At 39.0% G+C, this 72,089-nt stretch overlaps 4 protein-coding genes, 3 long non-coding RNA genes and 1 pseudogene across 7 annotated transcripts; 4 read left to right on the top strand and 4 right to left on the bottom strand.

Annotated features, from left to right (window-relative positions):
- The first annotated feature begins 13,718 nt into the window (after positions 1–13,718).
- On the top strand, positions 13,719–15,953 carry LOC125498716 (ALBINO3-like protein 3, mitochondrial). The gene is made up of 6 exons (XM_048646977.1): positions 13,719–13,761; positions 14,197–14,372; positions 14,493–14,548; positions 14,821–14,881; positions 15,568–15,677; positions 15,797–15,953. Exons 1-6 carry the CDS (start codon positions 13,719–13,721, stop codon positions 15,951–15,953), a joined length of 603 nt encoding a protein of 200 aa, XP_048502934.1.
- Positions 15,954–22,733: 6,780 nt separating this feature from the next.
- On the top strand, positions 22,734–25,105 carry LOC104896443 (protein LYK5). Its single transcript, XM_010683193.4, has one exon. The coding sequence runs from the start codon at positions 22,824–22,826 to the stop codon at positions 24,903–24,905; it is 2,082 nt and encodes a 693-aa protein (XP_010681495.2). The 5' UTR covers positions 22,734–22,823; the 3' UTR covers positions 24,906–25,105.
- Positions 25,106–34,496: 9,391 nt separating this feature from the next.
- Positions 34,497–36,161, bottom strand: LOC104896471 (uncharacterized). Its single transcript, XM_048646978.1, has 2 exons — positions 35,227–36,161; positions 34,497–35,133 (listed from the first exon to the last, which is right to left on the bottom strand). Exons 1-2 carry the CDS (start codon positions 36,159–36,161, stop codon positions 34,497–34,499), a joined length of 1,572 nt encoding a protein of 523 aa, XP_048502935.1.
- Positions 36,162–44,943: 8,782 nt separating this feature from the next.
- LOC130591924 (uncharacterized) lies at positions 44,944–46,977 on the bottom strand. The gene is made up of 3 exons (XR_008969876.1): positions 46,792–46,977; positions 45,694–45,758; positions 44,944–45,073 (listed from the first exon to the last, which is right to left on the bottom strand). It is a non-coding gene; the product is annotated as an uncharacterized LOC130591924 (long non-coding RNA).
- Positions 46,978–61,710: 14,733 nt separating this feature from the next.
- On the top strand, positions 61,711–62,409 carry LOC130591742 (uncharacterized). Its single transcript, XR_008969795.1, has 2 exons — positions 61,711–62,045; positions 62,135–62,409. It is a non-coding gene; the product is annotated as an uncharacterized LOC130591742 (long non-coding RNA).
- Positions 62,410–66,705: 4,296 nt separating this feature from the next.
- LOC130591810 (pentatricopeptide repeat-containing protein At1g12775, mitochondrial-like) lies at positions 66,706–67,341 on the top strand. The gene is made up of 2 exons (XM_057395739.1): positions 66,706–66,823; positions 67,004–67,341. The coding sequence occupies exons 1-2, from the start codon at positions 66,706–66,708 to the stop codon at positions 67,339–67,341; spliced, it is 456 nt and encodes a 151-aa protein (XP_057251722.1).
- Positions 67,342–68,988: 1,647 nt separating this feature from the next.
- On the bottom strand, positions 68,989–70,973 carry LOC130591741 (uncharacterized). Its single transcript, XR_008969794.1, has 2 exons — positions 70,740–70,973; positions 68,989–69,883 (listed from the first exon to the last, which is right to left on the bottom strand). It is a non-coding gene; the product is annotated as an uncharacterized LOC130591741 (long non-coding RNA).
- Positions 70,974–71,551: 578 nt separating this feature from the next.
- LOC130591809 (wall-associated receptor kinase-like 9) overlaps positions 71,552–72,089 on the bottom strand; it is a 1,572-nt pseudogene continuing 1,034 nt past the window's right edge.

Genomic DNA, 72,089 nt, shown 5'->3' with positions numbered 1-72,089 from the left:
AGACAACATCATATAAGGAGGTTTCATGCACATCCAAGGAGGTAAATTATAAGGAATAAGAACAACTGACCAAATACTATGAGTGGAATCCCCAAAATTGTTTAAAGGTTGGAAGCCATCTGTAGCTAAACCAAGCTTGACATTTCTGGGATCTGCTGCAAATGATTCAAATTCCTTATCAAACGATTTCCACGCCACAGAATCCGAAGGATGTCTCATTATGTCATCCTTTTTCTCCTTTTTGTGCCAGCACATTTCTTTCGCGGTCTTTGTTGACATAAACAACCTTTGCAATCTGGGTTTTATTGGAAAATAGCGTAAAACCTTCTGAGGTACACTTTTCCCTTTTACTTTCCATTTCCACCTGGAAGTTTCACATTTTGGACACTCTTGTGCATCACTATATTCGTGGCAATAGATTATACAATCATTTTGACAAGCATCAATTTTAACATAATCTAGTCCCTACTCACTAACAATTTTTCGACAAGCATCATAAGAATTCGGCAAGTTGGAACCTAGTGTCTCATTTTGAAATTTCAACAATTGAGTAAAGGAGGTGTCGGTCCAATGATTCAAACACTCAAAATGTAATAATTTCATGATGTATTCTAGTTTTGAGACTTTTGTGCCATCTACGACCAAAGGCTCTTTGTAGTCTTCTAATAGGCGATAGAAACGAGCTGCTTCTTCTGAAGGTTCCTGAGCTTCTTCACTATTACCATCCTTTATCAATCTCATTCCTGCCACCCGACATCCTACTTGTAACATATCAAGCATATCTTCATCACCATCAACAATAGCCTCACTTTCACGAGACAGATCATTATGTTTCTCCCCATGCTTATCCCATAATATGTAGCTTTGCAAAAAGCCAAACTTCAGTAAATCAAATCGAACTTCACTTCTGATCTTAAAATGTACATTAGCACATCGGCAACATGGACATCTAATTGTCCCACCATTGTTAGAACCATCATTTGTGTTGCAATTAGCATAAGCAAAATTTAGAAAACCATTGATCCCTTCCAAAAATGCCTTAGCACCTCGGTCTTTTATTTTCATCCATTCCTTATCCATAGACATATCCTAATAGATTACAAGTGTACCTAATGTATACTTAAGTGTAAAAGAAATAGCATATAAATAATCAATCATAAAGCTAAACACAAGTTATATTAATTAGCAAAAAAAAAAAATCTTATCTTATGAAAGACTAATAGTGTCCGCTTAAGCCTACAAACACCGCCACATACAGATATAACCAAAGATATCACTATATTCATAAATCAAAGGTTGTTAAAATCTCACGTCTTTCATGAACCCATTTTTGTGTAATTTTCTTGTTTTAGTTTCTTATTTAACTTGCATTATACTAGTTGTCTGCCTATGTACCACTACTCCATTATGGAATAAGCGAAACACTTCTCTTGGAAAGCTCAAGCGTTCTATTTGTTTGAAACGGAGGAAGTATGCTTAGTTTCTAAGATCATTCTATTCCTGCTAACTTTTTAAATGTAAATAAATCTTGCTTTGAATATTCATGTAAAGATTTAGTACTTCATTGAGAAGTTTCTTCTATATCCTCGTTACATGGTCGATGGAGATTCTTACATATACTTGAATTTACTTAGAAATAGGTAGATGGTATATAGAAGTTGCATTATATCTCTTACTTCCCATTATGTAACTCTTATACATTACGTTTTGTTAAAGTTAACTACAATTTTTTTTTTTTCATTTGGATTGCACTTCCACCAATTGATTGTTAAATGTGACAGCCTATACATAAAAACACCAACTCGAAATTAAAAGATAAAATTTTATGAAATAACAAAAGTAAATCCCAATCCCAATTTAGCGAAAATACCGAGCAAGAAGTAAAACAAAAATAAAATTCGTCAATATAAAATAAAATTCGTCTCAGCTTATAGAAAAAATTCTACCTTCAACTTCAATGGAATCAGCGACTAAGAGAGGAAAAGAATCTGCAACATCTGCCGAAAAGTGGGACGAATTTTGTGCGGAAATCGCCTGCTGCCTAGATTGCCGGAAAGTGGGACGAATTTTCTGAGGGAATCGTCTGCTGCCCAGATTGCCGGAAATCAGTCAAAAACACCAACTCCAAATTGAAAGATTAAATTTTATGAAATAGCAAAAGTAAATCCCAATCCCAATTCAGCGAAAATACCGAGCAAGAAGTAAAACAAAAATAAAATTCGTCAATATAAAAATAACATTCTACTCAACTTATAGAAAAAAATCTACCTTAAACTTCAATGGAATCAGCGACTAAGAGAGGAAGAGAATCTGCAACATCTGCCGGAAAGTGGGACGAATTTTGTGCGGAAATCGCTTGCTGCCTAACGTCTGCTGCCCAGATTGCCGGAAAGTGGGACGAATTTTCTGAGGGAATCGTCTGCTGCCCAACGTCTGCTGCCCAATTCGCCGGAAATTGGAACAGATTCGCTGCCGGAATGAGGTCCGACAGTCGGCGAGTGAAATTCTTCAGTGGAGGTTTTGTTCTTGGTAGTCTGCAAGAGTGAAATTGTAACGTGTGATAGGTTTTATTCTTTTAAAATGTTAAAAGGAAATTTTTTATGTTAACTTTGGCAACAAAAAAACTTGTAGCTTAATAAAATATTTTTTATTGCTACAAAAACAATTTGTTGCCATAGGTTCATTTCTTTTTAGCAACGAAATGCTTGTAGTGAAAAATTATGTACTTCCTTCCAAATTCCCGCTCCCCGAAAATTTTGGAGGGTAAGTAATTTTTTATTACAGCAACCCTCTTTAGTTACAACATAAACGAGTTTGTTGCTAATAATTATTTTTGGCAACAATATCTTAATTTTGTAGCTAAAACTTGTTGCAAAAGCTTTATTTTCTTGTAGTGTTTCTTATTTAGGCACTCCTACTTTGAGAGCACAATTTCCTACACGTTACTCACAAAGAGGAGTGCCTAAATAACAATTTGGAGTGTCTAAATCACTGCCCAAATTAGTTGTACTATACTCTGAAAGTTTCTCCACCTCTACATAAATGTGTCTTGTAAATTTGATTTGGGTGTCTGGATTACAAACAGTGTTGTATGGGTATAACCCAAGTACGCTAGTGGACCAACATTGTGACTCCGCGAACATCAATGAGGATGCGAGCGCGGCGAACGTCGCCCACAGCTCTAACAAGTCAGTTCACCTACGCAGTCCGACAACGTTGGCAGTCGCCTAATAAAACAAAAGCAGGGGAATCTTCCCACCTGTCAAGTGCGGCATAGCCATACACGTGTTGAAGGATTACACGCCCTGTCAGAGGAATAGTAATTCTATAAATACCCCATTAGTACTATTCTACAGGGACATTCTCTCTCATACTAAAAATAACTTATCTCTGTCTCCCTAATTTCTCTCTAAAATCCTAGTTGGACAAACACTGACTTGAGCGTCCAAGGGGGTTTCCTCACAACCACCCCGAGGGTAGCTCACGTTTGCTCGTTGTGCAGCTATTCACCAAAGGTAATCATTCCCCAGATCTTTGGCTGACTTCTCTTGAGGCAGTCAACCATTTCACAACCGAAACAACTTAGCGCTAGAAGGAGGGGGCTTCCCATCTTTGTGAAAGCTAACATGGAAAGAGCAAACAATGACGGATGTGGTCCACAAGGATTCGAAACCGGACAAGGGTCTACTCAACCACCTATTATTGGTCCCATTGGTGCACCTCAGTTCTCAGCTAGAGGAACCAAGAACAACAATGAGCAACAAACTCCTAAGAACAATGTATCTCAGGTCAAAACTGGTGGCGGATCATTCAACCTGAAACAACTCAGTCAATTCTCCCCTGAGCAGCTACAAACTTTTGCGTCTTTTATATATCCAAATGTTGAAAGTCAGTACTCACCCTAACAACACCCCTACTCCTAATGCGAGGGATGGCCAAGTTCGTAGGCGGATGACAGCTATGACTGGTCGCAATGCTGAAAGTTCCACGCTAAAGAGAATGCGAACCTTTTCTCAGGAGGGATGCTAGATGCAAAGGCAAATTAAAGACACAGAATATGAGGAACATATCCTCGAAACTGAAGAACTTGACATTTTAGAGGATGGTAGCCAAAGTCGTCGCCACCATGAGTACAATACCAATGGTGTTAGTAACTATTCGGTGCGCGGACACTTGCTAATCAAACCCAGACTCTCCTCATTCGTGCCAGAAATACAGAATCACTTAATGTCAAGAATCGAAATGCTATCATGTAAGTATGACGGCAGCGCAGACCCCGACGATCATATTACGGCGTATATATGAAGGGCACATGTTTTTGTACACCCAAGTGGATGCCATCTGGTGCAAAGTTTTCCCATATACTCAGATCGGAATTGCTCAGACATGGCTCAAGAGCTTGAAGCCGGGTATTATCTCTACTTTCTCCCAATTATCCTCTATATTCAGCACTCATTTTGTAAGCAACAGACGCCACGAGCGCACTAAAGCTGAACTGCTCTCTGTTAAGCAAGGAGAAACAGAAAGTCTTCGCGACTTCATTGGTCGCTTTAATTTGGAAGAGGTCTCTTATCCCGCAGCTCCAGCAGGATATGGCGGTCTTAGCCTTGATGACAGGGCTAAGAGAAGGATCAACCTTCAGAAGTTACCTGGGCCGTAAAAGCTTCACGTCTCTGGGGCCTGTGCTGGGAAAGGCGAATGACTTAATCAGGGGCAAGCAAGTTGATAAGGCCGCGAGCAGTAAGCACCGCGAGTCTGAAAAGAGCAAAGAAGAAAAACAGAGAAAAGAGAAGGGTCGCGAGAGTGATCGCAGCCGAAACGAAAGAAGGCAAGAATCCAATGTGGTCAAAAGACGTAACGACCGTGAAAGAGGTGACCGGGAAAAGGGGGACCGTGAAAGATATGATCGTGATAGAAGACACCGTGAGAAGAGTGGTCGGGATAGGACTGAACGCAAGGAGAAATTTGATGCATACACTCAGCTAACCACCTCCATGAGTAAGATATACTTTATGAATAAAGATAGTGACAAGTGGCATCGACCAAAGTAAATGTTCCATAAAAATCGCGACAAGACTAAGTGGTGTGATTTCCATAGGGATCACGGACATTTGACAGAAAATTGCCGGCATTTGAAGGATAACTTGGAAGATTTGGTGAGAAGAGGATACTTCAGCCAGTATAAAGCTCAAACTCAGAACGAAGACTTCGTCAAGCCAGCCAACCAGAATGTTCAGTCCTGGATCAGCAAGATCCGCGTGATCAGTGGTGGTCTGATTCACGAAGTTAGTGTGAATGGAGCAAAGACAAGCCTGAACCATGTTAACTTTAACAAAAGAATGCAGTGGACGAGACCGCCAATAATGCCAATTATGTCCATGACTATAGAGGACGTGGAGCATGTTGTTTACCCCCACGATAACCCTCTGGTGGTCACGTTAAAAGTATGAAACTGCCTAATTCACACGATTTTGATCGACGGAGGAAGTTCTTCAAACATACTATATTTATCAACATTTGAGAAGTTGATGATAGGAGCACTCAAAGCATGTCTGATACCCAGTGATAGGGTTCACGGGAGCATCTATGACCCCTGAGGGCCTCATAACCCTACCGGTCTGAGTTGGAGACAATCACGAGGCTCGGGATGTATTGACGGAGTACTTAGTGGTTGATGTGACTGGAGCTTATATTGCAATTATTAGACACGCCTTTATTCATGACGTCCAAGGAGTTGTATCTACATATCATCTAACTATGTTGTATGTCTCGAACTTGGGGACGACAACAAAGTTGAAGGGGAATCAAGAAGTGGCAAAATCATGTTACTTAACAGCACTCAAGCAGCCGGCAAAAAGAATGCCAGTGGAAGAAGCAAATTCGCTAACAAGAAAGCAAAGACGGGCACAGAGGAAAGTTTTAGCAAATGAGGCAGAGTCCGATAAGGAGGAAGACATGATGGAAGTTTCAATGGAAGAATTGGAGTCTAGGCCTGATGATGCGCCAAGACCCAAACCGAACGGAGAAACAAAGAAGGAGATGCTAGCAGAGGATCCGGCAAGAACAGTTGATGTCGGAACAAATATGGACCCAAACGTCAGGGTTAACCTGGTGACTCTCCTAAGAGAAAACACAGACGTCTTCGCGTTCTCGACAAATGAGATGCCGGTAATAGATCCGGTTGTGATGGTACATCGCCTGAATGTAGACAGCACTGTTCGCCCTATTAAACAAAAGAAGAGGAACTTTTTCGCTGAAAAGAACAAGGTCGTTAAAGAGGAAGTTGATAAGTTGCTGGCAGCAAACTTCATTGACCCATGCGATTACCCAGTGGTAGGCCAACGTGGTCTTGGTAAAAAAAGCTAGCGGCCAAGGGAGAATGTGCGTGGATTTCATTGACCTTAACAGAGCTTGTCCGAAAGATTGTTATCCACTACCGAGAATAGACCATCTGGTAGATTGTACTAGTGGTCATGCACTATTAAGCTTTATGGATGCATTTTCAGGCTATCATCAGATAAGCTTGCTAGAGGCCGATAGAAAGAAGACGGCATTTATCACGGATTGTGGAGTTTACAATTAGAAGGCGATGCCATTTGTGCTCCACAATGCTGGGGAAACGTATCAGAAATTGGTAGATAAGGTATTCGCAGATCAGAGGGGGAGAAACATCTAAGCTTATGTTGACGAATCCATTGTCAAGAGTAAAACTGACCGCGAACACCTGGATGATTTGGCAGAGAACTTCATAACATTAATAAAGTACCAGATGAAACTTAACCTAAAAAAGTACGTCTTTAGGGTAAAAGCAGGAAAGTTCCTAGGATTTCTTGTAAGCAAGAGAGGGATTGATGCAAATCCGGAAAAGATTCAAGCCATTATCAACCTACCTGAGCCAAGCAGCGTTAAGGATATTCAAAGGTTGATAGGGAGGATGGCGGCCCTCACTCGATTCATTTCAAAATCAGCCGACAAAGCTTTGCCTTTCTTCACACTGTTAAGATGAAATAAGAAGTTCGAGTGGGGGAGGAGTAGAGTAAGGCATTCCTGGCAGTGAAAGAACGCTTGAAGAGCCTGCCCACCATCACAAGGCCAAAAACTAGAGACCTATTGCAATTGTATATCTCGGCCTCGCCAAAAACGGTCGCGGTCGTGTTGTTGGTGGAAAAAGAGAACAGACAGCAGTCAATATACTTCATCAGCCACATCCTTAACGGTCCTGAGAGCCGTTATTAGCTGGTGGAAAAAATAGCTTTGGCTTTCATAATCACTGCTAGGAAGCTCAAACCATACTTCGACCGCTATCCCATCCAAGTTTTTCCACCAATTAGCTGCTTGAGAAGGCCTTGTAGAAGATGGATAGTTCGGGCCGCCTGCTGAAATGGGTCGTCAAACTATGTGAGTATGGTATACATTACAACCCCAGGATCACCATCAAATCGCAGGCTCTGGCAGATTTTATTGTGGAAGCCTCATACGATGAGGAAGAGGTAGAGCAAATGGAGAACTGGCTGCTGGAGGTTGACGGATCCTCCACTGTTAGCGGATCTGGGGCAGGCATAGTGATGACTAGCCCTGAAGGGAATTCATACCAGTACGCCATCAAGTTTGCCTTCCCAGCGTCAAACAATGAAGCAAAATATGAAGCAACAATTGCTGGCTTAAGAATGTGTTTGGCGGCGGGTGCTAAAAATATACTCTTAAATACGGATTCATAGTTGGTCAGCGGTCACTTGAGGGGAGAGTTTGAAGTCAGAGAGGCCAACATGGTGAAGTATGTGGAGAAGGCCAAAGAACTGATTGCGCAGTTGAGCCATTTCGAGAACCAGGCGATGGCCCGGGCCGAGAACACAAAGGCGGACGCCATGTCCAAGTTAGCCAGTTCTGACTCATTCAGCATAAAAAAAAACCGTCATGATAGATGTACTGAAAGAGAAGAGCATCGCGGAACACATCGTGATCGTCAACAGCATAAACCAACAGGGGGAGTGGTTTAGTGAGCTGGTGGCGTACAAGTTGACAGGAGCACTTCCCAATGATCCCTTGTCCACCAAGAAGTTGAGAAGACAAGCAAGTTGGTACGTTATATACAAACATGACCTATATAAGCAGTCATTCACCCTACCTCTACTTAAGTGTGCAACGACTTGGGAATCCGCGAAAATTCTTGAGGAGATACATGAAGGCATTTGCGGCAATCACATTGGCGGTAAGGCCGTAGCATTGAAAGCATCAAGGGCTGGGTTTTATTGGCCAAATATGTTGGCGGACGCCGAGAATTATGTTAAGAAAAGCGACAAAGGCCAGAGGTACGCTCCCGTCATCAACAGGCCAGCCAATGATTTGCAGCTTATGCTATGCGCAATCACGTTCGCTTAGTGGGGAATGGACATCTTGGGACCGTTTACTAGAGCAACTAGAGGGAGGAGATTCTTAATAGTCGGAATTGATTACTTTAAGAAATGGATAGAGGCTGAACTGACAACTAAAATCAAGGCAAGTCAAGTCAAGAAATTCATCTGGCAGAATATTATGACAATATTTGGGATTCCCACGGCCATCATTTTCGATCATGGCGTCCAATTTGACTATCGTCCCATACATGCTTTTTTAACTGAATTCCACATAAAATTCGCATACTCAGCCATTTGTCATCCTCAGATCAACAGACAGGCAGAGGCTCGCGAATAAGCAAATCTTGAATGCCTGAACGAAGAAGCTAGATGAATTCAAAGGAAGATGGGTCGAAATGGTACCTGCTATTCTCTGGTCGAATAGAACAACAGAGAAAGAGGCAACAGGAGAAAACCCTTTAAAGTTAGCCTTCGGTACATAAACCGTGTTGCCGGTCGAGGTGGGCTTGCCCTCGTATCGGTTCAAACATCAGAACCCCGAGAAGAATGAGCAAGCACTTAGGGAAAATTTATTCTTGCCAGAAATAAAGTTGATGGCTGAGCTGAGAGCAGCGGCCTATAAGGACAGAATCAATAAGGCTTACAACAAGAAGGTCTAGGAAAGGGGCATGTTGAAGGAAAGCTGGCTGCCAATTGGGAGGGCCCTTACATTATTGCCGAGAAGCTTGCTCCCGGTTCCCTCATTCTCAGAGGGATGCACGACAAGGAGCTTAAGAACTGTTGGAATGCTAGTGTATTGAAGAAGTATTATGTTTAAGTTGTGAAATGTAATAGGCCGAGAGCCATTTTTTAATACATGAATAATATAAACTTCTACTAGCGTTCCGTGAAAATGTTGTTATTTGTGTATTAACGAATTGAATAACAGATCAGTATGATAAAAAGCCATATGATAGGCAAAGTGCGTTAACGGTCATATAACAGACTAAGCTCGCAATAAAGAGCCATATATGACAGGCAAAGTGTGTTAACGGTCATATAACAGACTAAGCACGCAATAAAGAGCCATATGACAGCCAAAGTGCATAAACGGTCACATGACAGACCTAACACATAATAAATAGCCATATGACAGGCAAAGTGCATTAACGTTCACATGACCGACCTAGCAAATAATAAAAAGCCATATGACAGGCAAAGTGCATTGACGGTCATATAACAGACCAAGCACATAATACCGCCACATGACAGGCAAAGTATGCTAACGGATATTAAATAGACCGAACTCATATTAACCATCATGTAAAGACAGAAGGAACATTAGCAACGTAAGGAAGCAAAAATACGAAAGTACTTTTCCATAAGAAAAAAAAAAGCTATTAGCTTGGCGACCAACTACAGATAAGAGATTGTGGCGGCCAATAAAAAAGGCTTTCAGTTGGAATAGTACTTATGAAATAAAAACCAAGTCATCGTTTACAAACGCCAACATGGGCCGAATACAATGTTTAGCTAAAGTATTACAAAAAGAGTTGTATAAAACTAAAAGCTATTGGTAGAGCAAGAAGAGCTAAGAGAAGGTCGCCAAAAACATCAAGAGGGAGGAGGTCCTTGGGTCGAATGGTCACGAGGATCCACATCAGCAATGGCGTCCTCATCAGCAAAGTTGGGATCCCCCTCAAAAGGCGTAAGATGTTGGCCGGCAGCATGAGCATCCCCGATCACATTCCAGTCAAACCCTGGAATGGCCTTGCATACACATCTCATGGCATCTGCCCATCCACTATCATACCTCTTGTGGAGGGCCGCCACATAATCACCAGACTGTTTAAACTCAGCAACAGCTTTGGTGAGCCCCCTAGCTTCAACTTCATCAGAGGCATCCAGCAGAGCAACCTCCTTCTCAGAGTTGGCGACCTCCAGAACTTTGGTCAACGCCTTGACGTTTTCCTCAGTCTCTTCCAACAAAGCAGCCCTGGACCGCAATGTCTCCAACTCGTCTTCTAGAGGTTGCAACGTTGCAACCTTGGTCACCAACTCGCTCTCGGCGTCCTTGAGCAGGCCCTAGCAAGTCTCTAGGGAAGCTTTATAGTTGTCCGCTAATTTCTAGTACTCAACGTACTGCTCAATCTGCTCAATAGCAGCATAGTTGGCCAGCAAAAAGGAACAGAACACCAATGAGCTTACAGAAACAAATGAATACAAAAAAAATAATATAATATATCCACCGAGTAAGAAAACGTACCACAAGCTGGTCATGAGCCAGCCGGGCATCAGGAGTTACCAAGAACCCTGCCGGCCTGTCCAAAGGCAGCAGCATGCCCTTCAGGATAAGGTAGGCAAGAATGCCACCATTCTCAGGATTGTCGGCATACAATGACTCATCTTCCCTGACGTCCCAGTCAGGCTGGTAAATTTTGTCGGGAGTGACAGGCCGGCGAGAGAAGGTGGCCGTCATGGAATCACTAAGCTGCACCTCCTTCTTCTCAATCCAATCCTGGTACCGAGAAAAGATACCGGGAGATAAGCTGGGGGAAAGCTTGGCATGATAATAAATTCCCTTATCTTCTCCCGGATGAAGGAGTAAGAACCTCACAACTAGGAAGTGCCGCTAGCATGCCCAGGACAAGTGGCTGCGACATTATGCTCCTAGATCTCCGAAGGAGCATCCACGTTCAGATCCTCCACCTGGACCACCACATTATTGGCAGAAGTTCCAGGATCCTCTAAAGCCAGCCTCTTGTTGGCGGCAGTATCGACCGGGACCTGCGCACGAAGTCGCCTCCTGTTTGCGCCACCCCTAGTAACATTTGGGGTGGTAGATGACTTGAGTGGGATGGTAGGAGATGGCGAAACGCTGGTGCTCGCAGCAGCAGTATCGCCAGTAGTGGGGACGTGAGATGCAGTCGCCGCGTCGCGACCTCGACGGATGTTCTGGGGGCCATGACGGTTCCCCCCCCCCCCTGACGGCCGTTAGTGACACCATGCATTGTCTCGTAGTCGTTAGAGGGAGCAGGCAGGAAATGTGTTAGCAGCCGAAAGTCTTCGTCGATGCAAAGCACGTCGAGGTCAAGATTATCAAAGCCTGCAAACAAGCAAGAAAGGGTTATCAAACAAAAAATATAATAATAAGCAGCCGCTAACTCCTACTACTATCATCAGGCAGACCAATCTGACAACAACACTTACCATTCTCAAAAGTGGGCGATAGCAGAATGGCCGACAAGGGCTTTTTCCCCATAATATACTTGGAATGGGGAATCCAATGCTTGGGCTCCTTAACCCTAGCCGCCGTCCCACCCTCATAAGCAACCTCATAATCCTTCGAGTCAAAATAATCAAAGGCGGATAACTCTTCCTCAATTAACGGCGCTTAAGGTAGATGCTCCATATGAGGACGAGGTTTAGTGAAATGGTGGCGCACAGAATAATCCTCGGGCGCTCGCAACCTTAAGAATTTATCCTGCTAACCCTTCAAACCTGACATCTTAGGCTGAACGGTCGTCTTCTTGTCAACCGTCATTAACGACCACCAACCCGACTGCCTGGAAGATCCGTTCTTTTTCAGCCAACGGATGTGACGGAAGTCTAAAAAGCGTACAACCCAAATGTATGCGATCAGATTCTGGACCGCTAAAGGTGTCAGCTGCGCCAAGAACACATTGAACGCATTCAGAATTTCGACCAAGAAAGAATCCAAAAGAAAACATAGTCCAAACTCAAAGTGGTGGGTGTATACGGCCACATGACCGGGTGGACATTCCGTCACAATGGCTCCTTCTGGCGGCACTATCAAAAGGTATCCCGTGGGCATATGATATAAATCTCGGACAACTCTCAGGTAGGCAAGATCAAGACCCTCCTGACGCAATGGTCCGTCAATCTCCACGCTCAGAGGACCGGCAGTGGCATCCTCATGCAGCCATAGAGCATCAAAACCATGTCCGTCTGCGACCTTTGCGAACTGGCTTGGGCGAGAACATTCCCCAATTACAGTTGATGTCGGAGGCGCAGAAACACCAGTGTTCACGCCGGCACGATGATGGTAAACGATTTCTTCACGAACCAGGACGGTAGCAATGAAATCACTGTCGTCACCTAAATCAATAACAGGAGGGTTAGGGGTTGCAGATCCATGTAAGCGGTCGTTAAAATCGGCCGACGCCTTAACTCTAGCATCTGCCTAGCTATCCAACCAGGCATGCTCTCTAAGAGGGGATACATCAAGGCCGGGAACAGCATCGGCTGGTGGATGCCTAAGAGAGCGTCTAGCAAGAATTTGGTGCCTAAGGTCCCTAAGCATTTGTTTGTCACTGCTTTGACTAGCGGACATATGTCTTATAGTCAAGTTATGCTTCTCAGGGGTGGAAGGGCCGTTAAGAAATTTTGACCTCAGTTCTTTATCTCTCTCGATCGTAAAGGGTATGTCCGCCAACAACCTAGTCCTCCCCACAACACCTGAACTGGAAGCAACCTCAATGACAGCCAAAGGGGAAGCAGGATCGCTATCGGCCAAAGGGGAAGAAGGATCACTCTCGGCCATAAACACCTCGCTATGGGCATTCTGGCTATCAGATTGGTCCGACATGATGAAAACGCGAAAGAAACTTAAGGAAACGAGGAAACGAATTGAACTGGAAACGAAGGACCGTCGGAAAAAAAAAAGAGTAATGACTGAAAACCGCCGGAAAAGATGAGCGAAGTCCTCATAAGGTAGAATCGCACCAAAAGTTCTTTGCTTTGAGCCAAAGAACCACCAGAAATTCCGAAAAACCGCCGGAAAAACACGAAACCCCAAGAACGGAAAGACCTAGAAAAGTTCGTCGGAAAATAGTGAAATTTACAGTGGACCAGAACCGGAAAGTAAAAACTCGATGATTGAGAAACTTTTGAAAGCGATTTGAGCACAAGAAGGATGATTTCTCGAGCAATGCAAGCTTCGATTATGGAGGGATGTGTCAAAGAAAACTGAAGAAGGAAAAAGAGTGTTTTGAGCGTAGGATAAAAACTCAAGAAAAGACAACTGCTCTAGTTTATATGCACAGATAAACGGTTGAGATTAAAAGAACTCTTCAACTCCTCTCTAGATTCCTGCCAAGTGTCACAATGAATTTAAGACCTAATAAAGTATTGGGCGAGATTTTCAGAAAGGCAATCATTAACTTTTCAAAATGCTTCATCTCCCTACAGTGACACGTGGCACCCAAAAAATTAATCCCTGCGAAAAATCAAACAGGTAAAAAATAGCTCGCGTCCACCAACAACATCCTTAGCGGTCAAGACCCCATATGATGTTGGGGGACTAGTTGTATGGGTATCACCCAAGCACATTAGCAAACCAACATGGTGAGTCCGCGGACATCAATGAGGACGCGAGCACGGCGAACTTCACCCACAACCCTAACAAGTCAGTTCCCCTACGCAATCCGACAACGTTGGCGGTCGCCTAATAAGACAAAAGCAGGGGAATCTTCCCACCTGTCAAGTGCGTCACAGCCATACTCGTGTCGAAGGATTACATGCCCTGTCAGAGGAATAATACTTCTATAAATACCCCACTAGTACTATTTTGCAGGGACATTCTCTCTCATACTAAAAATAGCTTATCTCTCTCTAATTTCTCTCTCTAAAATCCTAGTTGGACAAACACTGACTTGAGCGTCGGAGGGGGTTTCCTCACAACTACCCCGAGGGTAGCTCACGTTTGCTCGTTGTGCAGCTATTCAACAAAGGACATCATTCCCCATATCTTTGGCGGACTTCTCTTGAGGCCGTCAACTGTTTCATAACCAAAACAAGTGTTCTTACACATTGCTCATTATATATGCACTAAATGTTCCAGAACTTTGTCTTCAACATCCTGTCATTGGCCAAAAGTTGGGACTATCCAAACAGGCTTTAAATGTATCTGCTGATCATGAAAGGAATGAAAGTGAAAGCAGATCAGCACCTCCTGATGCTCCAAGAAAACGCGGACCAGTCTCTGCACATAACTTATCCCCTCTAGAACTGGTTGAGGTGAGTGGGAAAATCATGAATCTTATACGACTAAGTGACTTCTCTTGAAGATAATGATTTTAGGTGTCATGTACTTGGGGACATTCGTTTAAAATAAATTTATATTTCTATTTTTAATAGCTTTCAATTGATTACCTGGCTGCAGGAAGAATCAATAGAGCACTTCCATTGCTGAGGTAATATCATTATTGCCTGCTTTTACCAATTGTCGCAGTTGACTCTCTAATTGCTTAGCCGAACTAACTCTTGCAATAGACTGGCACTTGACAAGGATCCTGAGTGCTATATGGAAAGTAGGGATTTCTTATTCTCTTTTTGTAACCTAACATAGAGCTAAGAGTTTCATGATTTGTTTGTCATCCCGGAGAGTAGACAGGATCTCTCCATTTTCTCTAGGATGTGAGTGGTCCATGATTTTAAAATTTTAAATCAATGTTTGAGAATGCAGGAAGGGGAAAAATAGGGGGTGTTTCGGGAATATATTGTTTTACTACTTCAGTGACCGTTTGGTAGACGGTTATAAATGATGGTCACTGGAAAGAATGTGTATGCAAATTTGTGAGAAAAATCAAGATTCATTACCATGGTAATGCAAACTCACCACAAAATATCCATTTTTCTTTATGATTTTTCATTTCCACCAGGCCAATACCACTCGTAGGTGGTTATAAATGATGGTTATAAGATTGGATTTCTATGTAACTTTATCAGAAGATTCATTCCAATGGTAATGCAAGCTCACCCCAAAATATTCATTTTTCTGTATGATTTTTCATCTCCACCCAATAGTCCAATACCACTCCCCCACTAGTAATGGATGGTAACGAAAATTCATGAAGAGCTTGGAGATGAATTTGCTTGCTCATAGAGATCACAAGATTGTTTTTATTGATAAATTATATTTAAAGTCTCATTCCATTATCACAATTTATTAACGGGTTGTAGGTATTACAACTTACAACCCCATGATATGAATTGGAGGAAAAGAAATGGAGAGTCCTAATCCCTTGGAGAGAACTCCCTAACTATGATAACGTTAAATTTAGTGTTTTCCTGTGTCACGCCTTTTACGTTTTGTTCCTGTCAAAAAGGAAAGAATATATTTCGAATTTTTGTGAACCTACAATTCCCAAGTCTTATTAAAGTGTGAGCTAATCCGTTGGTGGTGTATTGTTATTACTCTATTATTTGTCAGCGGGAAATAGCTGAATCATTTGCACACTTGGAAAGATTGAGGGACATCAAGGTGCCGGAAGAGTCGACAGCAAAGGCTCGTTACTATGAGGGATTAATGGTGTTTGCCTGGTAGGTTTGGTTACTTTTTCTTAATGATATTGCAAAGTGGAAGATATCAAGATACAAAAGTCCAATTGCCACACTTAAGTCACTAACGATCTTTTGATATTGATCTTTTGGGATTGTAGTTTCTTAGTCAACGAGGGTCGTAAAGATGAAGCTGCCCAATACTTGCGCATGGCCAGCGTCTTTGATCCTCAGTATAATGTACATTTGGAGAACTTGGAAAAAGATGCCGATAATTTTGTTGGTGATCTTACCAGCAGCCGGAGAGCAGATTATTAAACCTACTTTATACGAAGCATACAAAATTTTGTTGTAAAACATTTTCTCCCCTTTTCAATTTAATATTTTTCATGGGAACAACCTCAGGAATTTTGAACTTGTATATATGCATGTAATTTAATTTTAGTGTACAAAAAAATACTCATTTTATTATTAAGCTTCGTACGTGTAGGTACAGTTTGACAACAACGGCATGAGATGAATAACGACGAATAATTCTTTTGTAGCATTCTACAACAAAGTCATTTTGTATTGATCTATCTCTGATGAAAAAATCTTCCCTTCGTAATTCAATGTTAAAGTTTTGTGTGATTTTGATTTAGTGTATAATTGTCAATGTTTATCCCTATTTTCCCTTTCTCTATGACGAGTATTATGTCTTATGTGGCTTTCTGGGTAACATAAAATTCACTAGTACCTATCACTAAATCACTGTAGAAAACTCAAGATCCATTTCCTACAATCGATGATTCTATATATAGTTTGTCTCATTTGAGGTTCTTATCTCAAATCTAAAAGGTTTGGAGTGAAGAATAAGAAAAGGTTACGACTATCTGACAATTCACAAACCATTGTCCCTAATCTCATTCTTTGGAACAGGGTTTGTTTCTTTTTCCTTTGCAGATCTATAAGTTTGTTAATGATCCATTGTCACAGACAATCTAACTAGGCACTCCAAACGTGCAAATAATGTTTGTATGTAGGAAAGATATAACCTCTTTATCTCTTACCTGCTGGAATGCCCCTACTTCAATCCACTTAGAAAAGTAATCTATTAAAACTGACATAAAGACCATTTGATCTGGAGCAACAGGTAGTTTACCTACAATATACATGCCCCACCTCATGAAAAGCCAGGGAGTTAAGGTGGGGTTTAGTATTTTAGCTGGTTGATGAGACATATCTGCATGCTTTTGGCAGCTTTCACACTTATCTACATACCTCTTGGCGTCGTGACGCATCATTGGCCTATAATATCCATAAGCCAGGATTTTATTTGATAAGCTTCTACCTGCTATATTGGATCCGCATTCTCCTTCGTGAAATTCCTTGAGTGTAACTTCCCATTGGTCTTGCTTTAGACATCTTTGTAGCAGTTCATGGCTGGCAGAAGCTTATTTAAACAGGACACCTAAAATTTCGTGGTACCTTGTAGCTTTCATTTGTAACTTCCTGGCTTCCAGCTTGTCTTCTGGTAATATGTCCTTCTCTAGGTAGTCAAGTATTGGTTGGATCCAGTTAACACTTCCTGCATTGTAAGCGCCATCGTGTATTGTGTTTACCTGCTTGTTGATGGTTGGCTCTGCTAGGTGGGCGATTGGTATTAAGCTAAAGTCGCATTTTCTAAGTGTTAATCCCAAGTTGGCTAATGCATCAGCTTTGGTATTCTTGTCTCTTGGGATCTTCCTTACATCAAATACTTCGAACAATTTTGCTTTTTCTTTAGCTAAGTCTAGATATATTGCCATCTTGGAGTCTTTAGCTGCGTATTTGCCTTTTAACTGGCTAACTATCAATAAAGAATCACTAGACACATGCAATTTGTTAGTTTTCAAATCGTGTGCTAGGACCATGCCTGCAATTAAGGCTTCATACTCAGCTTCGTTATTAGTAGCTTTAAAAGCACAACATATGGAACGTACTATCATGTCCCCTTCTGGTGACTTCGGGGCCATACCTATGCCATCTCCTCTGAAATTAGAGGAACCATCTACATATAGCTGACAGGTACCTACCTTACCTACTTGGTTGATATGGCGCACTTCTTCTTCAGCTGCTACTGCTAGGTCAGGACTGAAGTCTACCACAAAGTCAGCTAAGGCTTATAATTTTATAGCAGTTCTTGGTAGGTACCATATATCATGTGAACTTAAAGATATAGCCCACTTGGCCATTCTCCCTAAATATTCAGGTTTTCTCAATACAACCTTTATAGGGTATTTAGTTAGAACATGTATGGGATGGGATTCAAAATAATGACGTAATTTTTTCGATGCCATATATAAGGCTAGTACTAACTTTTCTAGTGAGGTGTACCTTGTTTCAGCAACGTGCAAATATTTGCTTACATAATACACGAGTTGCTGCTGATTCTCAGCTTCCCTTGCTAATACGACACTGACTGCTTTGCTGCTCACAGCTAGATAAAGCTGGAGCGTCTCACCTGTGGATAGTTTTGAAAGTAGCGGGGGTTGCGCCAGGTAAGCTTTCAAGTCTAGAAACGTTGTTTCATGCTCTGCTATCCAGCCACCCTTAGTTCTTTTTCAGCACATGGTAGAATTGGTGGCACTTGTCTGACGATCTAGTTATGAAGTAGTTGAGCGCAGCTACTCTACCTGTCAGCTTCTGGACCTTTTTTAAGTTTCTGGATGTTGATTAATGCTTGCACCTGGTATGGGCTAGCTTATATCCCTCGCTAGGTGAAACGTCCTAGGAACTTCCCTGCAGGTACTCCAAAAGAGCATTTAGTAGGATTAAGCTTCATTTCGGACCTTTTTAATATCTCGAAGGTATCTTGTAGGGGGGCAACATGATCTCCAGGTTGCTTTGACTTTACTAACATGTCGTCTATGTAAACTTTCATTGTGTCCCCTAGCTGCTTTTTGAACATCTTGTTTACTAGCCTCTAGTAGGTAACACCTGCATTTTTTAGCCCAAAAGGCATTACTTTGTAACAATATATACCTCTTTCTGTCATGAATTCTGTTTTCAATTGATCTTCTAGATCCATTAATATCTTTTTGTAGCTAGAATATGCATCTAGAAAGGTGAGCCTCTCGTGCCTAGCTGTTGCATCCAACAGGGCATCAATGTGTGGCAATGGAAAATGATCTTTTGGACATGCGTTTTTGAGGTCGGTGAAGTCGATGCAGACTCGCCACTTGTCGTTCTTTTTGCCGACGACAACTACATTGGCTAGCCAATCTGGGTATTTGACTTCTCCGATTTTTCCAGCTTTCAGCAACTTTTCCACCTCTTCGTTGACTATCAGGTTCCTCTTTGGGTGCGAAATTTCTTCTTTTTTTGCTTGATAGGCTTCGAGTTGGGATCTACATTCTACTTGTGAGTTATTATATCAGGTTCAATTCCTACCATGTCTTATATCAGGTTCAATTCCTACCATGTCTTCATGATTCCATGTGAAGCAGCTTATGTTTTCTTTTCAGAATTCGATAATTCGTTGCTTCTCTTCAGCTAGTAAGGATGCTCCAATCTAGGCAGTTTGCTCTGGCTTTGCTGGGTCTAGCACCACTTCATCTACATCTTGTTCATTTGGCTTGATGGGTGCTAGACCTTGTTGTAGTTGCTAGCTGGATTATTTCTTCGCCTTGAGGGATATGCCATAACATTCTCGAGCTAGCTTACGATCGCCTTTAATTTCTTGTACGCCCCATTTGGTAGGGAATTTGATGGTCTGTTGATACGTAGAGGGCACAACTTTCAGCTTATGAATCCATGGTGTCCCCATGATGATGTTGTATGTTGAGGGACAGTCCATCGCGCTAAATCTTGTATGCAGGTTGACTGCTTTGGCATAGGTGAGGAGGGTGATCTCTCCAAGGGTCCTAGCTGGATCGCCACTGAATCCATATAGGACAATCGCTTTCTTGATGATATCTTCTTCTTGCAATCCCATTATTTGAAGGGCATTTTTGAACATGATATTGGCTGAGCTGCCACTCTCTTCATCAAACAGTTGCTGACAATTAGGGAGACGACTAGTCCATCATGGTGGTCTGCTTCCTCATCCCCATCTTCTTCATCGAAGATGATGGTCATGCTCTGGAGTTTCTTTTCTTCTGCATTCCTATGCTTCGTTGGTACAGCTTTGGAGCCTTCTCGAGTGAATCTCTTAGCGGCAGAATAGGTTAGTCTGCATATCTCAGATCCGCAAGATATAGAGTTGATTACCTTGTCATGTGTAAGCTCAAGTGGAGGTCCGAATTATTTGTTGTTATCGTCAGGTTGTCCTCCTTTCTGACCCTTCTTCCCCATAAGGTGCTCTAGGTAGCCTTTCTTGAGTAGACAAGCAACTTCTTTTGTCAAGGCATTGCAATCTTCTGTAAGATCATTGTGATCGCCATGGTAACTACACCACTTGGTAGTGTCCTTTTCGCCTTCCGACTTGTCACTTTTTCGTGGCCATCTTGATGTTGTTCCCATCTTTTTGGGTGCGTTTACCACGCCTTCTACATCCACGTTAAAGCAATAGGAGGAAGTAGGGGGTAATCACTCTCATCTACCTTACCTGAAGTCTTTCTAGCCACGTTGTTGGTACTATCATTCCTCTGATAAGGTTGGTGACGCCAATCAATCTTTTTCTGACCTTGTGATTTACGATCGTAGCTATATTTGTCTCTGTACCTGGACACATCATCTTCCTCGACGCGGATTTCAGCCATGGCTCAAGCTCTGACCTCCTCGAAGGTGTTGCAAGGATATCTGGTCAGCTCATAATATAACCTGGATTTGTACGCCAGTTCTCTCCTGGATCCTCGATAGCTATGGGGACGTCTAGGTTCTTGACTGATATCATTTCTTTGTTGAACCGGTCGAGGTACTGCCGCACAGCTTCGTTTGTTTTCTGAGTGATTCGGTACAGGTCGCCTATATGCTTCTCCAGGATCCTGCTGCTAGCAAATTGCAGATAGAACTTGTTAATCAAAGCACCGAAATTTGGAATTGTACCTAGTTTTAAACTGATTAGCCATTGCAAAGCTGGTCCTGATAAGGTGGCTCCAAACAATTTGCACATGGTGGCCTCCAAGAGATGCTCAGGAATAAACAAGGTCCATATCGTCTGCTTGTACTGCGCCACATGATCGTAAGGATCTGCCGATCCATCATAAAGGTTATGAGTTTGATACACATTGATCTTCTTGGAGATCCTGGCCCTTGCAATTTCATTAATGAAAGGGGATTGAGCGTAGCCATTGGGAGACTCGTCAGCTACGAGCGTTGGTGCTCCAGGCAACTTCGCCAGCATGCGCATGATTTTCTTATTCTGAGATTCCAGGAGTGCGAGCTTCTGAGCTGCAGGATCAGTCTCATCTTCTTCTTTCCGAGTTGATCTTAGCTTCCTCTTCATCTTCATTGTTGTTTGAGTCAGATAAATTGAGATTATGAGGAATCACCATGCGGCCACGAGGCTTAGCTGCCTTGCTGCTTTTGACAGATTCCAGCTCCTTCCTGAGATTTTCAATGGTTTGCTAGGATTCAGATTTGGATCGATGGAGATCGTCCTGGGCCTTCTTCAAGGCAGCCATCATTTCAGCAGGGCAAGGGTCGACCATTTTGGAATGAAATGTTCTTTTGTGATTTGTTTTGGAAGAAAGCGGTTTTATGAGAATTTTAGCTGTAGAGCCCCCACGGTGGGCACCAAACTGTTGATGCCACATTCTGCACAGGCAAAACTTAGCTAAGGATCTACAGCTACAAGTAACACTCAGCTAGCACAAAAGAGATAAACTTGCTGCGAGAGAAAAATAAACAACGAAATCAAGACACCAAAGATGGTGACGCGGAAAACCCTAGGAATAATGGTAAAAAGTGCGGGTGGCTATGAGTCCACCAATCCACTATCAATGTTAAAGAGTTACAACTTAGGCTAGATACTTTTGTAATGTCAAATGTAAAGAACAGTTGTAGCAATGCGAAGTACTTAGAATGTAATTACCTAATGTGTTTTATCAGTCTTTTCCTTTTATATTTATACATGTAAATTTAGCTACCATTGCCAAGTTAACCGTTATAAACTAACTCCATATCTTTCGCCACTTCCTCATAGAATCATGGGAAGAGCTTCACTGTTGTTGCGCTTGAACTTCTCCTCTTTTGTAGACTTGGTTACAACGTCTTCTTCAACGAGTCTTGGTCTCTTCTTAAAACATGTCCTCGTCATATTATCTATTTAATCAGCTTGTGTACTTATGATCACTATCTGGTATCCTTAGCTGGCTCCAACTAGCTGCGACAACTACATTACCCGCGACACCCAGCTTAGGCAAATATCTGGGACATAACAATTGTGTTAACTAAGTAGTAGTGGATTAACAACAGTCCATTCTCTGAGAATATTCCAAAGATTGGTAGTTTTTGTGTGTGGTTAACTTTCTGGGGTTTGCTTTTTGATAAAAATATGCTTCATCAAGTCTGCAACTCTGCCATTGATCAAATATATCTGTCAAAAAAAGAATGCAAGCATTGAAGTTTAGAATTGTTTTTACTGCTCTAAACTTATTTTTGCTGATCGGTCGATTCTCTATTGTTTTTTCTTCTTTGGGTTAGTAGTTTTTACTGAACTGAACCACACTTATTGATAGTGAAATCAAAGCTATTTTTGTTTAAAGTGAACTGTGCTAGACCTTACCTGGCGGAGCCAGATTGCGAATTGGACTACATTAGACACAGAGGTCCATCAACACTAGTTGGATCGGACTAAAATCGGATGTTAATTTATTTTCCGATGGTTGCCATATTCCTATGATCTAGTCAATTGCCAAGTGTCAGATACAGTTTGGCTATCACCTCAGTCCACTCTCATCAACATTACAAAAACATACTCCGCCGTGCACGCCGTGGTTTCTACAGTTTAGTTTTATAAAGGCCCCACATCTTTTTATTCTAGCCAATAAAATAAAGATAGAAAGAAAAGATTCCATTTCATTGGATGACAAAGTCAAGTCAATAGCAATACAATAACTCGTCACATAACCCCATAATTCTATTCTGCCAACCCATTTTATATTATTCAACGGTACTAAAATACCTCAGCACACCAATAAATAACCATATCATAATTTCACAACTTTATGATAGCCTTTCATTTGCAATAACCACATTGTTTTTGCACACAACATTCATCCTCTCATGAGGAACTCTACTTTACTTTTGCTATTCATTACAATCACAATCCTACAATTCCACATACGGCAATCAACCTCACAGCAAACATATTTGAACAACGATCAACTAGATTGTAACAACAACAACAACAACGCCACGTTCGGTTTCCAATGTAACGGAAACCGCTCTTCGTGTACAGCTTATGTTACCTTCAGATCACAACCGCCTTCCTATGGAACTCCTCCTAATATTGCCTTCCTCCTCAACTCTAGTGTTTCCGAAATCGGACAGCTTAATAATATATCCGAGTTGGATCCTATCCCTGCTGGCCGCCTCATAATCGTACCTGTCCGTTGCTCCTGCACAACTACAAGAAACCGCGTCAGTAACACAACAAACAGGTTCTACCAACATAATGCACGGCATAGGTTGCAGACACTAGGTGATACTTATTTTTCGACAGCAAACAATACTTATCAAGGGTTGACAACATGCCAAGCTATGATGGCTCAAAATGTTTATAACATGACTAACCTTGTACCTGGAGATGAGTTACTGGTGCCACTTATGTGTGCCTGTCCTACTGCTGAGCAACAGAGACAGTACGGGTCTCAGTATCTGCTGTCTTATATTGTTACTTGGGGTGATACTCCGACTCGTATAGCTCAGATGTTCGGAGCTGATTATCAGAGTGTTTTGGATGCTAATGACCTTAGAGAAGATGATATTATCTACCCTTTTACACCAATCTTAGTGCCTCTGACATCTACTCCTAGGCTCACAAACCTTCCTTCGCCTCCACCTCCTCTGCCACGACAATTTGATGCTCGTACAAGTGATGGTAGTGGTCCTGATACTGGTGGTGGTGGTGCTAACAAGGGATTGTTTATAGGAATTGGGATTGGAGTTGGGGTTGTGGTGCTTATTCTTGGGTGTTTCCTATATTGGTTTTGTGTTATGCGCCCTGCAAAGAAGAAGCCGCTTCCTGTCTTCAAGAGCGAGGAAAAAGGAGCTTACGAGGTTACTGAATCATCATCCCTCTTTACACCATTGCCAGTATCTTATACCAGTAGTCAGACCAGTAACAAATCATCATCTATGGGTTTGGATGGATTGAAGCTTGCAATTGGGTCATTGACTGCTTACAAGTTTAAGGAAATTGAAAAGGCAACTGGGAATTTTAGTAAGGAAAATAACATCAAAGGATCCATGTTTAGAGGTGAGTTTAATGGTGATGAAGCTGCAATCAAGGTCCTGAAAGGTAATGTTCCTAATGATGAGATTAACATTTTGAAGCATATCAATCACTCCAACATAACTCGGTTATCTGGGTATTGCACCCATGATGGAAACACTTATTTGGTTTTTGAGTATGCTGAGAAGGGTTCACTTGATAAATGGCTTTTACCCCAAGAGAAGCAGCAATCTGAAGGCTACGATGATTCGCTCTCGCGACCTGTTATAGGTTGGAAACAAAGAGTTCAAATTGCCTGTAATATTGCTGATGCTTTGAATTACCTGCATAGCTATATTCAACCTCCTTACATCCACAAAAATCTCAAGAGTACCAATATAGTCTTAGATAGCAACTTCCGAGCAAAGATCACAAATTTCGGCCTAGCAAGAACTATCCAAGATCAAAGTGAAAACGGAGTCTTACACTTGACTAAACACGTGGTTGGAACTCATGGTTACTTAGCCCCTGAGTACATAGAAAACGGGGCGGTGACCACAAAACTCGATGTGTTTGCTTTCGGGGTTGTAATGCTTGAGCTCTTATCAGGAAAACCAGCTGTGAAACCATCAGGAACTAACAAAGGAGGTGCAGATGATTTGTTGTTTATAGTGATCAGAAAGGTGTTTGAGGGAGAAAATGTGAGAGAGAAGCTGGTGGAATTCATGGACTCTAATTTGAGAAGGGAATACCCCTTGGATTTGGCATATACAATGGCTCAATTGGGTTATAAATGTGTGGATCCAGATTTTAACTCTCGACCATCTATATCCGAGGTCTCTATGACACTCTCAAAGATATTCTCTTCGTCTTTGGATTGGGATCCGTCTGATGAACTTGCAAATTCATCTTCCTTGAGTCATACCAGATAATCTTTCAGGTCTTACACAAGATTCGATCCGGAATATTTTACTGCTGCATACATATTATCTTTGTAAAATGCTGTTCAATGTAAATATATTTATGTGCTGCAGATGTATTGCCAACTTGAAGATGTAATTTTTATAGAAGAATCTCAGAGATAAGTTTTTCATTCGTTTGATATAATAGTACAGTTTTTGTTGATTTTTGGTATGATTTTGAGCATTAGTGATTCAATCTACTGTGGGGCTGATAGAATCGTCTGATTGTGAGGATACTTTCTTGTGTTTCTTTAATCAATGACTTCTTCTGATAATACTTCCGTTCGTTTATTTCTCACTTGCTTTCATTACTTTTATAAATGCCTGGAATTATGCTGCTCTAGTGGAATTGAAAGCTTCTGTTTTATGTTAGTTTCTGATATTTTGGTTGCTTGTTTAATTTTAGATGTTACTCCTACAATTTTATCTGATGTAATCCTTAGTTGTGTGTATCACTCTCTCCTTTTGTTTGTTCTTAACATGATGTGAATCAATTTCTGGTGTTTGATCACAGGTTATGTAAATTTAATCACCACCTTGTCAGTAACTGTGCTTAGTACTTCCCTGGTTCAGGGTTCTAAGCTTGTCACGAGGAGTTCATAGAGTCAGTGATGGTTGCTTGCATTAGAGAAAGTGGGTTTTTGGTGAGGAAGGTTGGAAGGGAAGGTCTGGGGGGGATGGTTCCGGGTTTGATCACATGTCCATCGCTCTTTTTAACCTGGTTAACAAGTTAGTTTATGTGGAGGACAGATTTGAAAAGGTAACCCTTAATTTTGGGAGATTTCATGACTAATCAATATCATAATATTTAAGGAATAGAGACCATATTAGGGATTGTGGTGTCATTTTCCCCTGAATTTCAAGGGGTTAGATTTTAATTGTTGGGCAGATATAGAGTTAGACTTGTTGCCTAATGGTTAGTTGAGGCTTGGGATCAACATATTTCTGTTCAGAGCAAGGTTTATTTTTTCTGCTTGCAAGTATCTGAAATTTTTCAACGCGTATTTAGAAACTGAGTTGCATATATTGACTTTTAATTATAAAGCATTGCTGTTGCATGCAGCTTAGAAATTCTGTAACACTGAAGTTTCTGGCTAAACAATAGGATATTGCTTCTGCAAAAATTGCCTGAAATGTACAAGACTCACTTATTAACTAAGGATGCTTTTTCTAAGTATTATTTATGTATATCTAGCATGTCATTCATGAAAATTCACTCTGATCCCTGTTTCTGGTTTGCTAGATTGTTTTTAGCTCCTCTATTGGGGCAGAAGAGAAAAGGAAAACTGCAATTGCTAGCCAAAGTGAGTGAACAGATTTAAATAAGGTTCAATTTGTATTATTGTGTTACAGGTGCCCGTCAGTTGTGAGACTGAGGATTTAGCTTCCTTTATTACCATGAATGAGGTGCTTTTTTTTGTTTGAACTCAGATGCATTGTAGTTCAAAAGTTTCTTCGCCTCGGTATAAACGTGTCTTTGGAATTTTGATTAAGGTGTCTGGATTGCAACAATTCTCTGATACATAGCTCATTATTTATGCACTAAATGGAACAGCAACTCTGTCTTCTGTCTTCAACACCCTGTCATTCGCCAAAAGTTGGGATTACCTAACCCAGCGATTAAATCTGGCTGCTAATCATGAAAGAAATAAAAACATATCAGGGTTTCCTGATACTCCGAGAAAACGTGCACCAGTCTGCATTCAACTTATCCCCCCTTGCTGTGACTTTTGAGTGGAAATGATCATGAACTTTACACGACTGAGTTACTTCTCTTGAAAATAATGATTTTACGTGTCATGTACTTGTGGACATATGTTTAGAATATATTTATCTATATTTTTCAACAGCATTCTGTTGACTACTGGCTGCAGGGAGAACCAATAGAGCACTTCCGTTGCTGAGGTAGTATCATCTGTCTGCTGTTACCAATTCTCTCAATTGTTCACTTCTAATTGCTTAGCAGCTCTTGCAGTGGAGTGGCATTTGTCAAGGATTCTGAGTCCTACACCGCTTGGACTGTTTTGGGACAGACTATGCTACCAGAGAAAGACTATCCGTCGAGTATTTAGAATGTGCTAATTGCTATCACAAAGGTTTGGTTTTGCTTCTCGATGAGTTATTAATTTAAAACATCAGCATAGTCCATCTGATGTTCATGAATCCAAGTTTATTGAGGATGGGAGTATGGGACGATGGAATATGGATTATACTTTTCAAATTTGTGTTAGGAGTTGAAATCCTATAAAATTTCCTGCTTTCATAGCCGTGTTTAATGCTGTTGAACAAACCAACTGATGCCAAGGTGATCAATTTCTTATACAAGCATCTATATCAACTGGTTGTCACGTGCTGACTCTGGAACGAGTCATGACACGGTGTTGCATAGCATCGGCAAGTGCATCTGCATATCGTACTTTCTCTGCAGGTGCTTATTAGCAGCATAACATATCAGCATAACATATCAGAGAGAACATTAAAACCAATTACATAATGTTTCAGTCTTGTTTATGCCAAATTCTGCTCAGGCAAAACTTAGCCGAGGATCTACAGCTAACAAAGTTGCAGCTAAGAACAAATAGGAAAGCTAGCTACAAAAATGAACAAATGCGAGAAAAGAACAAGACACCAAGAAATGGTGACGCGGAAAACCCCAGGAAGAAGGGTAAAAAACCACGGGTGGAATTGAGTCCACCAATCCACTATATCTGATAATTACAGCTTACAGCTTGTGCTAATTACACTTTTTTATATTGTAAAGAGCAAAGAAGATATTCGAATGTAAATCATCTCCAGAACTTATCTGCTACTCAGATCCTCTTTTCTATTTATACAAGTGCATTTCATTTAACGTTGTTTACAATTAGCCGTTAGCAACTAACTCCTACTATATTGCCACCATTTCCTAGAATCAAGGAACAGCTCCATCTTCTGCTCAACCACGGATCTCGCCCTATTTTTTAGGCATGATTGCTGAAACAACGTCTTTTGACCAAGTCTTGATTAGTTACTTATGCACTCTTTTTGAATTATTTGCCAGAACTTGCGATTACTTGCGATTGCTGCTTCCTGGCTCTCTTTAGCTGATTCCCAGATAGTGATGACGGACGCCTACCTGCACTTTCCAGCTTAGGCAAATATTAGGACATAACAATTGTCCCTAACTTGTGATGCCAACCTAGGCGCACTTAGTTAAATTCACAAGTTACCAAAAAGAAATGAAATACTTTAGCAAACAATATCAGCTCATAAGAAGATTTGAGATAAAATTTTCATACTTGTAAAATCTATCCTTTTACTTTAAAAAGATAAGAAAAATCGTTTCACCTCAAAAAGATAAAAGATAAGAAAAATCGTTTCACCTCAAAAAGATAACAATTTTTCTGACTTGGGATGCTATCTCCTTAAAGAGATAAATTCACTTAGTACCTGATTTAATTTGATATAAGCAGCAGCAAAATGATAAACTCTTAAGCATAATAAATTTTTATCTGTTGGAATATTATACCATTGTGCCCCAAGTATTTAAGGGCTCTTAATTACTTCCTGAAACTTCACTTTCTTCTTGCTTCCTTGCCTACTCCCTTCCACAGGTAAATTTCCTCTTCTTTTTCTTTCGTTTTCCGAAATACTCTTGCGATTTATCTTCTGATGGGCAAGGCAATAGAGGATGTTCCTTCCTCCATCACTGCTCGAGACATTGAGGGGCTTAAGAGGCTGGGGAATTTCCCTGATGGAACCCAAATCATAATTCCTTCTTCTACATGCAGGCCCGAAACTTGCCCGGAAGATTACATATGCTATTATGAACACCCTTTTCTCTTAGGCTACAACTATGATTTCTCACCATTCACTAGATCTTTCATGGAGGTTCTTCACCTCTCGCCTGGCCAACTGATGTCAGCTTTCTGGAAGACCTGCCTAGTTCTGGAAACCTTCACCGGTACATGGGATCCTCCATTCTCTTTAAATGAATTTTTGACAGCTTATAGTGTTAGAAAATCAGCAATAAGGATTTTAACACTTAGGGATAAAGCACCCCACCCCCCACTGGTAGATGGCACAACCGCCTCTGACTCTATATGGAAAACTAGATACTTTTTTGTAGTAAAAGACTCGCTGGGCGAAGCTGGGAACTCTCTTATTGGGGGTTGGTTTAACAAAGGTATATGTTCATTCAATCTCTCCTTTATTCCTAAAAATAAATTAACTAGGTTCTTACCTTGCTTTCTCTGCAGGACTTGGCGCTATTCTGAACAAGCTGAGAGGCTAGCTGATCTGTTCAGTTTACCTCTTGAAGATTGCACTTATTTTACCCCTGCCGAGATTACTCCACTTGACACCAAACTCTCTTCTCGTACAAACTCAATGTCTTCTGGTAACTACATGCTATGACTCTGCTTTTTACTTTGGAATTTTACTTCGGCTTCCTGGCTAAAATAGCTATTGCATGCAGCTCAAGTTAAATCCAGCACCCTTTCTGATGAGGATGCCATGGATAGGCTCAAAAATAGAAAGAGATCAGCAGCCTCCTCCGGCCACTCACAAGCTGAAAAGCCGCCTCACAAGCAGCTACGCTTCTCTACTGCTCCAACCATTATTAATATCCCAGCTAAGTCTTCCAAACAAGACTAAGACGAATTCATTGTAAGCTTACCTGCCGACTTCCTAGCTGAAGAAGGTTTAGAGGGTGGCATCTAGCCCTCAGCTGAAAAGCTTCTCTTCCCAGCCTCGCGAAAAAGGCTCAAGGGACAGGATTTAGAGGTGACTTTGAATCACGCTGTGCAGCTATCGTTGCAGGTAAGCAATATCCCATAGATTACCTTACATGCCGGATTTTAATGCATATGTACTCATACTCTGCTCCTTTTATGCCAGGTTACTCAGAACTGCCTAGCTGCCAGAGACAGCCTACGAAATGTGGCCTCTCTTAATGTTAAGGTGGCTTGCCTTCAAAAGGACAATCTGAGCTTTCAGACGAACCTTGAGAAGGAGAAGAAGGCCAAGCTGGATGCTGAGAGTAAGCTGGATGCTGAGGTGAAGCTGATTAAGAAAGAAAGGTTGGAGAAGGACCAAAAAATAGCCACAGCTGAGAAGGAGATCGAACGTCTCAAAGGGGAGTTGATTGCAGCTGCAAAGGATGTTGATGAAAGAGTTTTGGACGTCCAAGCTGAAGCCAAGATTATAGAAACCGCCAAGCTGGCATACCTGATACGTTTTAAGAAGCTGGACGACAAAGGTATCAATGCTTACATTGATAGATACCTGAAGCTGGATTCTATGGCGGCTTTGGAGGCTCTGGCTACTGGTGGTAAACCGAACGATTCCAAGCTTTCTACTGCGGAGTCTCCAAACACGGCTGGTCAGCTAGAAGATGGCACACCAGGTGACAAGGATAAGGTCGCTGGTGATGATGCCAGCACAGCTTCTTAATTCCTTAGGTTCTTAATGATTTAACTTAGAACACTTTTTACCGTTGCCTAAGGGGGCAACGTGTCTTTGTATGAACATATTTATTTTGGATCTTTTGAACTTGTGACTTTTGCTTAGTGTTTAATAAACATTTCTTTTGCATGCATGCTTATACTCGTCAGCTTTGGATGATGATTTTTACCTGATGTACTTGAGTTTTGCTTTGGTTGGGCCCGTTTCCTTGGTGCTACGACCATACAACTAAGCTCTGGTGCTTCAACCTTTAGTTGTTTAACTAGGTGCTACGACCTCTTGTGTTTGCCTGCACATGGGTAAAACCAAGGTGGGCCATTGCCATGACCAATGGTCCTAATATACTTAGGTCACTATTATTTTTTTAGCGAAAGAATATTCATTCTGTTAGAAAGGTAGAAAACTTTGTTTACCTGGCGGACCAATGTTCTGCTTGGGAACAATGGTTACCTTCCTTAGGAATCTAGCGTCTGTTGCCGGTTGATAACCTGGCTTCTGCCCCAGGTTAGAAATGATACAACTTGAGGTGAGAAGTGTTCCAACTTCTAGGTACCGATTTTCCATTCTTATTGACTAGGCGATAAGCACCTTTTCCAACTACTTGATCAATCAGGTAAGGGCATTCCCAGCTTATCCCTAGCTTACCTGCATTCAGCTCTTGAGTATTCTGAAATACCTTCCTGAGAACCCAGTCTCCCAATTTGAACACTTTAGCCTTTACATTTTTGTTGAAGTTGCGAGCTACTACCTGCTGTTGTGCAGCCATGCTTACTAACACATTATCCCTTAGTTCTTCGATGGTGTCAAGGTCATAGCTGAGTTCTTCATCGTTGGCTTCTGGAGTCAGTAAACCATACCTAGCTGTAGGAATAGCCACTTCTGCAGGTAACACTGCCTCGCATCCATACACGAGTGAGAAGGGAGTTCTTCCTGTAGCGCCTCTCGGAGTTGTTCTATTTGCCCAGAGTACTTTAGGCAGCTCTTCTGCCCATTTCCCTTTTTTAGCTTTTAAACGTCTCTTGATATCGTTGATAATTACTTTATTGCTGGACTCAGCTTGTCCATTAGCTTGCGGGTACCTGGGCGTTGAGGTCACCAGGTTGATGTTCCATTCATGGCAAAACTGCCTCGTTTTATCACTTATGAATTGTGACCCATTGTCATAAATGATCTCGCTAGGTATGTCGAACCTGCAAATGATGTTAGTGTGTAAAAAATATATATCTTCTTTATCCCTTATCTGCTGGAATGCCCCAGCTTTGATCTATTTGGAGAAGTAGTCTGTGAGTGCTAGCATGAAGACTTTTTGCCCTGGGGCCACTGGTAGCTTTCCCACAATGTCCATGCCCCACCTCATGAAAGGCCAAGGTGTCAAGGTGGGATGCAATACCTCAGCTGGTTGGTGGGACATACCTGCATGCTTTTGGCAGCTTTCACATTTCTGCACGTACCTTTTTGCATCCTGGCGCATGGTTGGCTGATAGTATCCATAAGCTTGGATTTTATTTGACAAGCTTCTTCCTGCTGCGTGGGATCCGCACTCTCCTTCATGAAATTCTTTGAGCGTAGATTCCCATTGGTCTTTTTCTAAGCATCTTTGCAGCAAGTCATGGCTGGCGCAGGATCTTTCGAATAGGGTACCTGAGATGGCATGATACCTGGTAGCTTTCATTTGCAGCTTCCGGGCCTCCAGCTTATCTTCTGGTAGGACGTCCTTTTCCAGGTACTCGAGTATTGGCTGGATCCAACTGGTTCTTGCCTCGCAGCCACCATCCTATAGCACAATGTTTACCTGTTTGCTGATAGCTGGTTCAGCTAAATGAGCTATTGGTATTGACTTGAAATCGCATTTTCTGAGCGCTGACCCCAAGTTGGCTAGGGCATCGGCTTTGGTGTTTTGATCCCTTGGATTTGCTTTATGTTGAACTCCTCGAACAGCTTGGCTTTTTCTTTGACCAGGTCCAGGTGTGACGCCATTTTCGAATCTTTGGCTGCGTATTCTCCTTTTACCTGGCTTACTATTAGTAGCGAATCACTAAACACATGCATGCTGTTAGCTTTTGAATTATATGCTAATATCATGCCTGTAATTAAGGCTTCATACTCAGCCTCATTGTTAGTAGCTTTAAAGTCACAACAGATAGCTCGCACTATCATGTCCCCTTGTGGCGACTTTAGTACTATACCTAGGCCAGCTCCTCTAAAATTCGAGGATCCATCTACGTGCAGCTGCCAGGTTCCGGACTTACCTACTCGATTAATGTGACACACTTCCTCTTCAGCTGCAGCTGCCAGGTCAGGACTGAAGTCTGCCACAAAGTCAGCTAAAGCTTGGGATTTTATAGTTGTTCTAGGCAAATACTTGATATCATGCGCGCTTAGGGATATAGCCCATTTGGCCATTCTCCCTGAGCACTCTGGTTTCCTTAGTACAGCTTTGATAGGATAGTTAGTCATGACATGAATAGGATGAGATTCAAAGTAATGTCTTAACTTACGTGATGCCATGTATAAAGCTAGTACTAATTTTTCTAGTGATGTGTACCTGGTTTCAGCGTCCAGCAAGGATTTACTTACGTAATAAACCGGGAGCTGTTGGCTTTCGGCTTCCCTAGATAGCACCGCACTTACCGCTTTGCTGCTGACAGCTAGATATAACTGGAGTGTCTCGCCTACAGCTGGCTTTGATAGCAGAGGGGGTTGGGCCAGGTAAGCTTTTAGATCTTCCAGCACAGCTTCATGCTCGTCCGTCCAGTTGAATCCCTTGTTCTTTTTCAGCACGTTGTAGAACAAATGGCATTTATTGGAGGATCTGGATATGAACCTATTGAGCACAGCTACTCTCCCAGTTAGCTTATGGACTTCCTTTAAGTTCCGGGGTGATTGGATATTGATCAATGCTTGCACTTGGCTGGGATTAGCTTCTATGCCTCGCTGCGTGACGATGTACCCCATAAATTTTCCTGCAGGGACTCTAAAGGAATATTTACTAGGGTTATGCTTCATCCCATACCTTTTCAAGACTTCGAAAGTTTCTCGCAGATGAGCAACGTGATCTTCAGCTTACTTGGTTTTGACCAGCATGTCATCTATATAAACTTCCATTGTATCTCCCAGCTGCTTCTTGAACATTTTGTTAACTAACCGCTGGTAGGTGGCACCTGCGTTTTTCAATCCGAACGGCATCACCTTATAGCAATAAATGCCTCTTTAAGTCATGAACGCTGTCTTTTCTTGATCTGCAGGGTCCATGAGTATCTGATTATAGCCAGAATATGCGTCCAAGAAGGTCAATCTTTCATGCCCAGCTGTAGCGTCTACCAATGCATTGATATGTGGTAGTGGAAAGGGATCTTTTGGACACGCCTTGTTGAGATCGGTGAAATCGATACACACTCGCCACTTGCCATTTTTTTTGCCGACGACAACCACATTAGCTAGCCAATCTGGATACTTGACTTCTCTGATCTTACCAGCTTTCAGCAGCTTCTTTACTTCCTCATTGACTATTACATTTCTTTCTGGTGCGAACTTCCTCCTTTTTTGCTTGACAGGTTTAGAGTTGGGGTCAAAGTTCAGCTTATGAGTGATGATGTCAGGTTCAATGCCTACCATATCTTCATGACTCCACGCGAAACAACTTATATTCTCTCTCAGGAATTCAACGATCCGCTGCTTTTCTTCATCTGGTAGGGATGCCCTAATCTGAACAGTCTGCTCTAGCTTTGCTGGGTCCAGCGCTACTTCATCTACATCTTGCTCTGCTGGCTTAGCTGGCGCTGGACCTTGCTGTAATTCCTAGCTGGACTCTTTCTTTGCTTTGCGGGATATGCTATAACACTCTCTTGCCAGCTTGCGATCGCCCTTGATTTCTTGCACTCCCCATTTGGTAGGGAATTTGATAGTTTGATGATAGGTTGATGGCACAACTCGCATTTTATGAATCCATGGTGTCCCCATGATGATATTATACGCTGAGGGACAATCTACCACATTGAATTTAGTCTGCAAGTTGACTCCTTTTGCATAGGTAGGAAGCATGATTTCTCCAAGCGTTGTAGCTGGCTCGCCATTGAATCCGAATAAGACGGTTGCTTTTTTGAGGATGTCAGCTTCCTACAGCCCCATGCTTTCGAGGGCACTTTTGAATATGATATTAGTTGAGCTACCGTTGTCTATTAATACTCTCTTCATGAGGCAGTTGCTGACGGTGAGGGATACGACAAGGCCATCATGGTGGTCAGCTTCTTCATCTCCATCCTCCTCGTCAAAGTTGATGGTCATGCTTCTGAGCTTCTTCTCCTCTGTGCTTCTGTACTGCTTTGGCACAGCTTTGGAGCCTTCTCGGGCGAATCTTTTAGCTGCAGAATAGGTTAGTCCACATATTTTTGATCCACCAAAGATGGAATTGATTACCTTATCGTGCGTAGGCTCAGGTGGAGGACGAGATTGTTGTTGGCTAGGACCGGATTTATCCTCTTGCTGACCTTTCTTTCCCATGAGATGCTCCAGATAGCCTTTCTTAAGCAGCCAGGCCACGTCCTCTGTGCGATGGCCATGGTCGCCATGGTAGCTGCACCACTTGTTGGTGTCTTTCTCGCTATTTGGCCTGCCGCTCTTGCGTGGCCACCTGGCCGTTGTCCCCAGCTTTTCAAGCGCGTTCACTACGCCTCCTGCATCCACGTTAAAGCAATAGGAAGCAATAGACGGGTACTCATTGTCAGTAGATTTACCTGCAGCCTTGCTGGCTACGCTGTTGGTTTCACGCTTTTGATAGGGCTGGTGACGCTAGTCATTCTTCTTCTGGCTTTAGGCTTTTCGATCGTAGCTGGACTCACCCCCATACCTGGACACCTCGTCTTCTTCGACACGGATTTCAGCCATAGCTCGGGCCCTGACCTCCTCGAACGTGCTGCAAGGGTACCTGGTCAATTCATAATATAACCTGGATTTATACGTTAGGCCCCTTCTGAATGCTTCGATGGCAGTAGGAATATCGAGGCTTTTGACTGAGATCATCTCCTTGTTGAACCGATCCAGGTACTGCCTCACAGCTTCATTTGACTTCTGAGTAATCCGGTACAGGTCGCCTGTATGTTTCTCCAGGACCCTACTACTGGCAAATTGCAGATAGAACTTGTTAATCAAAGCAGCAAAGTTTGGGATATTACCTGGTTTTAGGCTGATTAGCCATTGTAGAGCTGGTCCGGATAAGGTGGCTCCAAATGATTTGCACATAGTGGCTTCTAGGAGGTGCTCAGGAATGGATAAGGTCCACATCTTTTGCTTGTACTGCGCCACATGATCATAAGGGTCTACAGCTCCATCATACAGCTTGTGAGGCTGGGACACATTGATCTTCTTGGGGATCCTGGCCCTCGCTATTTCATCAACGAAGGGGGACTGCGCATAGCCAATGGGAGATTCCTCAGCTACGGGGGTTAGTGCTCCAGGCAACTTCGCCAACATGCGGAGTATCTTCTTATTTTGAGACTCCATTTGCGCCATCTTTTTAGCAGCAGGATCTGCTTCCTCTTCCTCTTCGTCGGATCTGGTCTCATTTCCCTCATCTTCATCTTCGCTGGTGCTGGAGTCATCGAGATTGAGATTACGGGGGGTCAGTCCCTGGCCACGGGGATTGGGAGTTTTGCTGCTTTTGACGGACTCCAGCTCCTTCCTGAGACTATCAATAGTCTGTTGAGTTTCAGATTGAGTGCGACGAAGATCTTCCTGAGCTTTCAGCAAAGCAGCCTTCATCATTTTGGCAGTATCATCAGCCATTTTTTCTAGAATGAAATGCGTGTATTTTCTTTTTGGGATTTTTATGGAAATTCAGCTGTAGTGCCCCGCGGTGGGCGCCAAACTGTTTATGCCAAATTCTGCTTAGGCAAAACTTAGCCGAGGATCTACAGCTACAAAGTTGCAGCTAAGAACAGATAGGAAAGCTAGCTACAAAAATGAACAAATGCGAGAAAAGAACAAGACAACAAGAAATGGTGACGCGGAAAACCCTAGGAAGAAGGGTAAAAAACCGCGAGTGGAATGGAGTCCACCAATCCACTATATCTGAGAATTACAGCTTACAGCTTGTGCTAAGTACACTTTTTTATATTGTAAAGGGCAAAGAAGATATTCGAATGTAAATCATCTCCAGAACTTATCTGCTACTTAGATCCTCTTTTCTATTTATACAAGTGCATTTCATTTAACGTTGTTTACAATTAGCCGTTAGCAACTAACTCCTACTATCTTGCCACCATTTCCTAGAATCAAGGAACAGCTCCATCTTCTGCTCAACCACGGATCTCGCCCTATTTTATAGGCATGATTGCTGAAACAACGTCTTTTGACCAAGTCTTGATGAGTTACTACTTATGCACTCTTTTTGAATTATTTGCCAGAACTTGCGATTACTTGCGATTGCTGCTACCTGGCTCTCTTTAGCTGATTCCCAGATAGTGATGACGGACGCCTACCTGCACTTTATTTCCAGCTTAGGCAAATATTAGGACATAACAAGTCTACTAACAACAATTAAAAGAGGCACAAGGCGATTGATTTTCGCATACAGATTACATTTATCTGGCCTTGAAGTTGACATAGCTAGACGAAGTCTCTACTCTTTGGAAGAGAACAAAATATTAGGCAATAGTAGCCCCAGAATGAGCAGACAATAATGCATTGCTAAATGGTCATATGTTATCTTCCTCTCAATTCTCAACCAATTTCTAATGGTGCAATTTCTGTTCACCAACCCCCTCAACTACTTGTATAACAAGTGGTTTTCCTGTCAAATTTCATGTAATTAAGTTCAGTACCTAGTACCTACCATGTTATTGTTGTCTACTCTATTTCCTTTAGGCTTTTCAAAAGTTTCAATTGACTAGGCATGCTTTCATGCAAGATATGTTCGTTTTTGCCTTTTGCTAAATTGAGTATTTGTTAGAGGATATTGGACCGTAGGTCGTTTCTCTCTTCTCGTAAACTTAACATGGTATCAAGAGCAGGTTTCTGATCTTGGTTCCTTCGAAATAAAAATAAAAATAAAAATTCCCCTAGTGGGAGGGTGTATGTCTGTTTAATTACCCCTACAGGTCGGACTTGTTGTTTTCGCAGTGCTCTTTTGCTGTGCTATTCACTTGTGCTTTTATCTCTGATCTTCTTAATTATTATTTTTTTCTCCAAAAAAAAACACAAAGTATGAATTAAGTAGTGCGTGATTTGTTATGTTCTTTTCATCTTCATTATTTTGTCTCATGTGAGACTTATAATGGATTAATTAAAATATTGATGTTGGTTTATTTTTTATTAAGGTGTGTTATTATTAATTTAGTTTATTCATCTCTTCAAAATGAATCTGAAAAAAGCACCACTTTGGTGGTATTGTTTCATTTAATCTTCATTTAAAATCTGTTTCAAAACAAATCAGTTTCTTTTTAAAAATGTCGTGATGTTCATTCATCAAAATTTGTTCTTTTCTTTTTATATGATGATCATTCCATCACAACTTTCACAAAAATTGGTTCTTTGGTCTCAATTTCAGATCTGTTTCAAAACATATTGTGAGACATGTTTTGGCTCTCCGTGTGTCGTGAGACACGGTTTATGGTACCTTGACACAAGGTTTGTTCATTGAAGAATTGAAGATTTGAAGATTTTAAGAATTGAAGAATTGAAGAATTGAAGAATTTGAGTTCGATTTTATTTTTAGTGGTGTTTCTTATTGTTATTTGTCCAATTGTAACGTTCGTTTTACTGTCGTTACAATTGCGGGAGGGTGTTGGAGGATATTGGACCGTAGGTCTATATCTACGGTCAAGACCCGTTAGGTTAAATTTATTAGGTTAAGTTTATGTTATGTTCTATATATAAGTAATGTAATTGTAGTTAATGAAGGCACAATAATACAACATCTATTCTCTCTATATTTAACAGTATTACCATGAGTTATGTTTGGTTTTGCCTTTTGCTAAATTGAGTATTAACATAAGTTATAATTATAAAGGAAGCAATCAACAAAATATAGCATAGAGATTTATAGTCATTGACGAATAATGTATTAGTTATGTCTACGGACATGAGTGGAAATAGTCAAATAGATTTATTATCTTTTGGCGAAAAAGTATATATTATAAAATATGGAGACAAAGTGATGGGAAGATTTATACGAATGAGATAGTCCAAAAATGGATTGAAAATAGAAAATAGAGCAATAAATCCTATATACCTCTGTGTTTGGTCTTTCAAAGCGTCAGATAACATATTCAAATATTCCAACACTATGAATTTTCCATGCGGATAGAAAGAGGGAGAAATGCATAACCTATTAGGGTGATTAAAAAAAGTCGTGCATCAATGAATATATCTTAATTCTCTATATAGACCTTAGATCCTGAATTTTTAGTATTAATTACAAGAGGGAAGAAATATTTCCAAATCATTAGATGTTCAAACCAACCTAATAAGATATCGCATAATAATGTGTTACTCTATTATATTGATAATTTAAGGTCAAGTTTTTTTTAAGAAGAACGGAGTATGTAGATTATACAAAGTAAGTCGTTACACGATCAGGGGCGGATCCAGGAATTTTTTATTGCCTGGGCCATATAATATACTTTGTCTAGCAATTAGCAATTATCAATTATCTTAGTTAAGTAATTTTATTGATGAGATATAAAAATCAACTATTAACTTAATATGCAATATAACAATAACATGATACAGCTATACAAGTCATACAACCAAAAAGTTAAAAAATAAAAAATAAAAATAGTCGCCAATTCATAAATTACGAAACACTAAGAAATAAGAATGGCAAATATCATAATTCATACAATTCGGAGGCATAGCCGCATAGGCAAGCTACTGCCTACTAATTACTAAAGAAGTAGAAAACTAGAAATTAAAGGTGAGTACACTCAGTACAGAGTATTCAATTGATCGATGGCAATCATGATTCATGGCATCAGCATTCATAAAGGATTGCAAGAAATTAAGAATTAATAAAATATAAGAAAAGTTAAAGGTAACTAATAATTAACTAATTAAATATAGAATAAAGAAAGAAAGTAGTACTCTTTTGGATGAAAATCTGAATTTGCTGACTTGCTATTGTACTTGCACTGACGCACTGACGCTGCTTCATGAAATTGCAATTACCGACTTGTCATTAGGGTACCAGAGACTAGGGTAGGGACTAGTATTTTCAGTTTTTTATAATTGAATATCTTTTTTAAACCTTGAAAACTCCATTTTTTTTTGCTTATTTTATATATATATTATAATGGGCTTTTAAAGTAGACTGATTTTTTTCTGGACCATTGGGGGGGGCCAAGGCCCCGGGTAGGCCCCTCCTTGGATCCACCCCTGTACACAATAGTTTGAGCTCGATTTCCAACTACTAATATCTTTTTTTTTTATTATCATAAGATACGTGAGAAAATTGTTGCTTCTAAGCATGATAATAACCTGTAGTATATCCCACTTAATGATATATCGTGTCTTAGTGAAACTTGCCATGAAGACTAAATTTTACTGCCTTAATTTTGGCCAAGAAAGTCTGCCATCTCTCCTAAGATTGCTTGGAAGCTGCCCTAACATGGAAGTTGGACAATACCAATAACCTGATAGGCTGATACCAAGGCCCTGTTCTTTTGGCCGACAAAGAACTTAAATTAATTTCAGTTCAGTCCAGTCCTATTAATTTCAGTTCAGTTCAGTTCCAACTTATTCTTTTATTATCATTTATTATTATTATTACTATTGTTATAATTATTATCATTATTAAGTATTATTATCGCTATAATTATAATTATCATTATTATTGTTATTATTATTATTATTTTTATGTTAATTATTAATATTATTATTATAATAGTTATTATTACAATTATTATTATTATTATTATTATTACTATTATTATTATTATTATTATTATTATTATTATTATTATTATTATTATTATTATTATTATTATTATTATTATTATTATTATTATTATTATTATTATTATTATTAATACGACTACTTCAACTTATTCTTAACACTTTGTTATCATTTTTTATTATTATTTTTATCGTTATAAATATTATCACCGTCAAGTACTCCCACCGATTTTTTAATAGGGACATTTGCTTTTGCGCGCGGACCAAGAAAAAAGTGTAGAACTAAGAGTGTGGCCAATGGTTGATCCAATTTATGGATCATGAGTAGAGAGGCAATAAAAGTCATTAAAGAAATAGGAGAGAGAAAAAAAAGAGGAGAGAAGGTGGATGCTCAGATCGTTAGAACGATCTAAAGCTCCCTTGGCAAAGGTGAGTTCATCACCACATGGCACAAGGTGAGAGGAAGATGAAAATGAAGTGGGTCCCACCTGTGCTGGATGGCAAAAATCCAACCCCCCTTATTTCTCCAATATAATGGCTAGGATTGCACATCATTATTAACGTTGCAAATTTTTACATTGGACATATTGGCAGTTTAAAAAATATTTTTAAAAAAAAAAACACCAATAGCTGTGTTTTTTTTTGTCTATAAATAGAGACCAATATTGAGTTATTTCTACACAACTTATTTTTAAACTCATTTTGTTATTGTAAGTCATATTTGTTTCCTTTCATCATTTATCCACCCCACAAATATAAATTCTCTCCTAATAAAGATTAGTTATTTTTAATCACTAACATAAAAATTATTTACATTCAATAATCATTAATTAATTCTTAAATAAGTCATAATAAATAAAAAAGATCGGATGGGAATGAGATTGAGGAGAGAGAATATATGGTGGGATATGGTAAAAAGTAGGAAAGAGAATGTGAAGATCTAAAATTATAGATCAACTATTGTGAAGAGATCATAAAAATCAATTGTAGATCATGAATAATGTGGAAGATTGAGAAATTAATAAAGTAATTAATGATCCCAAATTTAAGATCATCCATTGGCCATGCTCTAAGAGAAGGATAGTAAAAGTAAGGAAAAAGTGAAAAAGGTTGAGAGAAAGAGAGAAAAAGTAGGAGAGAAGTGTAATAATTAGGTGGGTCAGCCTACCATTTATGGGAAAATGGTAGAAGTTTCCCAATTAAACAAATAAACACCCCAAGATGGCAAAAATAAAGTTTCCTTTCATCATTTATCCACCCCACAAAAATAAATTCTCTCCTAATAAAGATTGTTGTGCCCGAGACTAAGATCATATACTTTTGGAATGAACTAATGCTATGTTTGGATAGCAAGATTTCATTTCAAATCGTGGATTTGGATGAAATCTGTTGTTTGGATGGCATGGAATTTGAAATTATGGAATTTGTCCAAATTCTTATCAAAAGCCTATATTAGTAGAATTTCAAATCCAAGCTATTACCTTGTCATTTGAAATTCTCTCCTCATACATATCCCAACTCCATGAGTATCTATATCCCAACTTCAGTCATTCTCTTTCTAATATTTGTTTCCTCTCTCCTTTAGTAAACCCACACTTTTTCTCTTTCCTCCATTAAACTTCTATTTCTCTCTCCTCTATCAAACCCCCTTTACGAAACTGTGATTAGGAATTGAAATACAAACTTTAAATTCCAAATTTCAATTTCATTATTTTGTATGAAATACAAGTTTACAAACACTACCTAAATTTATTTGAAATGAACTCAATTTATATGGAGTGAATTGGTTTGAACAATATTGAAATCATCCAGGAAAAGAGAAGACTAATACAACTAAATTAAATTGAATTGGAACTATTCCATTAATTAAGTCCAAAAGAACATGCGATCATTTTGCCTCTAATAAGATTTCAAGCCTAAAAATCAAAAGCAAAAAGCCCAATTATTGTCCAAATTTTGTACTGTCCAAAACCCCAGTTTTGTTTATTAGGGCCGGAATATGGTTGATTACTTCTATTATTAGTAGCTTAAAAGTACTTGATTCATAGCATAAAAACCTTTAATCATGATTTTTCACATTTTGACTTTCATCAAATAAATTAGTCAAAATGACAAAGATCTTAATCTAATCAAACACAAAAAGATATCACACATATATATTTGCAAACCAAAACAAAAAAAATAAAATAAAAAAGAGACATAATTGAAGCTAGCTCATGTTGAGTTTGCTTACAACAGATCTCCTACTTATGCTACTAAGTGTTCACAATTCGAGGTAAATTATGGGATTAATCCTTTTAGTCCTATTGATTTACTTCCTATTCTTGTTGAAGTGCAAAACAGTAAAGAAGCTGAAGAAAAGGCTAAGGAAATAAAGAAACTTCATCAACAAGTTCGAACCAGAATAGAAAAGGTAAATGAAACATACAAGGTTCGAGCAAACAAGCACAGAAAAGAAGTTTTGTACAAGCCTGGTGATTTAGTATGGCTACACTTGAGGAAGGAACGGTTTCCAACCAGAAGAAAGAACAAGCTAATGCCTAGAAGTGATGGTCCTTTCAAAGTACTAGAGAAGATCAACAACAATGCCTACAAGATAGAATTGCTAGATGAAATGGGGAACATATATGTAACATTCAATGTTGGTGATCTAGCTCCCTATATTGCAGATGAATCTAAAATACAAGAAGACCTTTTCAAACCTGGAGAGAATGATGCAGGAGCATCTACTATGAAGCAAGGTCTTATAGTTCAACAAGAAAATCAAGGGCAAATGGTGAAAGAAGTTCTGTTCATAAGCTTAACAAGCACGCTTTTTCCTAAAACACTTCTTAAGCACCTTGGTTAGGCTAGTTTTTTCTTAATCTCCCTTAAATAGGTTAATTAATACTAATGATACTCTAAATCATCATTAAGTATTGTTAATCAAGTTTAGTTGGTGATTAATTAGCTTAATTAGGGTAATTAGCTAAGATAATCTTGATTAGGGCAAAGCTGTTTTTGTTCCTAATTCATCCAATTTTTGTAAGGCTTAAAGGAAGCTTATTTTTTGGAAATTGAAGGCCACCTCATGCTTAAAGGTGACCCCAAGGATGTCTAGTAAGCTTAGAAGCAACAACATATGAGAAAAGAGAGCATCATGGTGAAGGATGCTAAACTGCAGCAACCACACGTCCGAGCAGCCTTCCTTTCTTTAGTTTTGGGCAAAGCTTTTCCTTTCAGCAAATGGCTTGAAATTGTGAAGATATTTTGTTTAAGATATGTATTTTAATTTCCTATGGGCTATTTTTCTGCATTCAAACGTCCTATAGGGTAACTTACCTAATGATTAGGAGAGGTACAGAAACAATTTTCTTTTCTACTTCTCTTATATCATTGTTTTAGTTAGGTCAGCAAATGACGTCCTTTTGGGCTGATTTTTGGATATGTTGTAGCTTAATATATATAGTTTGTAATGTGTTTGATATCAGATCATTCCAGTAAATATTGAAACTTTTACGCTAAGTTTACTAAGCTGTGTGCCTAGTATGCTTCTTGGTCAGTTTTGACCAACTCTTAAATCTTTGTAATTTTGATCATCTAAACGTTGAATTAGTGATTGAAACTCAAAGTGGAATTAAAATAGAATGTCATTGTTATAGTTTAATCTTGATTGGTGGTACATTGGATTGTGAAAGTGGTGGTTGTTCGTTCATCCGAACCGGTTTGATACAATTATTTTATCCTTTGTTCTTTGCAATTTCGAATGCTCTTGTTGTCTAAGTCTTTATGAATCATTTGGTATCAGAGCTTGAGGTTGTTTAAGAGCATTCAAATAATACTATAAACATCCTAAATACATTCCTTAAACCCAAACACAACCTCCCCCAAAACCAAACCTATTCTAAGCCTAAACACACTTATTTTCTTTCTTTCTAACCATAATTCATTGTGGTTGTGTTGACCATGAGTGGAGGTGAAGAAAATCAGTTTAGGAGAGGCATGAACATGAATGAAGCAAGGTTGGTTAGAGTAGAGAATCAAATGGCCACCTTATCTAAACGTTGAATTAGAGATTGAAACTCAAAGTAGACTTAAACTAGAAGCTCATTGTTATAGTTTAGTCTTGATTGGTGGTACATTGGATTGTGGAAGTGGTGGTTGATCATTTATTCGAATCGGTTTGATACAATTATTTTATCCTTTGTTCTTTGCAATTTCGAATGCTCTTGTTGTCTAAGTCTTTATGTATCAGTGGGCAAGCCAACATTGGTTTTAGAAGCCGTTGCTTCTTATGATCTATGGATATGGCATGCTTTCTTTGGAACGCCAGGTAGGTGTAATGATGTTAATGTTTTTGATAGATCTCCATTATTTAATGATGTTTTTGAGGGTCGTGCACGTGCAGTTAACTATGATGTTAACGGACACCAATACGATGTGGGATATTACCTAGCAGATGGTATCTATCCTCAATGAGCTGCATTTATTCCAACTAGTCCGCAAAATGAAAAAGAAAGTCTGTAACGCCCCGACCTCTAATCATCGTGGTTAAGTTAATTAATCGATTATTAGCAGCGGAACCTAGATAGTCGGCGCGTTACCGCCGTACTTCCCATAAGGAAAATACAAGGCAACATAAAATCATAAACTTAAACATTTATAACATGAAGCATAATATAGATCCAACAATAGTCTTGATTAATAGAAACTTAGTTACTAATCAGAGTTTTGACATAAACTTAAATTAAAACCATGAGAGTCTAGATAATCTAGATATTAATTAAATCCTCACTGCTACGCCATCCCGTTATCACCATCGGTACCTAAAACATAAAACAAAACGTCGTGAGCCGAGGCTCAGTAACATACTACTCTAACATCGTAAATTCATTTCACATCATTTTAGTTAAAAACAGGAAGGAGAGAATAAGTAAAACATTTCACAAATATATCATAGTAGGTTACATTATCTTCTTCATCATGTTCATCATCATATATCTTTTACTTTGGTAACTTGGCAAATGTCGCATATCCCATATCACATATCACATATCACATACAGGGACGTCTCCCTAAACACATATTGCCAGAAAGGCGGCCACAAATGGATGACACTCTCGGTGTCCACATATTGCCAAAAAGGCGGTCACATCATAGGTGACATTTTCTATGCCCACATACTTGCCAAGAACCATCTTTCACTTTACCTTATCATGTTTCAAATATCATAGTTACATTACATCATAATAATCATAATCATGGAACATTATTAAAACCATAGCATTATCGTACTCATATTTTCATAAACATCGAAGTCGTTTCATTTCATCAAAAATCATCACATTCATAAACCTTATATCCCAATCCATACATCAACAACATAGTGCGAAATACCATAAAACATCATTCGAAAGGGATTGTGGGTGTTAGCAATAGACGTTACCTGAATTCCTGCTTAATAACCTTGATAGCCGGGGGAGGCTTGTAATATCCTTTATCTTCCTTAATCTATTCAAGAATAGTTTTATTAATGAATGTTTCGTTATTTAGCTTTTAAGTCTAAATATTAGTTTAGCGTTTATTAAGGTCACAATGGTCATTATAACGTCGAAAGGTCTCCTTAAAGGCATTATTTCTTAATCGTTAATAACTTTTTAATTAATTAAGGTGACTTTTAACAACGAATTAATGAAATAACTCATTTAGCTATACCTTTAGAATTATCGAACATTGAAGTTATATTACTACATATTATATATAACATTTCGAAAGCATAACATTATTCTAGTTCATAGTTAATAACTAATTAGTTATCCATTAATAAATTAATTAAGTTTGAAGTTATAATAGATCGATTAACATTATTTTAATATTATTTAGTCATTTAAAACTAGCAAGTCAAGTAACTAATTATTATAAGTGAACTTAAGAATTAGTTAAGTATTCATAACTTAAACTTAATTATAACAACATGCTTAATGAATTAGTTTTAATTAGTTTTAAACAACTCATCTAGTTTCGAAATCATGAATTATAACCTAATAGCAGATTTTAGTATATAAGTTAGGTGGTTTAGTAAAACTAACTAAATCAGTCCACTAAAGCTTAATATATTAAAGCAACAAGATTAACTTAAATGATTTAACTAAGTAAATCAGACTATAAGCCCAACATTATACTTAACTTGATTAATTAAACTAACATAGCTTAATGAAATACTAAATCAGTTTTAGTTTAACTCAATTTGGCCCATCTAAAATAAGTAGTTTAGCTAAAATAATAAAAGTCAGATTTGAACCCAACTAAAGAACATGCAACACATGCATTGAGTTGGTTTACTAAGGCAAATCAGTTTTTAGGCCCAATTACACTAACTAGCAAAGGGTACAAGTGAACTATCATTAAAGTACTTGGAAAAATCAGTTTAGTTACTTAGTTTAAGTTCTAATGCAACTATTCTTGGCCCAAAACTAATATAACTAAGAATTTTGACTTGGGCTTGATTATAAGAAATCAGAATTTTAAGAGAATAAGACATCACCTCTGCTTCTAAGAGCAGGGAAGAAAGAAATCACGCCTGAGGAATGGACGCCGGCGAGCAGCAGCGACGGTCTCCGGCGAACGGCGGCAGTGCGACGGCGAGGAGGTGGTGTTGTGCGCGTGCTGCTGGCGCGACGAGGGAGAGCGCGAGGAGAAGAGAGTGCGCGAGGAGGAGAGAGTGCGCGAGGCTGCTGGCGTTTGGCGGAGCTCCGGCGGCGGGCTGGTGACCGACGAGTGACGACAGCGTGGAGGCGGGACTAGGCGCGGAGAAGTTGGCGCGCGCGGTGGCCGACGGTGGTCGGGGGGGGGGCGAAACAGAGGAGTGAGAGAATGAATTTGGGGGGTTTTCTCTTTTTTTTTTTTTTTTGATTTCTTTGATTTCTTTTAGTTACAATTTTCCGGCGATTGTTGACTGAATTTCAGATTAGAGGAGAAGAGATGATGAAGGTTGTTGTTGTGTTCTTGATGTTGAACTTCCATGGCTATTTATAGTGGAAATTTGGGAGTTAAAATCAGTGGTTGGGAGGAGGATGGTGAAGTAAGTAATCTGATTTTGTTTACTTGAAGAAGCAATTGTGAGGATTGGTAATAGGTTTGACTGAAGAAGAAGAAGAGAGTGATGATTGCATGGGTGCCAAATGGCCATGAAAAGGTGAGGAAGAAGGCAATTAATGGGGGAATTGACCATAGCTTCTTTCTTTCCTTTTGCCCTTTTTGTTTCTCAACCAAAAATCAGAAAGTTTTCCACACTAACACCTTCAAACGTGGCTTGATGACATTTTGGGTGAAATGTTAACATTTTGTACTTTAAGTGAATTATCAACTTTATTAGCCTTCTTGTTTAACTCATAAAATCGTAAATTATATATTATCGTCATAATTTAAGTTAGTAAATTTTTATGTTAAAATTCTATAACCATTTTATTATACGTTGCTTAAGTAGTGGAACGAATAAAATAAAACATATTCTAACTATATTATTATGTTAATTACTCACTTAAATATGTTTAAGGTTTTTAGGATATTACATCTTGATGAACATGATGAAGAAGATAATGTAACCTACTATGATATATTTGTGAAATGTTTTACTTATTCTCTCCTTCCTGTTTTTAACTAAAATGATGTGAAATGAATTTACGATGTTAGAGTAGTATGTTACTGAGCCTCGGCTCACGACGTTTTGTTTATGTTTTAGGTACCGATGGTGATAACGGGATGGCGTAGCAGTGAGGATTTAATTAATATCTAGATTATCTAGACTCTCATGGTTTTAATTTAAGTTTATGTCAAAACTCTGATTAGTAACTAAGTTTCTATTAATCAAGACTATTGTTGGATCTATATTATGCTTATGTTATAAATGTTTAAGTTTATGATTTTATGTTGCCTTGTATTTTCCTTATGGGAAGTACGGCGGTAAGCGCCGACTATCTAGGTTCCGCTGCTAATAATCGATTAATTAACTTAACCACGATGATTAGAGGTCGGGGCGTTACAGGTTGGTATCAGAGCAACGGTTCTCGATGCCTCAAGTAAAATCTCAAAGGTTTTACTTAAATTAGTAAATAAATGATAAAGTAATCTAGTAAAACGAGAGTCATCACCATGAGTATAGGATTTATATAGTATAACAATATGGTGTAGTTAATAAGTGTTTAAAAATGAAAATGAGTATGAGTGTTAGGATCGGGGAAGGGAATATTTTTATATTATTTTTACGATGATAGTCATGCCTCGCTTAACATGTTATGCACATGGAATATGTGATGTTTTAGAACATGGCAACAAGTGGAAGTGGACCTACTAATGGAGGAAGTGGAACCCATGGGCCTGAAGTCACACTTGAAGAAATGAGGCAAAGGCTAGATACCTTGCGAAGTGACCCTGTTTTCGAAGAAACGACTGAAAATGCTAACGGAAATCAGGTGGATATAATGAGGCTGATGATGGAATTCTTGCAAGGAAACCGACCAAGGGCCAAGACGGAGCAGGAAGAATGCTCCAATATGTTCAAAAGGTTTTCTGTCACAAGCCGCCTACTTATGATGGAAAACCTGACCCCACCGAGTTCGGAATGGTTGAATGGCATGGAGAAACTCTTTGATGCCCCCAGTGCCCAGACAAGTGGAAAGTTAACTTTGCTGTATTCTACTTAAAAGGGCAAGCTGATCTGTGGTGGAAGACTGCTAGAGAGATGCAGAATCAACCTGGATTTGGATGGGAAGGTTTAAAGGAGTATGAGAAACCAGTTTTACCCTCAGTCTCTGCAACTCCAGATGGAATCTGAGTTTATCCATCTGAGGCAAAGGGGTATGTCAGTTTCTGGAATATGCTGTGAAATTCAATGAGTTAGCTCGATTTGCTCCTGATCTGGTGTCTACGGATCGTCAAAGGATGAATCGATTTGAAGGAGGTTTGAACCTGGATCTTCAAGAAAGGCTTGCTGCAAACATGAGTAAGTCCTATCAAGAGCTATATGACCGAGCTATCAATGTTGAAAGGAAAATGAAGCTGCGAAAGGATGTTTATGAGAATGGAAAAAGAAAAGGTAAAGGTCAAGAAGTTCCAATAAGCAATGTTTTCAAGAAGCAGAACACAGGGTTCTCAAGAAACAATAATGGTCAAAGGACAGTTGCTCATTGCACCAGGTGCAACAGATGGGGCCATCTAGCCAGAGAATGTCGAGCAGGATCCGATCAGTGCTACTGGTGTGGTAAGATGGGCCATATGATTAAGAATTGCCCAACTTTGGATAGGAAGAACGAAAACACTAATAATCGTGGGCCAGTGCAAAGGAGCAATTCTCAGAACTTTGGTTATGGTAGGAATGCAAGTAATAATGCCAACAAAAACCCTCCACGTGGACCTCCACAAGCCGGACGAGTGTTCATGATGCAGAAAGAAGAAGCTGAGGCTGATGACACCGTTATTACTGGTACTTTTCCTGTAACTCTGTACCTGCTTATGTCCTTTTTGATTCTGGAGCTTCCCATTCGTTCATATCTACTGCATTTTCTAGAAGCTTGAATGCAAAACCATGCTCTGAATTTTCTGCCATGTTTGTCACCATCCCTAATGGTAAATCCATCTTATGTGATGTCATGTATAGAAATTGTCCTATTCTTATAGGAGGATGTGAATTTCAAGTAGACCTCATTCAATTTGAATTAACCGACTTTGATGTGATATTGGGAATGAATTGGTTGTCGAAGTACCAAAGCGGACATAAATTGCCTTAACCATGAAATAACCCTCATGAAGCCAGATGGGTGTAAGGTTTCTTATCGAAGAAGAAAAGTCCAACCCAAACCTGAAATCATCTCATCCTTGAAAGCCTTCAAGTTACTTTCAAAGGGTCATTACGGATACCTATGTAGTGTGGTAGACCTAACCAAACCTGAACCCTCGTTATCCGATATTCCCATAGTTTGTGAGTACCCTGATGTATTTCCGGAAGAGATACCTGGCATGCCACCAGAGAGAGAGATAGATTTCAGCATTGACCTCGTTCCTGGATCTGCTCCTATCTCCAAGGCACCTTATCGAATGGCACCTGCTGAGTTACAAGAACTGAAAAAGCAACTAGATGAATTACTCGAGAAGGGGTATATTCGACCTAGTGTGTCGCCATGGGGTGCACCAGTTCTATTTGTCAAGAAGAAAGATGGAAGCATGAGGTTATGCATTGATTATCGAGAATTGAACAAGATCACCATCAAGAATAAATATCCATTGCCCCGTATTGATGATCTTTTCGACCAACTTCGAGGTGCAACTATCTTCTCCAAGATTGATTTAAGATCGGATATCATCAACTCCGCATAAAGCCAGAAGATATTTCAAAAACCGCTTTCAGGACCCGATATGGTCATTATGAATTCACAGTAATGCCATTTGGGTTAACCAATGCCCCTGCTGTCTTCATGGATCTGATGAACCGAGTATTTAAATCATACCTCGATAAGTTTGTGGTTGTATTCATCGATGATATCTTGGTGTTTTCAAGAAACTTGATTGAGCATGAAGAACATTTGAGGAAGGTGTTAGAAGTGTTGAGAGAAAGGAAGTTGTATGCAAGTTGAAGAAATGTGAGTTCTGGTTGAAAGAAGTTGCCTTTCTAGGGCACATCATTTCAGATACTGGAGTCTCGGTTGATCCACAAAAGATAAGAGCTATCATGGAATGGCCTAGACCCACTAATGTTCCTGAAGTTCGGAGTTTTATGGGTTTAGCTGGATATTATAGAAGATTTGTCCAAGATTTCTCCAAGATAGCCATGCCTATAACTCGATTGGTGAAGAAGACGGTTAAGTTTGTATGGAGTGATGAATGTGAAGCAGCTTTTCAAGAGTTGAAGAAGCGTCTCACTACTGCTCCTGTTCTTACTCTCCCTTCTGGAACTGATGGATTTGTTGTGTATAGCGATGCCTCTAAGCATGGATTAGGTGTGTGTTGATGCAGAATGATAAAGTTATAGCATATGCTTCCCGTCAACTCAAGCCTCATGAACAAAACTACCCAACTCATGACCTTGAACTAGCCGCAGTTGTGTTTGCTCTCAAAATATGGAGACACTATCTCTATGGTGTTCCGTGTAAGATCTTCACCGACCACAAAAGCCTTAAATACATATTTTACCCAAAAGGAATTGAACTTGAGGCAACGTAGATGGCTTGAACTCCTAAAGGATTATGATGTCGAGATCCTATATCACCCAGGCAAAGCTAATGTCGTAGCTGATGCTCTAAGCCGCAAATCCTACCTAAACACAACCTTAACCTTGCCGAAAGAAATCAATGATGATTTGATGAAGATGAAAGTGGAGATCATGCAACCGAAAAATAGAAGCACGTTGTACGCATTGGAGTTGAGGCCGACTTTGTTGGAAGAAATAAAAGAGGCGCAAGATGGAGACTTGGAGTTGCAAAAGATAAAGAGTGATGTGAAGAAGGGAAAATCACCGGATTTGTGATCCAAGATGATGGCACGTTGAGATTTCAGGGTAGAACATGTGTTCCAGATAAGGAGGCATTGAAAAAGAGAATTCTGGAAGAAGCTCACAACAGTCCTTTTTCTGTTCACCCTGGAGGAAACAAGTTGTACAAGGATTTAAAGCAGACCTTCTGGTGGAGCAATATGAAGCAAGAAGTTGCAGAATTTGTGTCAAGATGTCTGACTTGTCAAAGGATAAAGATCGAACATCAGAGACCTGCAGGATTGTTGCAACCATTAGATGTTCCTGCATGGAAATGGGATTCAATTTCCATGGATTTTATCATGGGGTTGCCACCATCATTCGAGGAATGAACTCTATATGGGTCATTGTGGATAGACTGACAAAATCCGCACATTTCTTAGCCATTAGAAATAATTGGAGTTTGGATAAGCTAGCTGAGTTATATATGAGCACAATTGTCAGATTGCATGGAGTGCCAAGTTCTATTGTGTCAGATCGTGATTCGAGATTCCAAGCAAAGTTTTGGAAGGAATTACAAAAGGCACTTGGTACGAGACTGGATTTTAGCACCGCTTTTCATCCAGCAACAGATGGTCAAACAGAAAGGACCATTCAGACTCTTGAAGATATGCTGAGAGCATGTATTCTGGATTTTCAAGGAAGTTGGGAGAAATACTTGCCATTGGTTGAGTTTTCTTACAACAACAGCTATCAAGCTAGCATCCAAATGGCACCATATGAAGCACTGTATGGAAGAAGATGTAGAACACCCCTGTGTTGGAGTGACATCGATGAAGCTCGAATGATTGGACCTGACTTGATACAAGAAACAACGGAAAAAGTACGATTAATTCAAGCCAGGATGAAACTGCACAAACAGACAAAAGAGTTATGCGGACCGTCGAAGGAGACCATTGGAGTTCGAAGTAGGTGATCATGTTCTCTTGAAAATTTCGCCTACTAAGGGTATTATGAGATTTGGTCAAACTGGTAAGCTAAGTCCGAGGTACATTGGTCCATATGAGATTTTGGATCGAGTCAACGAAGTAGCTTATCGCTTGGCGTTGCCGACAGACTTGGATAAAGTTCATAATGTTTTCCACGTGTCGATGTTGCGAAAGTATATACCAGACCCTAGTCATGTGATCAGACACGAGCCCTTGCAGTTAAGGAATGATTTGACTTATGAAGAGAAACCGATTGAAATTCTTGATCGTAGGGAAAAGCGACTTAGAAGCAAAGTAATTCCTATGGTTAAGATTTTATGGGCTAATCACACGTCATCCGAAGCCACTTGGGAAGTAGAAGATCAGATGAGAACAAAATACCCTCACTTGTTTGAATAGATGACTTTGATGTGTTTGATTATGTGCTTCTGAAATCTTATGTATGAATGTTCGAGTTTATGAATGCATGATTTTATCCTTTTGACAATGCTATGTAAGTTTCGAGGACGAAACTTTTTCTAAGGGGGTAAGGATGTAATATCCTAAAAACCTTAAACATATTTAAGTGAGTAATTAACATAATAATATAGTTAGAATATGTTTTATTTTATTCGTTCCACTACTTAAGCAACGTATAATAAAATGTTATAGAATTTTAACATAAAAATTTACTAACTTAAATTATGACGATAATATATAATTTACGATTTTATGAGTTAAACAAGAAGGCTAATAAAGTTGATAATTCACTTAAAGTACAAAATGTTAACATTTCACCCAAAATGTCATCAAGCCACGTTTGAAGGTGTTAGTGTGGAAAACTTTCTGATTTTTGGTTGAGAAACAAAAAGGGCAAAAGGAAAAGAGAAGCTATGGTCAATTCCCCCATTAATTGCCTTCTTCCTCACCTTTTCATGGCCATTTGGCACCCATGCAATCATCACTCTCTTCTTCTTCTTCAGTCAAACCTATTACCAATCCTCACAATTGCTTCTTCAAGTAAACAAAATCAGATTACTTACTTCACCATCCTCCTCCCAACCACTGATTTTAACTCCCAAATTTCCACTATAAATAGCCATGGAAGTTCAACATCAAGAACACAACAACAACCTTCATCATCTCTTCTCCCTCTAATCTGAAATTCAGTCAACAATCGCCGGAAAATTGTAACTAAAAGAAATCAAAGAAATCAAAAAAAAAAAAAAAAGAGAAAACCCCCCAAATTCATTCTCTCACTCCTCTGTTTCGCCCCCCCCCCCGACCACCGTCGGCCACCGCGCGCGCCAACTTCTCCGCGCCTAGTCCCGCCTCCACGCTGTCGTCACTCGTCGGTCACCAGCCCGCCGCCGGAGCTCCGCCAAACCGCCAGCAGCCTCGCGCACTCTCTCCTCCTCGCGCACTCTCTTCTCCTCGCGCTCTCCCTCGTCGCGCCAGCAGCACGCGCACAACACCACCTCCTCGCCGTCGCACTGCCGCCGTTCGCCGGAGACCGTCGCTGCTGCTCGCCGGCGTCCATTCCTCAGGCGTGATTTCTTTCTTCCCTGCTCTTAGAAGCAGAGGTGATGTCTTATTCTCTTAAAATTCTGATTTCTTATAATCAAGCCCAAGTCAAAATTCTTAGTTATATTAGTTTTGGGCCAAGAATAGTTGCATTAGAACTTAAACTAAGTAACTTAAAACTGATTTTTCCAAGTACTTTAATGATAGTTCACTTGTACCCTTTGCTAGTTAGTGTAATTGGGCCTAAAAACTGATTTGCCTTAGTAAACCAACTCAATGCATGTGTTGCATGTTCTTTAGTTGGGTTCAAATCTGACTTTTATTATTTTAGCTAAACTACTTATTTTAGATGGGCCAAATTGAGTTAAACTAAAACTGATTTAGTATTTCATTAAGCTATGTTAGTTTAATTAATCAAGTTAAGTATAATGTTGGGCTTATAGTCTGATTTACTTAGTTAAATCATTTAAGTTAATCTTGTTGCTTTAATATATTAAGCTTTAGTGGACTGATTTAGTTAGTTTTACTAAACCACCTAACTTATATACTAAAATCTGCTATTAGGTTATAATTCATGATTTCGAAACTAGATGAGTTGTTTAAAACTAATTAAAACTAATTCATTAAGCATGTTGTTATAATTAAGTTTAAGTTATGAATACTTAACTAATTCTTAAGTTCACTTATAATAATTAGTTACTTGACTTGCTAGTTTTAAATGACTAAATAATATTAAAATAATGTTAATCGATCTATTATAACTTCAAACTTAATTAATTTATTAATGGATAACTAATTAGTTATTAACTATGAACTAGAATAATGTTATGCTTTCGAAATGTTATATATAATATGTAGTAATATAACTTCAATGTTCGATAATTCTAAAGGTATAGCTAAATGAGTTATTTCATTAATTCGTTGTTAAAAAGTCACCTTAATTAATTAAAAAGTTATTAACGATTAAGAAATAATGACCTTTAAGGAGACCTTTCCGACGTTATAATGACCATTGTGACCTTAATAAACGCTAAACTAATATTTAGACTTAAAAGCTAAATAACGAAACATTCATTAATAAAAACTATTCTTGAATAGATTAAGGAAGATAAAGGATATTACAAGCCTCCCCCGGCTATCAAGGTTATTAAGCAGGAATTCAGGTAACGTCTATTGCTAACACCCACAATCCCTTTCGAATGATGTTTTATGGTATTTCGCACTATGTTGTTGATGTATGGATTGTGGGATATGAAGGGTTTTATGAATGTGATGATTTTTGATGAAATGAAACGACTTCGATGTTTATGAAAATATGAGTACGATAATGCTATGGTTTTAATAATGTTCCATGATTATGATTATTATGATGTAATGTAACTATGATATTTGAAACATGATAAGGTAAAGTGAAAGATGGTTCTTGGCAAGTATGTGGGCATAGAAAATGTCACCTATGATGTGACCGCCTTTTTGGCAATATGTGGACACCGAGAGTGTCATCCATTTGTGGCCGCCTTTCTGGCAATATGTGTTTAGGGAGACGTCCCTGTATGTGATATGTGATATGTGATATGGATATGCGACATTTGCCAAGTTACCAAAGTAAAAGATATATGATGATGAACATGATGAAGAAGATAATGTAACCTACTATGATATATTTGTGAAATGTTTTACTTATTCTCTCCTTCCTGTTTTTAACTAAAATGATGTGAAATGAATTTACGATGTTAGAGTAGTATGTTACTGAGCCTCGGCTCACGACGTTTTGTTTTATGTTTTAGGTACCGATGGTGATAACGGGATGGCGTAGCAGTGAGGATTTAATTAATATCTAGATTATCTAGACTCTCATGGTTTTAATTTAAGTTTATGTCAAAACTCTGATTAGTAACTAAGTTTCTATTAATCAAGACTATTGTTGGATCTATATTATGCTTCATGTTATAAATGTTTAAGTTTATGATTTTATGTTGCCTTGTATTTTCCTTATGGGAAGTACGGCGGTAACGCGCCGACTATCTAGGTTCCGCTGCTAATAATCGATTAATTAACTTAACCACGATGATTAGAGGTCGGGGCGTTACAAAGTCTATTTGCCCAAAACCAAGAGAGCAAACGAAAAGACGTGAAACATGCATTTGGAGTATTGCAAGCTCGTTTTGCTATAATCCGACAACCAATTCTAGCGCGTGATAGAGAAATGTTAGGGAAAATAATGATCGCCCACATTATTATCCACAATATGGTAGTTGAAGATGAACGAGATTCATATTCCCTTCATTTTGATCCTAATGATTATGACCAACCTCCACGCCCTACTACTTCAACGCAAAGGAATTTAGGGACCTCTGATGAGCCCTTCGCATACGGCACTAGTGAAATCGCATAGCAAGTCTAGAAATTTATATGAAGAATAGGGGTCGAATTCGTGACCAAGTTGTGCATAGACGTCTCAAAGCAGATATCGTAGAAAATATTAGGCTTAACTTCGGCAACATGGGGGTTAATTCAGCTGCTACGTTTTTGTTGTTATATGTAATGTAGTTCTATATGTATGTGTGAATTCTATTGTTTAATGCAATATTTTGTTATTATTACATTTTTCTGATTATATATTTGAATTGATAATATTAAGTTAATTACCGTATTCAATTATGTACAACATTAACGAAATTATTTTTTACTAATAGTTTTTAATCACTAACATAAAAATTATTTATATTCAATAATCATTAATTAATTCTTATACTTCCTCCGTTTCTTTTTAGATGTTACACTTTCTATTTTAGGAAGTTTTAAATGAGATGTTACACTTTCATTTTGGGTAATAACTTCTCTCTATCTCTCTCCTATCACATGTTCACATGGGACCCTTTTGTTTTTTATTCTCTCTATCTCTCTCCTCTCCAAAAATTATCTAGGAATTCGTGATTTGAAAAGTGTAATATCTAATAAAAAACGGAGGAAGTATAACTAAAATGGGATGGGAAGGTTATTGAGGAGAGAGGATATATGGTGGGGTATGGTAAAAAGTACAAAAGAGAATGTGAAGATCTAAAATCATAGATCATCCATTGGAGTCGAGAGATTATAAAAATCAATTGTAAATCTCTATTCTATATGGGAAGAGGGGTAGGACACCAAAATATTAGAAACCCCATTTTACCCTCATAACATCTCTATTATAACTACTTCCTTTAATGAAAAATAAAAAAGAAAACTACCTAATTAATTTAAAAAAAAAAATATATTACAAAAAGAAAACCATCAAGAATTCAAATATTCCTAATTTATTAGAAATAATTAATAATTAATTTAATTTTTTTCATCTCCTAAAAAAATAATTTTGTACGTATGTTCGCACGCATCGCGTGCATATAAAAACTAGTTTACAAAAAGAAAACCATCAAGAATTCAAATATTCCTAATTTATTAAAAATAATTAATAATTAATTTAATTTTTTTCATCTCCTAAAAAAATAATTTTGTACGTATGTTCGCACGCATCGCGTGCATATAAAAACTAGTCATGAATAAAGTGAAAAAGTGAGAAATGAATAAAGTAACTAATGATCCCAAATTTGAGATCATCCATTAACCATGCTGTAACCCTAACCCTATTTCCTCTCATATCGTTCTTTATTCTCCCAATTCTCCCCTTTTCAATTTCATTCGCGACATTATTCAAATGGTAAAGTTTTTGCTATGAATGATCGTGACTTATTTCTCAAAATCAGTAAGAGAACACTGAAAATTAGGGTTTTCAAATCTCCATTTCCCCTTTCTCTCTTCCATCAAAGATCTCTTTACGTCCTTTTCCTTCTGTAATCGATTTCAATCAGCTATTCACCGCCAATTCCAAATTGAAACACCTTCAACCTCACTCCACCCTCATTTCTCTCTCGAATGAGCTCGAATCGTCTGGATTTCCTCCTAATCATTATTCCCTCACTATCCTCGCCAATTGTTACTGCTGTTTGGGTTGGGTTGATTTGGGTTTCGCGCTTTTCGGTAAAAGACTTAAGCTTGGATACTCCCCTGATTCAGTTATTTTTGATACCTTGATTAATGGTCTTATCCACTGTGATCAGCTTTCGCAAGCGGTTCAATTGGTAGATAAAATTGTAAAACAGGGTTTTCAACCTACTGTTTTAACTTATGGTGCTTTGATCAAAGGGCTATGTAGGATATGTGATAATGCTGGTGCTCTTAACTTGCTTAAGAAGATGCAATCTAGTAATTGCAAGCCTAACCTTGTTATATATAATACGATTATCGATAGTCTTTGCAAAGATAGGAGGCTAAAAGTCGCTCTGGACTTGTTTTCGGCTATGAAAAGCGAGGGCATTAAACCTGATGTTGTCACTTATATGAAGGATTTATGTCCTCGACTTAAATGCAATTACTAATATATAATGGATCGTATTATAGAGATAATAAGTTCGTTATATTGGGTCGTCTATACGTCTTGCTAGAGAAAGCTATAGAACTTCGGATTAGTAAATAAATAAACCCGAAGCCCAATGTAACGGATCCTACAAGGTCACACATTAAACTTGGATCAACAAAAGAAACCTAGAGCCCAAGAGGGCCCTAGGGTGGCCGGCCAAGAGATAGGAAAAGGGGAGAGAAATCTGACCTAAATACTTTTATATATTTGGGTTAGGCAGAAAAGAAAACAGTCAGTTTATTCTCTTATTATTTTCTCTCTCCTATTCTCTCTCTTCATCAAAGTCACGTTTAAACTCCAAAAACAAGAAAGAAGTTTTCTTCCTTTCCAACTAGCATTGGTGGAGTGTTGATCCGGGTTGGTGGACTAAGTAGAGGAATCACATCTGAGATTCTCAATCCGAGTCATTCAAGCTTTGTGGAAATCACGCTACAAAGGTTATTTCTAAACTTGTATGTGATCCTTAATTATATATGCATGTGATCCTGATTTAAGTGCTTATGAATTTGATTCATGAAATTCCGCTTTATAGTACTTATAAATTCATACAGTGGTATCAGTTTTAGCCTCTTGCATATAGAATTTTGGTCATAAAGTTTAGTTTTGTATGATTAATTTTAATTTGATTAAGGGGGGAATTAGATTATGGATTGAATAATTAATTGAAATTTGTTAAAAGAGTTTTAATTACTTTCTTTCTCATTTTTTTTAATAGCCGAAATTTCAACCTCCTAAACCCTAATTTTCGAAATTTATAAAATTCTGATTTTGATCTCTAAATTTCGAAAATAATCATGTTATTAATCTAATTTTCATGTTTAAAATAGTTTATGTATGAAGATGAATTCATATAAAAGGTGTTTTGTATGAATTAGTGATTAATTATGAATAATCTGAAAATTAATTAAAATAGAGATTTTAAATTTAATTTTCTGTATTAAGCATAAAGAGTTATGTTTAATTTAATCAAGATCACCTAAATAAATTTACAAGAGGTTGTAATTTTAATATCCTTCAAGAAAAGAAAATAAAAGATTTGAAAAATAAAAAATAAAAAAAAATAAAGGAGGAAAGGAGCAGCCACCGTGGCTGCTCCGGTGGTCTGCCGGCGAAAAACCGGTGAAAAGGGAGACGCTGACTGCCGGCGAGCAGTCGCGTCAGAGGGAGGACTGGCGGCAGCACGACGCACGTTTGACGTGCGAAGCAGTGCTGCGCGTGCAGATGGTGAATCGCCGGCGTCGGTTCGTGAAAGAACGACCGGCGAGTTACCGGTGAAGTTGTCGAAAAGGGTGGCCTGAAACGGTCGCCGGGAATTTTGGGCTGTAAGTCTCAGGCGAGGTTGCGTGGAAAGCAGTTTTGAACTGCTGTGTTTCACGTGTGTTTTCCAATTTTAAAAAAAAAAAAAAAATTTTTGATAAAAGAAACGTGCCTAATATCAAGGCAGCAGCAGTAATTATTATTTTTTTTTTTATTATTTTGGAAGTTTTAAAGAAAGATAAGTAAATTTCAATTAGGTTGACTTGGTCATAAATTTCAATCCATAATTTGATTTTTTAATCTAATTAAAATTAATTAGGCTAGTTTTAAGGGATAGAATCTTTAGGTGATTAGATATACTTAAAATTTTATCTTCTTGCTTTAATTAAGAATATTTGATATTTTAATTGATTGGCAAGTATAATATATGATATTATATGCTTTTATTTATGATATATTTGCTATGTATGACTAGTATGGCCCAAATTAAGATAGAAAATACGATCTGCGTATCGTGATGTATTCTTGTAATTTTAAATACGATCTGCGTATCGTTAAGTATTTTTGTAATTTATTTAATTTAGTATTATTTAAATTATTTTGATACTTATGTAATCCAAAGAAGAGTCCATCAAGAGAAGGCCCATGGAAAAGTGGATGGAGATCCATGAAGAGTCCAAGAAGGAGCCTTTGATGCTTAGTTCTTAGGATTAGGGGCCATACTAGATCATTTTATTTTCGCATTTTATTATTCTTTAAAATGCTTATAAGTTTATTGTATGTTGGTTATTGACGCGCTAGAGTTCACTAATTCATAACAACATAATAAACTTAGGCCCCGTAAATATTAAGGTTTGCTTTTCCAAACATAAAGTACTTATAAAACCCTTAATTAATAGTAATAGGTCATGCCTCCGCAGGGTGTTATCATTAATTTTGGGATAATAAGGTAAAATTGCGAATTTTACAACTTAGTTTGGTTGTCCTTAACAAAATTATCAAAAGCGTTTTGAATTTTGAAGCAAGAGATAGTTAAACATGCGATGTTTATCCATCTAAACAAGAGTTATAAAGTGTTATAATTAGTAAAAGAGTTTACTTACCTTGATAATGTAACGTTATGATAAGGCCTCCGTCTGCTTAGTGTTACATGTTGATAGGATCTTGTAAAACACTTATTCATAGGGGACTTTAATTTTGAATAGGTGGTCAACCTAGAAACCTTTACATGTTTTAGGTTGCTTTATAAACATAAAATTGAACTTTGCCTTATTTTTCTGTCTGTAGATATCATGTCTAATAACAACAACAACAACTCCGGTTTCAACATTCGTCCTTTTTGAAAAGGACAGACTGAATGGTGAAAATTTCCTTAATTGGGAAAGGACCTTAAGACTCGTTCTGAGGTTTGAGGGTCGAGAGGACGTCTTAGATACCCCGCTTCCTGTAATAACTGATGAATCAACTGACGCTGAAAACGTGCAAAACAGGCCAGTGATAAGTCAATACCAATCACTTGTTTGATGGTAGCAGCCATGGAGCCAACCTCCAAAAGAGGTTCGAAACCAAGGATGCCTACACGATCATGCAAGAGCTGCGGCCATGTTTAAAACTCAGGCCCGAGTTGAGCGGTATGAGACTAACAGGGAGATCCTTGAATGTCACTTGAAGCCGGGTCAAGCTGTTGGCCCCCATGTGTTCGAAATGATGGGTCTTTTCGAAAACATGGAAAGACTTGGGTTCCTTATAGGCTCGAGTTGGCTACTGACATCATTCTCCACTCACTACCTGAAAGTTTTAATCAGTTCAGAATGACCTACAATATGAAGAGTCTGAAAAGACTTTGCAAGAGCTGCATGGATTGTTGGTCAATGCTGAAAGGAACATCCCTAAGGTTGAACCAAAGAAAGAGGTTCTGTTGGTTCAAAAGGGAAAGGGTTTCAAAAAGAAATGGGCAGGAAAGAAGGACAAAGGCAAGCAAGTTGCCACTGTCGCTGAAAAACCTAAGCCAACCGCCAAGCCCAAGGTTGCTGCGGAAAGCAAGTGCTTCCACTGTCACAAGATTGGACACTGGAAGAGGAACTGCCCGATATACTTGGAGGAAATAAAGAAGTCTGGGGCTTCTACTTCAGGTATATATGTTATAGAAATCAATTTGACTTCTACTTCTTTATGGGTATTTGATACCGGTTGTGGTTCTCACATAGTTAATGATGTGCAGGGACTAAAAAGAAGTAGGAAGTTGGCAAAAGGCGAGGTAGAGCTACGCGTTGGAAATGGAGCACGAGTTGCTGCACTTGCCGTCGGGAGCTATAGTCTACACTTGCCATCTGGGCTTATTTTAGAATTAAATAATTGTTATTTCGTTCCTACAATAACTAAGAACATAATTTCGGTTTCAGTTTTGGATTCTGAAGGTTTTTGCTTTGAAATAAAGAACAAATGTTGTTCCATTTCTTACAATAATATGTTCTATGCCAGAGCTAATTTGATAAATGGTTTATATGTGCTTGATAAATCATTACAAGTCTATAACATAGATAGCAAGAAAAAGAAATCAAATGATTCTAACCTAACCTATATTTGGCATTGCCGAATGGGTCATATAAACCAAAAGCGCATTCACAAGTTACAAAAGGACGGTATAATTCCATCATTTGATTTCGAATCATTTGATGTATGTGAATCATGCTTAATGGGTAAGATGACAAAATCACCATTTACTGGAAAAGGTGAAAGGGCCAGCGATCTTATACAGATGTATGTGGTCCTATGAGCACAAAGGCAAGGGGAGGGTTTAATTACTTCATCACCTTCACTGATGATTTGAGTAGATATGGCTATATTTACTTAATGAAACATAAGTCGGAATCTTTTGATAGATTCAAAGAGTTCCAAAATGAAGTACAGAATCAACTTGGTAAGACAATAAAAGCACTACGATCCGATCGTGGTGGTGAATATTTGAGCCAAGAGTTTGATGATCATCTAAAGGATTGTGGAATTCTTTCACAATTAACTCCACCAGGAACACCACAGTTAAATGGTGTATCTGAAAGGAGGAATCGAACATCACTAGATATGGTTCGATCTATGATGAGTCTTGCTGATCTACCGATTTCTTTTTGGGGATACGCTCTCGAAACTGCTGCACACACACTAAATAGGAGCCCGTCAAAGGCTGTAGAAAAGACTCCATATGAGTTATGGAATGGAAAACCTCCAAACTTGTCTTTTCTAAAAATCTGGGGATGCGAGGTCTATGTAAAGCGGTTACTATCAGACAAACTCGCACCCAAGTCAGATAAATGTCTCTTTGTGGGGTATCCAAAAGAGACAAGGGGTTATTACTTCTATAACCGTCAAGAGAACAAAGTGTTTGTTGCTCGTGATGGTGTCTTTCTTGAAAAGGAATTTGTTTCTAGAAAGACAAGTGGGAGTAAAATAACACTCGAAGAAATTCGAGATGAGCAACAACTGGACGTGGCTCACACCATGTCAGAGACGGCCCAACAAGACGAAAGTCATGTTGAGGAGATAACGTATTCAACGCATGAACCTCCTACCGTCCCATTCGAAGTTGAATCAAGCGAAAATCTTCAAACTGTTGAAGAGAACGTTTCTCTTGATGCTCAGACCCCGCGTAGGTCTAGTAGACCAAGGATTCCAAACAAAAGGTTGGTTGATTTCCTAATGACTGAGAATTCTGAAATTATGATTTTGGAAAATTCAGAACCTACTACCTACAAACAAGCTTTGACGAGCCCAGACTCTGAGAAATGGCTTGAGGCCATGAAATCCGAGTTAGACTCCATGTCTGAGAATAAAGTTTGGACACTAGTTGACTTGCCTGCTGGGGTTAACCCTATTGGATGCAAGTGGGTGTTCAAATTGAAAACAGAAAGATGGAAATGTCTATGTCTACAAAGCAAGACTGGTTGCAAAAGGATTCAGACAAGTTCATGGTATAGACTATGATGAGACCTTTTCTCCAGTAGCAATGCTTAAATCAATTCGGATACTTTTAGCGATTGCTGCATTTTTCGATTACGAAATTTGGCAGATGGATGTCAAAACCGCATTCTTGAATGGGTTCTTGAATGAGGATGTGTACATGACACAACCTGAAGGTTTTGAAGATCCAGAAAATCCTAAAAGGGTTTGCAAGCTTCAGAGATCCATTTATGGATTGAAGCAGGCATCTCGGAGCTGGAATCTTCGGTTTGATGAGGCAATCAAACAATTTGGTTTCATCAAAAGCGAAGAAGAGTCTTGTGTTTACAAGAAGTTTAGTGGGAGCAGCTTAGTCTTCTTGGTTCTGTATGTAGATGACATACTAATCATGGGAAACGACATACCAATGCTTGAGTCAGTCAAGGAATGGTTAAAAAGTTGTTTCTCTATGAAGGACCTTGGAGAAGCTGAGTACATACTGGGAATCAAAATCCATAGAGATAGGTCTCGAAGGATGATTGGGCTAAGTCAAGAAACTTATATTGATAAGGTTCTTACAAGGTTCAACATGGAAAACTCGAAGAGAGGTTTCGTTCCCATGTCACATGGCATATCGCTTAGCAAGAGTCAGTGCCCGACTGAGCCTGATGAGTTAAAGCGAATGAGTAGCATTCCTTATGCTTCGGCTATAGGGTCTATTATGTATGCCATGATAAGTACTCGACCTGATGTTGCATATGCCTTGAGCATGTGTAGCAGGTTCCAAGCAAATCCAGGAGAACACACTGGACTGCAGCTAAGAGCATCCTTAAGTACTTAAGGAGGACTAAAGGCATGTTCTTAGTATATGGGGGACAAAGTGAGTTGGTTGTTGAAGGTTACACGGATGCAAGCTTCCAAACCGACAGAGATGACTACCGCTCTCAGTCAGGGTATGTCTTTCGTCTGAATGGAGGAGCAGTGAGCTGGAAGAGCTCAAAGCAAAGCACTGTAGCAGACTCTACGACAGAATCAGAATATTTAGCAGCAGTTGAAGCAGCTAAGGAAGCAGTTTGGATAAAGAAATTCTTGACAGAGCTGGATATCGTACCTAGTGTTCTGGAAGGAATTGAGTTGTTTTGTGACAACAATGGTGCTATTCAGCGCAAAAGAGCCAAGGTCACATAACAAGTCCAAGCATGTGATGAGGAAGTATCACCTCATTCGAGAGATAGTTGACAGGAAGGATGTCAGAATCTGCAAAGTTCATACGGATGAGAACGTGGCTGATCCGCTAACTAAACCGCTACCTCAACCCAAGCATGAGTGTCACGCTAGGGCTATAGGCTTGAAGCAAATGTTAGAGTGGCTTTAGATTGTACTAGGTTTAGAGAAACTTATTACAATGTAAAGACATGGTTTTGCTATTTATGTTTATGATAATAAATTTTGTCTTATTTAATTTTGGTTTGGTATTAAATAAAATGTCCAAAATATATCTTGAATTCTATGGTTTTGTCAAATATGTGATTTGATGAATGAAACACCATAAGTGAACAGAATTCATAGAATATTAAAGTTCCTAATCTAAGTCATTAAACTGGACATAAATGACTTATTAAAGGGATTAGCATATAAGATTGATTGATAGCGCCGTTTCATGGGCTATGGAAACATAGAGATGTTTAATCAATCATATGGATATGTATAGTTGATACATAGTCGAACTTGACCTACTTAGAAGTTTTAACTTCGAAATTATATTAGTAGATTCCTGAGACATGAGTAGAACATTACTTAGCCCAATGATTAGTATAGCTTTGATACTGTCAAACGTCATGCCGTAAAAGGGGACTATAAAGGCAGCATTCAGGTTGTGCTAAAAGTTGAGTGGGAGTATTGGTTACTACAAGATTGGAAAAGTCCTCCTATATGAGATAGGATAGGTGTCTTGGCCCCTTGAAGAGTGAAAAATTGAAAATGCATGGCCGTGCTCAAATGGATCATTCGATGATCATTTGTTGGACAATTTGAACTCGGATTTCAAGGAATAATTTGAAAGCTAGTATGGATGATATAGAAATATGATCATACTATCAAATTAAGACATTAAGAGACTTGAGGAATAAAAACATTGCACACTCGTCTCGGACAAGTGGGAGATTGAAGGATTTATGTCCTCGACTTAAATGCAATTACTAATATATAATGGATCGTATTATAGAGATAATAAGTTCGTTATATTGGGTCGTCTATACGTCTTGCTAGAGAAAGCTATAGAACTTCGGATTAGTAAATAAATAAACCCGAAGCCCAATGTAACGGATCCTACAAGGTCACACATTAAACTTGGATCAACAAAAGAAACCTAGAGCCCAAGAGGGCCCTAGGGTGGCCGGCCAAGAGATAGGAAAAGGGAGAGAAATCTGACCTAAATACTTTTATATATTTGGTTAGGCAGAAAAGAAACAGTCAGTTTATTCTCTTATTATTTTCTCTCTCCTATTCTCTCTCTTCATCAAAGTCACGTTTAAATCCAAAAACAAGAAAAAGTTTTCTTCCTTTCCAACTAGCATTGGTGGAGTGTTGATCCGGGTTGGTGGACTAAGTAGAGGAATCACATCTGAGATTCTCAATCCGAGTCATTCAAGCTTTGTGGAAATCACGCTACAAAGGTTATTTCTAAACTTGTATGTGATCCTTAATTATATATGCATGTGATCCTGATTTAAGTGCTTATGAATTTGATTCATGAAATTCCGCTTTATAGTACTTATAAATTCCTACATTATAATGCCTTGGTTCGAGGCCTTTACAGTTGTGGCTTTCGGGTGGATGCCAAAAATATGTTAGCTGAAAATGTTGGACAACAATGTTGCACCTAATGTCCCCAACTTCAGCGTGGTAATTGACATGTTTTATTATGATGAGAGTATTGGTGAAGCGCAAGCCATGGTGCAACATATGATTGAGAGAGGTGAGGCTCCGAAGGCCAGATGAAAGGTGATCTTGTAAGTTTCAATACTATGATTAATTGATATTGCAAAACTAGAAATGTTGACAAGGCCATCCATTTTTCCAAGAATTACTTAAAATGGATGAGACATGGTCTTGTTGCCTATAGTACTCTGATTGAGGGCTTGTGCAAAGCCAATAGACTCCACCCTTGCCCACCAGCTGCCTACAGAACTGCGAACTCATGAAAATATTCCAAATATCATTGCAAATGCTTCATTGCTTGATGGTCTATGTAGATATGCTCAGCTCGATGAGGCAATGGCTTTACTTGAAGATTTGAAGGAACATGGTGTTAAGCCAGATACTGTTGTTGATGGTATCATAATGGGCGGTTTATGTAATGTTGGGGGACTTGAACATGCGGCAAATGTTTTCTTTGATCTTGTATTGAAGGAGCTTCGACCTGATTGTGAAATATGCGCTATAATGATCAAAGGTTTATGCAAGAATGGGCTCATGTATGAAGCTATTGAATAATTGAATAAAATGGAGGAAGATTGTTGCGTCCCTAATGGTTGTACCTATAATTACAATCATTACAAGGTATTTTCTTAATAATGACTGACCAAAGGCATTATACAATTGCGATCTTATGGGTAGTAACGGATTTGAAGCTAATGCTGACACTTTTTCCTCACTTGTTGGCATCTTGTCTTCTGGTAACTGAACTGACTCATCTAAGGACCTTCTAAGGGATTTTATTAAATGACATGAATATGATGATTGCAACTATGGTGGGATTTTGGAGCTATGGTAGTGAAGAATTTTGCTGAAGGAATCCAAGTAAGTAGAGATGACCATTATTTTATTTTAGGCAAATGATGACTGTTATTTTCTGTATTCTGTGCTTAATGTAAAGTATGTGATTCCTAGTTACATTTCTGTTGAGCTGCTTGAGTTTGCTGGGTGTCATATTTTCTGATGTATGCTTCTGGTAACTAGATTATTAGGGCCTATTTTGATTGATGGATATTGCAAGGCTAGAAATATGCCAAGGCATTAAAAATATGCTAAGAAATGATTGGGAAAGGAATTACACTTGACGTTGTCACCTATACCACCTTTATGGACCGCTAATCCAGTACACTCCCACTTGCATCACAGTTATTCACAGGCATAGAGCTCATGGAGTCACTCCAGTTGCCATCATGTATTCATTCCTCAATGGCCTATGCAAATTTCTGCAGGAATTTTGTTTTGAATTTTTTCTACTTTGTGTCATGTCCATGATGTCTGGTGCTGGCGTCTTGTTTTCTGACCTGTGCATCTGGCCTTTGGATTATCATTTTCTACAGTCTATTATATTTAACTATTGTTCTTATTTTCGACGGTCTCTCTTGCGTTCTTCCTATTGCTTGAAAGAGATAAGATAGAACTAAAGTTTGGTATTTCTTTATGCTACTTAGTGACATAAGTCCAAATGTCCGATTATAGATGCAGTTGCAGTAGCATAACATGAGGGACTGTGGAAAACTGGACCACTTTGATTACCTCTCAAAAAACAAATGACATATAAGCTTGTGAGAGAATTCATGCCAGAAAACTTTTCATCCTGAAGAGGACCAGAAGGCTTGTTTGCCAATTAAGTAAGGGTTAACAGGGTTTTGCAGTGTGCTGACTAATTACCATTATATGATATGTCCTTTTCCACCGTAACATCTCCCACTAAGGTTGTTATGGGAAAGATTCCACGTAGTCAGATGACTAAGTCTAGCCATACTTCTCGGAATGGCTGAATTTTTTTTAAGTTAGCTTGAAGTTTGATAAAAACTCTAGTTCAGAGTAAGAATCTGCAATTGGTCTGCGCAGCTGATTCTTCTGCAACATAGGAATTGTCGGCTAAACAGCTCCTTAGGATTGTGATCTTCCAGTATATTGTCGTGAGAGAAAGGTCATGAAGACAGACCTGTGACAGCTCATGAGGAACTTGCTCTGATTTCCAGTTTTCCGTTAGTTGTAATGCAAATAACCTGCTCATTTAACCAATCTCTGGGGATTTTGGCCAGTGAACAAATATATAAAAGCTCGCAGCCTCCTAACATTTACCACTTTTTCAATACTTGAATTTACTGGATCATTGAAGTCGTTTTTAGCCAATTCAGTAGCTTAGAGGTTAGAACAGTCAAACAAATCATCTCGTTTATTTCCAAACGTGGAGTTTCTCAACACAAAGAATGTAATGATCAACAACTTCCCTAAATCTTTTTGGATTTCACCACTTAATATGTTAAGCTTACCACAAAAAGGTGTGTGCAATTTTTATATTAGGGAGAAGTAACCAGTAGATTACTGTTCAAGCTAAGGTTCTTCAAGCTAGAAAGCTTTTCAATGTCAGATGGTATCTCTCTTCTGGTCTCTTGTGATAAAGCTAAAACATGCTGAGAAGTCTATAATGTTTTTCAGGTTGGTCAAAGAACTGAACCTGTGAAATTGTTTGAGTGCATCATTAACATCTCTAGGGACAGTATCGAGCGAATATCTGAAGGTATTTTCTCACTTAGCTCACTCAGTAAGATCTCCAAATGTGTTAATAACTTACATTAATGACTTGGGGACTGCAGAAAGTTTATTCTGGTACAACCTTGCTTGTAGAATAATGTAAACTGGTTGCAGGTTATCACAGTCCAGTTGCACTCAGCTCTGCATTGCAGTGTTGGCTGTTGTCATTACGGTCAGATAGGGAAACAAGAGGGTTGTTGACTTGTTGGTGATTGAGTCCCTGAAGGCCTTCAGGCTTATACTATAACCTGCAGGTAAGTTTATGCTGATACAAGTATTATCACCATTGGCGGAAAGACAGTAGAATAAATCTGACAAAGACATGTATTGAGGATGCAATCTTTTGGTTATAGTCTTATTGAGACGGGCAATGAGCTTTTTCTGTGCTAAGAATCTGGTCTATAGTTTCAAATTTACCTGTATTGCTTATTGAAGTAGCCTGAAACCCAGTTTTAACCGTCTAAATGCCTTTTACACGACTTGATAGTCAGCGAAGTTTGTTTTAGACCTTTGACTTGACCTGAGCAGAAATTGTTCTGAGTTTATAATGGTTGTTTCTTGGCCACACATCATTTTGGCCATATCTTTTTGATAATACAGCGGAATATTCTAAAGTATCATAGCAAACTGGAAGAATTATTGTACATATATAATATTAAAGGCATGTTCCTATAAGACAAGCTTCTTCTTATCACCTAGTTTATAGTCTTTTTCAAGCCTGAACTCCATGGACAACCTAATACCTACCTAAGGCTAAGTGGCTAGCTCTCTTCCATTCTTTCCGTTCCTTGAATATTCATCTATTGAGTCTTAAATTCTGATTACTGTATTTGCTCCTAGTTTTCCTCCTTCAGGTATATCTCTTGCATTCTTTTTGTCACTTTGCAAAAAGTAGCTATTTAATTTATACTACAACCACCTCTTATAGACTTCTACTAAAATATATTCAATTCATACTACAGCTACCCTTTCTTGTAGAATTTTACTCAAATATAAAACTCAACCTTCAAATGATCCAAATTTTGGAAGAAGTAAATCTCACAATGGTTTTCATGGCTCCAATAGAATGAAAAATATCACTACTGTTTAAAAATACCCTAAGAATGCCTCCCTTTCTCAATAAATGGAACCCACTTATCTTTTTCTGCCCTAAGCCAATTACGCCCCCCCTTCTCTCTCTCTCCCTCTCTTCTTTAACCTTAGCGAGACCTCACCTTTGCTAGAGGAATGCTACTTCAGGTAGTTGGGATTCTCTTAGGTATAATAACCCGATATATACAGATTAATTGAAGAAATAATTAAATGAGCAAAAAAAAAAAGCTCTCAATTAATTTAGCTCAGACATTTTTGACAAAAATGAAGGAGGGAAGGATTACCTTTTCCTTCTTGTGGAAGAGAGCTTAAGTTCTTCAATGGGGCTTATATGCTCTCTCAATTGGGGGAAGTGTGTATACAACTAATTGAGAGGGAAGCGGGAGATTAGGGTTTGGTTGGGTAATTGGGTTAGCAACATAAAAGACAAAAAACAAGTTGGTTGCATTTTGGGGAGTCTTGGCCATAAGTTTTTAAATTTCCCCAGAAAATTGGTATTTTGGCTGAAATAGGTTGAAGTGGTACAGAGAACAAACTTAAGTAGCTTGTAACAAATTTTTTATTTATCATGTCCAAATTTAAAACACTGAACCAGGGCAATATAGTAACTTCTTTGTTTGGTTAGAAAGCTAGTAGTCATCAAGTCCTTCCCCCTTTCTCAATGTACCCACTTTCACTTTAGCAGTCAACATTAAAAACTATTCTCCTTAATACAAATACCACAACACTATCATTGAGAAAACTATCTCCTAACCCCCTACAAAAGAACAAAGCAAAATGGAAAAATGACTTCCAATAAAATATATTTCTCTCACCCAAACACTTTATGAGATTTGTATAATAATTAAAAATACCGATGGTAGCTATCAGCCTAGCATTGATATCATTACAAGATTTCATGAGCTCAAGTTCAAAATGAAAAGGTGGTCCAATATGTCATTACTGCATTTACATAGAGTACATTGCACCGAGGACCCAAAACATACCGTAATAAACCAATGAATTTTGCAAATTACCAACTACGAAAAAAGAGAAGTTTATCAACATGGTCAGCTTGAGCCTCTATAAGTTAATTGAATCTTGGACATACATAACATCATCTAGGATTAAATAGCAAAGACACTTCTGCTGAATATGCAGAGCTATTTTCCAAAATGGATTGAGCTAGAACTCGAAAAATCATCATCTGCACTTCTTGTTGCAAAATTCATCACAACTTCTTTCATTGTGGGTCTAGTCCTTCCATCCAAGTTTAGACACTGCCTCGCAAGATTAGCAATTGTGAGAAACTCTTCCTTTGAACCCTTTTGTAGGAGTTGGTTATCTACGATTTCAAGCAAACGAGAAGTTTCCATATGCGAAAGAAACCATGATGTCAAAATTCTGTCTTCTTCAAATGCAGCGCGTACTGCCTTTTGTCCTGTTAGAAGCTCGACAAGTACAACTCCAAAACTGTAAACATCACTCTTTTTAGTGAATTGACTTGATTGAAAGTACTCTGGATCTGAATAACCAAAATGTTCCTACAATACGAGTGGTTACATGGGTTTGGTCTAGAGCAATTGACTTCGAAGTCCCAAAATCTGACAACTTTGCTCTGTACTTGTCATCTAACCGTATGTTGGACGTTTTGA

The sequence above is a fragment of the Beta vulgaris genome, chromosome 6, assembly GCF_026745355.1.
Source record: "Beta vulgaris subsp. vulgaris cultivar EL10 chromosome 6, EL10.2, whole genome shotgun sequence".
Taxonomy (NCBI): domain Eukaryota; kingdom Viridiplantae; phylum Streptophyta; class Magnoliopsida; order Caryophyllales; family Amaranthaceae; genus Beta; species Beta vulgaris.
Note: the sequence above shows the minus strand (reverse complement) of the source record. Positions and strands in the feature narration are given on the sequence as shown.

Excerpts from the sequence above, each read along its gene's own strand:
- LOC104896443 (XM_010683193.4), top strand. The coding sequence starts at position 22,824 with ATGAGGAACTCTACTTTACTTTTGCTATTCATTACAATCACAATCCTA.
- LOC130591810 (XM_057395739.1), top strand. The coding sequence starts at position 66,706 with ATGTTGGACAACAATGTTGCACCTAATGTCCCCAACTTCAGCGTGGTA. Across the intron at positions 66,824-67,003 it reads GCAACATATGATTGAGAGAG|ACTCCACCCTTGCCCACCAG; the intron begins GTGAGGCTCCGA and ends CAAAGCCAATAG.
- LOC125498716 (XM_048646977.1), top strand. The coding sequence starts at position 13,719 with ATGAGGACGCGAGCACGGCGAACTTCACCCACAACCCTAACAA. Across the intron at positions 13,762-14,196 it reads TTCACCCACAACCCTAACAA|AACTTTGTCTTCAACATCCT; the intron begins GTCAGTTCCCCT and ends TAAATGTTCCAG. Across the intron at positions 15,678-15,796 it reads GGATTAATGGTGTTTGCCTG|TTTCTTAGTCAACGAGGGTC; the intron begins GTAGGTTTGGTT and ends TTGGGATTGTAG.
- LOC104896471 (XM_048646978.1), bottom strand. The coding sequence starts at position 36,161 with ATGGCTGATGATACTGCCAAAATGATGAAGGCTGCTTTGCTGAAAGCT. Across the intron at positions 35,134-35,226 it reads GAAGAAGACGAGGTGTCCAG|CGTAGCCAGCAAGGCTGCAG; the intron begins GTATGGGGGTGA and ends TGAAACCAACAG.